Raw genomic sequence first — 69,849 nt, 5'->3', positions numbered from 1 at the left:
AAAGCCCAATGGCTCCCATTAGACTCTTCTATCTAATTGTAATTTATTATTTAATATCTTGTTTTGTTACTACCTTAGCACACTATTTTATGTAGGCCTTTTTCCTTAACGATGCCGGAGGAGTTTGGTAGTTTCTTTCAAACTTTTGTTTTGAGACCCTTGCATTATTCCATGAAAGAGCATTGATTTTTTAGTTTCAAATGCTCATGACCTTCGGCAATATTAATTTATGATTTTAGATTGATCAACGCCAAAAAAGTAATAATAGTTATTAGAGTTTTAGGGATGAGGCTGTTTGGAGTGGCTAGAGGCTAAGCATGATGACCACCTAGTTCGCAACACCCAGAGGCCTCGCCATTTGCCTCATTCCTCAGAGACCCTGCCTTCACGAGTTGGAACCTACTAGCAAGAACCCACATGTGCCAGCCCCATCTCCTCCTCTCTTAGCAGAAGGCTCACCGCTGTAGAAGTAGCATAGAAGCGGCATGCCGATATTGATGGAGAAGAACCAGCTAAAGAAGCAGCTCTTCTTCTCCTTCTTGGTGTCATCATCAAACTGGTCATGGCTGATAAGAGAGAGAGCCACCGGCTTTTAATGGGGGAGAGAGAGCGACTAACGGTGTTTTGAGAATTTATTAACAGGATTTAACGGAACAAAGTATAAGGGTTCAATAAAAAAAAATAAAACTTGAGGGACCTAATTCAAAATCCAATAAAACTATAAGGACCGATAAATATATTTTCCCTTGATATATTAACTCGCTTGAGACATTCCATTATTGATCCCTTTTTAATGGTTTTCTTATTATCTTGATTACCCCATCAAGGTGATTTTTGATTTATTGCTTGAAATTTAATAAGTGAAATTGTTGTTTTTTCTTTGTTAAAAAAAAAAACTGTCCACGTAAACACGACCATCAAAGTAGAGAAAGTAATTTACACTAGCTAATTTAAGGTGAGCTAACTTAGGTTGGTTATTCAACCCGCTTTTATTTATTCAGTTGAATTTTAGGACCTGAATCCTTAACCCACCTGATTAAATAAAAAGTTTGAAAAATTAATACACGCATCTTATTATTATTACAATGTCTTAAAAAAGGGAAGAAAATTATACCATTCTTAAATGTTTAATCTCAACAATAATATTTAACCCTGCCCTTTGCATTTTGTATCAGTATATCACCATTCAACCACGCGCTATTTATATTGTATCAAATGGGGAAGAAATCATATTTGATTAATCCAAAATCACACCTCCTCATCCTTTCTCACGAACTTTTTCCATGAAACAATAATGTGTTGAATACGGTAAAATTATTAATTGAGCTTAACCAGCGATGCGTCCGTGCGATACGCTACGTGGTGCAGCTAAATTCGTCGCACGCGAAATTTTAATTAATTACTATCTCCAGGTATAATACTATCTCTAATTCTTAATATAAAACCCCGTTTGACTTTTATATTGGTCCTAAATATAAGACCTCTATCTATTTTGTCTCTCATATTTACTCAATTTTTTTCAAGATAGTTCTTCGAATAATTATAGCTTTAGCCAACATACTTGATTAGTAAGGATATTTTATGAAAAACAATACTTATTTATTACAAATAACTAACTTAACTTCTTTTCTTGATTTCCTCAAATTAGTCAACTGGCTCTTATAATTAGGACCGGAGGTAGTATTTAGTTTGTAATGTAAAATATGCTCCAAATTAGATGTTATATTTAAGATGAAATGTAATATTACATAGCAATAGTATTCATCAAAATCATATTTTATATAATAAACTAAATCAAGTTTTGCATGCTATTTATTTAACGGTATGTGATGCATTGAAAAACAAATCAACACTAAACAATATTAATGGGGCTACAATTGAAATGACTGTGAAAAAAATGGGCTACAAGAAATTCTTTTTGAAAATTAAATAAACAGACGTCTTGGGATTATAAGAGATTTTTTTTTTTGGTCAGAAGAAGTATTCATTCATTCAAAGCAAGATTACAATTACTAATCTAAACAAAACTAGCCAACAAGGACAACAAACTTCAATCTTAAAACTACAAATAAACTCCCTAAAACACTGGAAGATGAGAAATTAAATACAACAAAACAAATTCACACATCTCCTTATAAATAAGATTGTATAGTTCTGCCCTATAATCCATGAAAGGTGGAAAGGAGTGGTTGTCCAGTGACTTGCTCAAAATTGAGCCCAACCCTCCATAAACCAATATTGCATATTCGTTAACAATTTTAACAGTCTCTCTTAAATGGAGAGGGAAATAATAACACTGAAAGTTATAGAAAACCTTCAGGTTAACATGGACTTTATTAGGGTTATAACAACAAAATCGTATCCATAAGTAGAGGTTTATTCCAAAAGCCAAGGGATAAATCCTGTTTATTAGCAATTGTTGCAGAAGTATCCATATAGCGGAGCAATCCTCTCTTCCTGGTGGAACCCATCTTCAATCCTCTCTCATCCTCTGATCAATCATTGCATAGGTTCCAAACAGTCTTTCATCCCAAATAAAGCAGGCCAATATTAAAACTGCAGCAAGTTTAAGCTCAGGAAATCCACCGTCGAAGTTAGAGTTACAACCCAAGTTATCACCATATTCATTAAAGTGAAAACCAAAGACTTTATTATACCACATGTAATTTGCCACTTCAATCCAATAAAACCAGCACAAATATTCAATCAGTCTCACAGAAATAATCTCCAGAAAATCATACTATGTTGACTCCAAGGACTGGTTCAACGTAGCATAACTCCTTATCTAATTGCTCATTTCCTCCTCCAAAATCCATTGCTGGCATTTGTGAAATCCGAAAATAAAAAATCAAATATAGAACTAAAGTTCAGATTATAAGGGATATTAAATTCGTGATTTTCTATCTATAGAAAAGTTTGCATGCCACTAAATTATTTAATATAGTGGAAAAGTTTGTCCTTATATCTTATTTATTGTTATTGCAAAGATTAGCATCAAAGAAAGATTATGCATGCACATATTAAAGAGGAGCTTGAGGAAGAGGTAGTAATGGGTGCACTGTGTGATGTACCAGTGGCGAAATTCATTAAAGGCCATACTCATTTTACTCCTCCGGTCCTAAATATAAGACCTTTATACAAGTGTATATAAAGATCTTATATTTAGAATCGGAGGAATATATTTTTACTAGCTCTTATCGTTTTCAATAGCGATAAGAAACTCACTTATTTCTTATTAAGGAAAAAAAAATACTTGGTTTTATATATTTAAAGTACTGTTTTCAATTAAATCAAAATATCTGTGTATAGATATTACTTATTTTATGTGAAACTCTTCTTATCAATATTATCAATATTTTAAATTTTGGGGCAAAAATTCTGTTATAAGAGTAGATATCAGGGACCTAATTTTACAAATTACCTCGTAAATGATGTAACCCGATTTGTAAATATGAAAGTTTAACTTATAAATATAAAATTTTAATTTTAATTAGTAAATATGTAAGTTTGACTTATAAATAAGATTTTTTTTTTGTTGTGAATCTGTCTATATCTAATTTTTTTACACGAGACCTAAGCCACAGGTCATTTTTCCTTGAGGCACATAACTAGTTTTTATTTTGGTAAGAACGTGAACATTTTTTTTTTTTTTTTATAAAAACAGCCATGTTCAAGTCGGGCACTGAACATATACACCTCTCCTAATAAAATCAGAAATTCAAACATTGATTTATTATGTTGCAAGGAATTAATCTTTTTCATTAGTCGTAAGTTGGTCAGCACATAATTAGCTAGGTAACAATCACCAATATTAAATAAAATTTTTTTTTGTTAGACATACGAATAACAATATACTAGTCCTAATTATAAAAGCCAGTTGACTAATTTAAGGAGATTAATGAAGTAAGTTGAGTTAGTTATTTGCCTTAAATAGAGTGTTGTCTTTCCTAAAATATCCTTGCTAATTAAGTGTATTGACTAGAACTATAATTATTAGAAGGACTATTTTGAAAAAATTGAGTAAATATGAAAGACAAAATGAATTGGGATCTTATATTTAGGATCAAAATAAAAGTCAAACATAGTCTTATATTAAGGACTGGAGGTAGTAATTCTTAAAAATAACTAAGCTTTCATATTCCAAATAGGTCATGGTAAGGTTTAATTTTATAAACACTCGTTCATCTAAAAATAGGTAAACGGACATGTAATAAGCTCAGGTCAAGAAGAATACAATTTTCTCGCGACTTTGGTCATCATTTATGCTGTCTTAGTCACAATATTCCTAATAAATACAAGTCTCAATGGAATAATAAGATATAGGAGGAGTAAAGATTTTCAAACTCGTCGGAGCTATTTAGCTCAATTGACGCTAGACACTTCGTTCAATATGGCGAGCGTGCGAGTTTCTCGCGCGCATATTTTGCCCAATAAATGGCGGAGTACCCATTAATATAGAAAAAATTCCAGGGAAAAAAATATTAAAATTAGTTTTTTTTTAATTCAAACACCTAACACTTTAAAATGACAGAAAAAATAAATCTAAATTGAAAATTTAAATTTCAAGAAAAATAATAAAGATGCCTTTTTGTGAATAACAGTTCATCTGAAAATAAAAAGTTTTGATTGTGAAATTATAAGTTTTGATTTGGGATTAACAACACGTTTTTTTTAATGGCATTAACAAAGGATTATTTTTATCATTGCCCTTCAACATCAAAATTTTAATTTGAATTTACTTTTTTTTCCTGTTATTTTAAAGTCTGAGATGCTTGAATTAAAAAAAATATTAATTTTATATACCACAAATGCATTCTATTACTAAACAAGCGCTCACAACAGCTCACGCCCCTCGCGTTCCACGTTCTCGGACGTACACCTGCTTCCTGGCGTCCGTTTTCTTTTAATTTTATGAATAAAATATTCTTACTACCAATTATAAACTTCTTTTAGTTTTAAAAATATATACAAACTTTTCTTAAAATTACAATGGTTTCGAGATTTAATTTTCATCCTATTAAGTGACCTTTAAGTTTAATTTTTAAATTTTTATTTTGATCAAAATAGTCATCTTTAACACAAAAGTTATTTAAACATTTATACTTGTCAAAAAAAATTTTATACAACAAGAAATAATTTTAATACTTGTATTTTCAAATCTTTAATATGAAATAAAATTTATCAATTTTGATTATATTATAAAATTTATAATTTTAATTTTTCACAATAAAACTTATTTATTTAGGTTGCTTTTAAATGGCTGAAAAAATAAATTTAATAAATTATTTTTCATCATATAATATAAATTGTCTAAGTTTGAGAGAGTATAAAAATCATTTAAATTTATAATTTAAAATTTTAAATAAAAATTTTGTTAGAGACATCCATAACATATTTAGTCTATTATCTATATCTAAAGAACAAATCAAATTTCTATTCTAAGTTTTTATGTTTACATCAACTAAATTAATTAATTTTTCATCCCAATATAATAAAAATATTAAACAAATAAATATTGGTAAAAATAAAAATAAATTAATTTTTTCATTCTTGAAAAAAATTTAGTCAAAATTTAGGGATTTAATATTACAAAAGGTAAATTAATAAATAAAATTATTTTAATATATACTTTAATTAAAAGTATTTTTTAAAATATTCTTAATGAAACTAACAGTTTGAAATTAAATGTATGTTTTTAAAATAGAGGAGAAGTCAGTGTAAGTAGGACAAAATACAAAGAAGATTGGAGTATTTTATTCTAATTTTATCTGTTAGTATTTTTTTAAAACTAAAATTCCACAAAACCCCTTTCTTATGACTCTGACAAAAAAGAGGTATACTTTAAAACAGTGAAGACTTTCTCTATGAAAGGAGTTTTAAATTAAGTTTCTCCCTAAAAAAAAAAAAAAAAAAGGCTGGCCCTAAAGCCCGAAAAGCTTTTTTTTTCCCCGTAAAAAATCAGTTGCATGTGCAAGGATATCACGTAATTGACCGTTGATCGCTTATTGTTAATTTTCGCACAAGGCGCATGGGTGCCGGTTATGTCTCATAAGATTATAAGACCCCAACTCCTCTTTCATATTTAATTATCTTTTTAAGATAGTTTTTGTAATAATAATAGTTATAATCAATACACTTGATCAGTAAAGATATTTTAAGAAAGACGTGTCACTTATTTATTATAAATAACTAATTTAACTAATACTTTTAATTCATTCAAATCAATCAACTAACTTTCAAATGTCAGTTTCTTTTTAGAAGTGTAAACGGAAGGTATTTTGGGATATCTATAATTATTACCTAACTTAACTAACATCCTTAATTTAATCAAAATAATTAAAAGGGCCCTATATTAAGAACCGGAGGAGTATAATTTTAGCCAACAAGACCAAGTTTCTACTTTCTACTGCTTAAATATATGAATAAGGCCAATTTAAGTTCAGTCTTGTAAATTTCAATCACACATCAAAGGAGGTATATGAATATATCCAGTTTGTCTGAATTTGTCAGCTCAATCCGTGAACGAACCCTTTAGACGGGGGAAAAAAAATCTATGAATGGACCCTAGGATTACAGGTTGTCTAAATATATCAAGTCAATGTCTTTCCTTTTACTTTCTCCACAATTGGCGTCAGAATAATCTTCACGTACGTTCGTGCTGTCTTTAAATGAAAGGCTACCAAAATAATAATTTTGATGGAACTCGTGTGCTTATTTTAACACCCATCGTATCACCCAAAGTATATACTATTTCCAATCATAAATATAAAAACTAGTTAATTAATTTAAATAAATTAAATTAGTTATTTATGATAAATATTAGTTATAACTAATACACTTAATCAGCGAGGATATTTTAAGAAAAACAACACATATTTATTACAAATAACTAACTTAATTTTTTTCTTAATTTTTTCAAATTAGTCAACTAGCTCTTATAATTAAGATAGATGATAGTATTAAAGAACTAAAGTAGTATATATAATATTATTTTCATTTATTTTTTTAAAATTTTCCTTTTTTTCAATTTTCATTTTTCACAAAATCCTCTTCTGCAGACATGAGAGACTACCACTACCAGCATTACCAGTCATTGCATGCGCCATGAGCCATGAGCCATGAGCCCCAGCTAACAACCTTCCCTTACTTAACGTGGTCGTTTCACTGTGTTTTCTCTTACTATATAAAACCTTTCTCCTCCTTCTTCAGAATCCCACCATTTTCATTTGCTCTCATCTCCCAAATCTCACTGCTCCATTCCACTCACTTCCTCGCTTATTCCATAAGGCCAGTGAATCAGGTACACTCTGCTTTACCTGTTAATCTCTTCTCGTTCTACTTCTTCCCCATCTGTTTGCTTCTCCCATTTGCGATCTGGAATCTCCGTCTTGTACTTTTCACGGAGCACATTTAAATTCCCATTCTCCGTCTCTTCATTTGAATTGAAGTTTTGTGACTTGCTTTTTCACGAAGCGCATTCAAGTTCGGTGCCGAATAATTTGTAACTTTGTTTTTTTCTCCTTTAAAATTTGTTGGTTTAAGAGCTGGGCGTCTTCTTCCGAGAGTCTAAGTAAGAGTCTACGTTTTCGTCTCCATTCAATGGCTGTAATCTAGTTTTGAAATGATTTTAACTGATTTAATTACGTGCATTGCTTGGATTTGGATTTTCCTGCTGACTAGTAATGGAGATCCTGCAGGATACGGTTTCGTAGTAGCTCTGTTCATGCGTTGAACTTGAAAGCGTGTTCGCTTTTAACTTGTTATAATGCCAAGTCTGTTTAGTTAGAGCAGTTGTTTGGCAGTTTGGAATTTGCTATGATGGTGAATTTGCTTCGTTTACTTCCTTTCTGTTTTGTTATCACTCTTTTGTTAATAGTATACCCGTCACGCTACTCTTTCTGGTCGCAGTTTCCTAGCGATTGTGGCACTGTGAGTGTTTTCTTTCCCAAACATGACTGCATTTGCTCTCCTTTGTAAATGACTGTGATCCCCCCCCGGGGGGCCCCGGGGTGCGTGTGTCGTTGTTCTTTTGTTAAAATCAGGTAATATTTCCGACTCTTGAGTTCTTGAATTTTCCTGTTGATGAATGCATTTGAACCAAAATTTCTAAACCTCTTTTTCTCACAGGACGAATCTTTTTCTGACCGTACAACTCCGTTTTTAGGCCAAAGAAGAACTTCATTTTATTTCAATAGGAGTCCAGAACTTTGTTTGATTTGTTTCTCCTTTTATTTTTGCATTATTTTCTAATTTGCGGATCAATTCTATGCTTGTATACTGTTTCTTATTTTGTAACTTCCCCTTATCTGGCTATTGAAAATTAAAAGGTTACATTACTTATTGCCATGAATTGCATCTCAAGAGTTGATTAATGCATGATTTAGTGGAAAGACATCAGTCTCTCTTTGACATCTAGATAGTATATGTATATTCACGAAACTTTGTTTCTTTTTGTCTTTTTTTGTTTTGAGATACATTGGTTTATTTTGTTATATGTATAAACTACATCACTCGTCAAATATTTGCTTTTAGGATGATAAGTTTTTTCATGCCTGTGGTGTCCCTAATATTCTTTCATACCACTAGAAAATAATCTATTTGTATGTCATCAGACCTCTGTTTCCTCAAGATGACAACTGGACAACTTTTCTCCCGCACCACACAAGCATTATTTTACAACTACAAGCAACTTCCTATCCAGCGGATGCTTGATTTTGACTTCCTTTGTGGTTTGTACCAATTCTTTTCATCTTCTAGTGTGTTTTCTATGGCACTCCTCTGGAGTGGACTGACTACGTCAAATTGGACAATTGCACATTGCTTGTTCTTATTTCCAATGAAGGTGCCGTTTTTTTATAGGTAGGGAGACGCCATCAGTTGCTGGAATCATTAATCCTGGTTCTGAGGGATTTCAGAAGCTCTTTTTTGGTCAAAATGAAATTGCAATCCCAGTGCATTCGACGTATGTGTTGTTTGTTCATTTCTGCTTGCAGTGTGTCTGTCCTTTACCTTAGATTTGAATTTGGAGGCTTGAATGTAGCCAGTCATTAATTTTTCTTTATTTTAGCATGCTTCATTATTTGCAATATACAGTTTAAAATTAGCAATCAACCTGTAGGAAATGATATATGGGTTTGACTGAGCGTAAAATGCTCTCAGCTCCGTGTTTTCTTAAATTGCAGCATTGAAGCAGCTTGTGCTGCACATCCTATTGCTGATGTCTTCATCAATTTTGCATCATTTAGGAGGTCTGTGCTTATTATATATTCTTTTATGACGTGATTTGTCTCAGTGCACCATAGGCTGATAATGATTGATACACTTGCAGTGCTGCTGCTTCATCCATGGCTGCATTGAAGCAGCCAACAATCAGAGTTGTTGCTATTATTGCTGAAGGTGTACCTGAGTCTGACACCAAGCATTTGATTGCATATGCCCGGTCAAACAATAAGGTGAGAAGAGAAATGGAAATTCATACTTCTACGAACAAATGGCTAAAGGGAATTTAGCCTGGCAAATTAATTTTACTGCTGATGCTATGGCAGGTTGTTATCGGCCCAGCCACTGTTGGAGGTATTCAAGCTGGGGCTTTTAAGATAGGTGACACGGCTGGAACAATTGACAACATAATTCAATGCAAGCTGTACAGGCCTGGATCTGTTGGCTTTGTTTCTAAATCTGTATGTAGCCGTTGCTTTTGCTTTCTTCACGTTGATTAATATACCTCGTTATCTTGTACACATTCTGAACTTTCCCATAATACTTCAAGTTGTTGGGGTATGTTGAATGTGTTTGCAAATATACACTTCCACTTTTAGATATGATACTTGGTTTATTCACGCCTGTTCTCTACTCACAATACCACTCAGAACTTAGAGCTCCCAAATTGTTATGGGTTTGCCGTATTTCCTCTGTGCATCTGCAGCAGTAAATTCAACAAAATGAAAGATATGAGCTTAGAATCTTGTGTTGTGTCTGTTCCACTTGTTCATCATGATTAATTCCCAAATTCTCTGAAATCAATTTGATGGAGAACATGGTAGCATAAGATGCTTAAGTCCCACATTAAGTAGCCTAAGATATTCTATGGAATATTTAAGGGAGTGAGTTCTCCCGCTTCAATAATTAATCCATGTTTTTGAAAGAACCTCAGAAACGACTGCCTATGGAAGGTTCTAATTAGTATTCTTCCCTACCTTACTCAAGTCCCCATTATGGTTTTATGTTGATGGAAGACCCTTCATATCTTGTTCTTTCAACTGGCTTGGGGAACAATTTTCAGTGAAGATAGAAAAGCTGAATATCTGAGCATAACAGGATAAATTAGAAACTTACCTAGCAATCTGTCAAGTGCACAGCCATCAACATCTTTAAATGTATTAATCTATGTTTTTAAAAGAACCTAAGATGCTAAACTCCTTTAAAACTAAATTGCTGAATGTTAAACTTGCCTATTGTTGATTTTATGATAGAACTATGACATAATAATTGGGGTAAACTGCTCTCTTTCCCTAAAAGATACTAAAATTATGTTACTCTTATATTATGAAATATTGAAATAGAGTCAAATAATCATCTAAATTTGAATATTATTTCTTTTTGCGTCACATAATATCTATAATACTGCTTCTGAGGGGAGACAAACTTGATGGACTGTAGGGAGGGATGTCCAATGAATTGTACAACACTATTGCTCGGGTAACAGATGGAATTTATGAAGGTACCACTGTTTCAATTTTATCTTTCTCTATTTCTAAAAGTTATTGTTGAGTTATAGCTTGTTTTGCAACAGGCATTGCAATCGGAGGAGATGTTTTTCCCGGTTCCACACTTTCTGATCATATTTTGCGGTATAACAACATACCACAGGTAAGCTGGCTGCTCCAAAACCACCCCCCCCCCCAAAAAAAAAAAACACCTCTGGAGTGACTGCATATGCGTGCAAATTATAAACATCTAGTGAGAATTCAAAGAATTAAGTTTCTTGTCACTAAACTCTTTCAATTTATTTTCAATCTCAGGTTAAAATGGTGGTAGTACTTGGGGAATTGGGTGGACGGGATGAGTATTCTCTAGTGGAAGCCCTAAAACACGGGAAAGTAACAAAACCAGTTGTTGCATGGGTCAGTGGAACCTGTGCACGACTCTTCAAGTCTGAAGTACAATTTGGTCATGCTGTATGTTGCTTCTCCATTATCTTTGACTAAGTTCTCGATTAAAGCATTCCTAATGCTCTTGGCCTACATGTGTGTGTGTGTGTCAGGGAGCTAAAAGTGGTGGTGAAATGGAGTCTGCTCACGCGAAGAATCTAGCACTTAGAGAAGCTGGAGCTGTTGTTCCCACTTCATATGAAGCTTTTGAAGCTGCAATCAAGGAAACATTTGACAAATTGGTTAGTTTGCAGTGTTTCTTTCATCTTGTGCTTTTGCCACTATAAATGTCACTGTGAGCCTTGTTACCCTCCCCAAGATCCCAACCCCTAGAGAAGGCAGTGCTTAAAGGAATTTCTCTAGTCTCATTCATTGGCTATAATGCTTTTAGCTAATACTTTTACAGGTAGAAGAAGGGAAAATCACGCCAGTGAAGGAGTTTACTCCTCCAGAGATCCCTGAGGACCTTAATTCTGCAATTAAGAATGGAAAAGTCCGTGCTCCAACTCATATTATTTCGACCATCTCTGATGATAGAGGCATGTTGGGATCTGTCATACACTTATTCTGTAACACAGTATTGTTTTTTTTTTGTGGCTTAGACATGATAGTTGATCTAAAGTTTTCTCCCAAATTTTCTGCAGGTGAGGAGCCATGCTATGCTGGTGTTCCCATGTCTAACATTATTGAAAAAGGTTTGGGTGTAGGCGATGTTATATCTCTCCTGTGGTTTAAACGCAGCCTTCCTCGTTATTGCACACAATTTATCGAGGTAGGTTATTGATAACCGTCTTTTCTCTTCTGTACCTATAGTATTTGAAACTGGTCTGGTCAATGCTTGAGCTCTTTATGTACGTCTATGTGCTGTCAATGGATAATTTAGATATCGGTTTGTGAAACAAACTATTGATTTCATCTTTTAGCTTCTTGATTTTTAATATACGCATTTGTCAGATATGCATCATCCTATGTGCCGACCACGGTCCCTGTGTCTCTGGTGCTCACAATGCTATTGTGACAGCGAGGGCAGGGAAGGACCTTGTCTCCTGCCTGGTATCAGGTGAATGTAGCCCTCAAATTTTCCACTTCTGGAGTTTGCTTAAGATTAATTTGAGTATCCTGATTCAGCATGTCATTTTTTCCGCGCAATGGTGAATAATGAGCTTCTGAACCAGGTTTGCTTACAATTGGTCCTCGATTTGGTGGTGCCATTGATGATGCTGCTCGTTACTTCAAGGATGCTTATGACAGGGTATGTTATGAGCCTTTGCCACTTTGGCCTGTTTACCTTTTTCTTCTTTAAACTTTTTAACATATATCAGCAGCCTATGCTACAAACTAACATGGGAACTATGCTATGCCTTGGCAGAATCTTACACCTTACGAATTTGTTGAAGGTATGAAGAAGAAGGGCATCCGTGTGCCAGGAATAGGACACAGGTATGATATGACCGTTTTGCTAATTCTGTTTCTATTGCCGGTGCTGTAATGCATCAAATGTTTGAAGCCTGGTTTCGCTCTATTAAAAAGGATCAAGAGCCGAGACAACAAAGATAAGAGAGTAGAGTTGCTACAGAAGTTTGCAAACACTCATTTTCCTTCCGTAAAATACATGGAATATGCCGTTCAGGTTGAAAACTACACCCTTACAAAGGCAAATAACCTCGTGCTCAACGTAGATGGTGCAATCGGTTCCCTTTTCTTGGATCTTCTTGCTGGCAGTGGGATGTTCACCAAGGAAGAGGTCGACGAAATTGTCGAGATTGGCTATCTGAATGGGCTATTTGTGCTGGCTCGCTCCATTGGCCTGATTGGGTGAGTTGCATTTTCTTCATTGCCTAATTTTCCCCCCCATCTCGACCCCTATTTTGTTCATATGTATGAAGGTAGGTCCACAGATCACGCATTATTGTTTTTTTGTTCTTTTGCGATCTTTTATCCCCTACTCTCCTGTGGACCAAGCTTCAAACAATGCCACTTTCATCCATTAGGTGGTCCTACGTTCACTGATGCTGATTGTGCTTATTGGTGATTAAGTGTACGGTAGTGCTTTTGCATGTATTTATTTGATAGAAGTCTGGTACATGTTAAATCTGTTTTGGTCTGACACTCAATTCTAAATCTGTAGTCTTCCATTCCGGATAAAAAAGGATGCTTGAATATCTTTTTACTATTCACTACCACAAGCATTTTTTTTTTTTAAAAAAATTGCTTCACATGTTACGTTTTTATTAAGAGAATGTACTTGATAGTAATTGTACCTTGATAAAATTTCAAACTGCATGGTTCTGATCATGGTTTTTTTATTTCTTTGTTTCCTTGATATAATTTTCAGGCACACTTTTGACCAGAAGAGATTGAAACAACCACTGTACCGCCACCCATGGGAAGATGTTCTCTACGCGAAGTAAGAAGATTTCTTGCTTCGATTATATCAATGAAAAATTCTTAAACGTGTGATATGCTGGAATGTTTCTTTTTAACAGCCTTTAAACTGGTATGTACGATCTTGACCAAAAAAACTGGTATGTACGATCTTCTAGGTTGTGCCGAAATTGTAGGAAGAATTCTAAGTCGGGATCTGTGTGGCGCACAAGATGAAATAGAATTGAATGGAGGGTTTTTTGTGGATGTAAACTCTAAGGCTCCTTTTTAGTTTTAATAGTACTACCTCTTGTTCTTAGTATAAAATATTATTTAACTTTTATTTTGATATTAAATATAAGATTTTAATTAATTTTGTCTTTCATATTTATATATATTTTTCAAAGTAGTTCTTATAATAATAGTAGTTCTAGTCAATGCACTTGATTAACAAAAATATTTTAGAAAAAAATAATACCTATTTATTACAAATAACTATTTATTTTCTTCATCTTCTCAAAGTAGTCAATTAACTCTTATAATTAGGACTGAAGGCAGTATAATAAATGTTATTTCTCTGGTCTTAAATATAAGACTCATTTTATAATGTAATTTACATTACAAAGTGAGTCTATACTACAAAATAGATCTTATATTTAGGACCGGAAGAGTGTATATATAGTATAATAAATGCCATATGTGTGTGTGTGTCCATTTTATACATCAAAAGGTTGGCAAAAAAAATTTTATACACCAAAAGGAATTCTTTCCTCCTGTGACTCCTTTTTTGTGTCTTTGAATTGAAACAATACATATTACAAAATTTAACTTTTTTTTTATAGAGATTTTACAAAATTTAATGAGACGCTCATAACTTAGTCAGGATTACTAAAAAAATTATAAAAGCCAAATGTGTTGATTCTTAACTAATCTTAACTTATTTTTTTTATAAGATAAAAGTGAAGAGAATAAAAAATAAGTTTCTAATTTGAAAATATTACCTATACTGTTGTATAAAAATAGTTTAAATAATACACACACGTCACATTTCTTTACATGTGCATATGTAAAGAAGAAATTTTCATTCATCATCCTAAACACCTCAATTTGTGCGTGGTATGGGATGCCACCCAGCTGGCCGGCCCAGTCACAATCTGTCCAGAGCTTTTAGGCCTGACAAGGGGGGATGAATGCCCCTCAATTGCTCTATTGTTGGCAGACTTAAAAATTCACGAACAAGGAAAAGAAAAACAATAATTGACAACACCCTAGTAGAGGATATACAGTAGTGCTTTTCTGGCAGAAGATAAACAGTACTCCTTCCATACTATTTATAAGTTTCAAATTCAAAAAAATCTATTTTATAAGTTTCAATTTGAATTTGCTTTACTATTTAATGTATTTTTTTTAATGTTGTCTTTAATTATTTTTCTCTTATCACATTTCTCCAAATATTTTTTTTATTCTTTTTCTCATTTATTATAAGGACATATTTTAAAATAAAAGTATATTTTTAACCTATTTATTATTTTTAACTAATTATTTGTTATTCATAAATTAGTGATTTGAAGTTTATAACAAAGATAGGAAGGAATACTACCTAAGAGTCTGAGGACGACTAGATGAAAAAAAAAGAGTAATTATTAATAATTTAAAAAATTAATGAAGATGGTAATAGCAAAAAACTGATTTTCTCCAAAATATGTGATAACTAAAATTACGACAGATTTTACATTAGGAGGTCAAGTTTAAAAAAAAAACATAATTATTAAAAAGTATCAATAACAATCTAAACAGCTTGTAATAACAAATTTCAAAACAGAAAATGATAATTTCTAATCTGTTATTGAGACTTATTGTAATTATTTTCTTTTATTAAGACTTTCTTATAATTCTTTCCTTTTTATTGGGCCAAAAAAGCATGCATTTTGGTTGAAAAATTAAGATTTGTGGCGGGATCAAAAAAATATCTTTGACTGTTGACAGCAAGAAGACAAGGAGCGACTTACCCATCAGTAGTCATTACTGTTACATTGCAATAACAAAAATCATCGCCAGTGCTCGCCTTCTCTGTTTCACTCCTTACTCTTATATGGCCGCCATCATTGTCGCTTTTCCATGGTTGTCCAGAGAATCTCCCACTTTCTATTTATTTATTCACTATTTAATTTTTCAAATATACCAGATTGCCCCCGCTATATTTGGGCCAATTGTGCCTTTTGATACCAAATTGTACTTTTTTCTTTTAAATAATAATTCAATTAAGAATAATAAGCTGTTGGTATTTATAGTAAATAGTCTAGCTTAAATTTTAGAAAGTGTATTTATTGAGAAGGTTTCAGTTTAAATGTTTTTGACCTGACAAAAATTAATTTCAACCTTTAAGTAATTTGATGACATTTTGAGTTATAAAAAAAATAATCACTTAATTATTTAATTTTAAAAGTTCCACATTTTTTCAATTAAAACTATGAAATACTACTGCATGTTTGTGACTTAATTCATCACTTCGCAGCAAACAATTATATCCAACTATACTAGTAGATTTATTATATCTTAAATGTTGAATCGTTATTATCTATTAAATCATTAGAAAATTAGTTTTGATTTTGCTATTTAAATTTGAGAAACTCATTTTTAGAAGTTATATTTTGAATAAAAAAATATTATCATCTTTAAGATATTTTAATCAGCTTTATAACTTGGTATATCTTGATTTAATTAATAAGAAAAATGGCAAAAAAAGAACACAGAAATAAAAAAATTATATACAGAGACCAGTTTATAAAAATTATTATTAAAACCTATATTCATGTTATGAGTCTTTATTTAAATTTTTTTTATTTCGACGTTTGTTTTTACCATTTTTCCTAATTAATAAAACTGGACAATAAGTTTCACAGTCTGCGAATAACGTGAGTCGGATTTTTCTCATGTCATGATAAAGATTCCCCCTCGAGCCAGCAAAATGAGAAAAAGTTTCAGAAAAGACCCTGACGTTAAGCGGCGTGAGGGCATGACCACGTGGGTCTGCCAGTATTTACTATTGTAAATAAACTAATTTTCTGCAATAAAATTTGTCAAGAATAATAGAAAACATGACTTACGCGAAAGGAATAATAGAATTTTGTCTTTAAAAAGGAGATAAAGACATGATTAAAAATAAAAAGAGGCAATTAATGTATCGTGTTAAGATGAGAAAAAAATAAAATAGAAAATAGAGGCACAAAAGTGAATAAAATTGGCTATTATAAATAATGTAAAACATTTTATAGATAAATTATTAGATACACTGAGATACAGATATCCATGGAGAGTCCAATTTGAAAACATAGCCACTAATCAATTGATGCCTTTCTCAATTATATGGCCAGGCCGTCAACCTCAGCCACAAGAAAATCCAGCTCATAACATATGACAATAGAAAAACACTTCCTTTTTTGTCATTGAATGAGATAGAAGAATTGGGGGAAAAGGTTCTGTTTATGTTCGGCCTGCACACACAGAATCAGTAACACCAAACGAGAAAAACACTAGTCTGCGCGTCACTTCCTCTGAACTCTGTTAAACCTTGAATTTTTTATTTTATTTTTTTTGAGAATAATCTTTCGCCCCTCGCGTAGCAAGCACTCCGGCATCTTCGTGCTCGAGGCAGAAACCGACTTCAATTGAGAGATAAAGGAAGTAAGAAAGCAGAGAAACAGGAGACCCTTCAATGTCTGCGGCGGGCAGAGCGGCAAATTCACTTACCCAAGTTCACTCTTCGGGCACAGGCTATAAAAGAACCCAAAATACAGAGTCCATCAGCAAAGCAATTGCTCAGTACACTGAGGATGCTCGCCTCCACGCTGTCTTCGAGCAATCCGGCGAGTCCGGTAAGTCTTTTGATTACTCACAGTCCGTAAAATCCACCATCCAGTCCGTTCCCGAGCAGCAGATATCGGCTTACCTATTGAGAATTCAAAGAGGCGGGTATATTCAGCCCTTTGGTTGCATGATTGCCGTAGATGAACCCACTTTTCGGATTCTTGGGTACAGTGAAAACGCGCGGGATTTGCTGGGAATTACCCCTCAATCAGTTCCAAACCTTGAAAAATCCGAAACTCTCACGATTGGAGCCGATGTTCGCACGCTTTTTACCCCCTCAAGTGCGGTGCTGCTCGAAAAGGCCTTTGGGGCTCGGGAAATCACACTGTTAAACCCCATTTGGATTCATTCTAAGAATTCAGGGAAACCCTTTTATGCAATTTTGCATAGAATTGATGTGGGAATTGTGATTGATTTGGAACCTGCCAGAACAGAGGACCCTGCCCTGTCCATTGCAGGGGCAGTGCAGTCCCAGAAGTTGGCGGTGCGCGCAATCTCGCAGTTGCAGTCGCTTCCCGGTGGAGATATTAAGCTTTTGTGTGATACTGTCGTTGAGAGTGTTAGGGAACTGACTGGATATGACCGGGTAATGGTTTATAAATTTCACGAGGATGAACATGGAGAGGTTGTCGCTGAGAGTAAGCGGCCAGACTTGGATCCATATATCGGGTTGCACTATCCTTCTACTGATATCCCCCAGGCTTCAAGGTTCCTGTTCAAGCAGAATCGGGTTAGGATGATTGTGGATTGCCATGCCACTCCTGTTAAGGTAATTCAGGATGAAGCGCTAATGCAGCCGCTATGTTTAGTTGGATCAACCCTTCGTGCCCCCCACGGGTGTCATGCACAGTATATGGCTAATATGGGATCGATAGCTTCACTGGTAATGGCAGTCATAATCAATGGGAACGATGAGGAAGCTGTCGGTGGTCGTAGCTCAATGAGGCTTTGGGGCCTGGTTGTTTGTCATCATACTTCTGCTAGATGCATTCCTTTCCCTCTACGCTATGCTTGTGAGTTCCTTATGCAGGCCTTTGGGCTTCAGCTGAATATGGAACTTCAATTGGCATCGCAGTTATTGGAAAAACGTGTTTTAAGGACTCAGACCCTCTTGTGTGACATGCTGCTTCGGGACTCTCTTACTGGCATTGTTACTCAGAGCCCTAATATTATGGACCTTGTGAAGTGTGATGGAGCAGCTCTCTACTATCAAGGTAGCTACTACCCATTAGGTGTCACCCCAACCGAGACCCAGATTAAGGATATTATAGAGTGGTTGTTGGCTAGCCACGGAGACTCAACAGGTCTCAGTACTGATAGTCTGGCCGATGCTGGGTATCCTGGGGCTGCAGCTCTTGGTGACGCGGTATGTGGGATGGCTGTTGCTTATATTACAGAGAAGGTTTATCTATTCTGGTTCAGATCGAATACAGCTAAAGAGATTAAATGGGGTGGTGCAAAGCATCACCCTGAGGACAAGGATGATGGACAGAGAATGCATCCACGTTCTTCATTCAAGGCATTTCTAGAAGTGGTAAAGAGCCGTAGCCTACCATGGGAGAATGCAGAAATGGATGCTATACATTCCTTGCAGCTTATTTTGCGAGACTCATTTAGAGATGCTGAGCAAAACAATTCTAAGGCTGTTGTGCATTCCCAGCTTCATAATCTAGAATTGCAAGGGGTGGATGAACTGAGTTCTGTGGCCAGAGAAATGGTTAGATTGATAGAGACTGCTACTGCTCCTATATTTGCTGTAAACGTTGATGGCTGCATAAATGGCTGGAATGCGAAGGCTGCAGAATTGACAGGACTCTCAGTTGATGAAGCTATGGGGAAGTCTTTGATTCATGATCTTGTGTATAAGGAGTCTGAAGAAACTGTGGCCAAGCTTCTTTCTCGTGCTTTAAGAGGTAGTCTGTCTAAAACTATTTCTCTGCTCAATTCCTTAATTAATTGGGTAAGGAAACCCAGACTAAATACCTGGAAGAACTTTTGGGTCTTTCTATGATTTGATTGCTTAAATTCTAGCTAAACATACATCTAAAAGTTCAGTAGGTGTAAATGGTGCTTTGGCACATAATTAACTGCAATCGACATAACCTTCCCCCACACCTAGCACAATTGACGGATGTCTAATTGCACAAGTGGTGGTTATGTCATTTGTAATGTGATAATGTTTGTCTTGTGAGATAAGATTTTGCCATACAGCAGATTTAGGCCTCAAGAAGAAAAACTGTATGAGAGTCAAGATGACGCTGAATGTGGAATTTTCCCCATAGCTGTTTATTGGGCCACAACTGACTCTTTATTGTCCAGTGACATTCCTAACTGAATCTTTTGTTATAGATTATCTTGTTCTATTGTCGTAGGACAATTTTGATTATCAGTTATACCCTGACAATTTGAATTTACTTAGTACAGGTGAAGAAGATAAGAATGTTGAAATAAAAATGAGAACATTTGGCCTTGAACATGACAAGAAGGCAGTTTATATTGTAGTGAATGCTTGCTCCAGCAAGGATTATACAAATAATATAGTTGGAGTATGCTTTGTTGGTCAAGATGTTACTGATCAAAAAGTAGTAATGGACAAATTCATTAACATACAAGGTGACTACAAGGCTATTGTACACAATCCAAATCCATTGATCCCCCCCATTTTTGCATCGGATGAGAACACATGCTGCTCAGAGTGGAACACTGCAATGGAAAATCTTACTGGATGGAAGCGTGGGGACATCATTGCGAAAACGCTGGTGGGAGAGGTTTTTGGTAGTTGCTGTCGACTAAAGGGTCCAGATTCTCTAACCAAGTTCATGATTGTGCTGCATAATGCGCTTGGTGGACAGGATACAGATAAATTTCCCTTTTCATTTCTTGATCGGGATGGAAAATATGTGCAGGCACTTCTGACTGCTAATAAGAGGATAAACATGGATGGTCAGATCATTGGGGCTTTCTGCTTCTTGCAAATTGCAAGTCCTGAACTTCAACAGGCTCTGAAAGTCCAGAGACAACAAGAGAAGATATGCTTTGCTAGGATGAAAGAATTAGCTTACATTTGTCAAGAAATAAAGAATCCTTTGAATGGAATACGCTTTACAAACACTCTTTTGGAAGCCACAGACTTGACTGATGATCAAAAGCAGTTTCTTGAGACCAGTACTGCTTGTGAGAAGCAGATGTCGAAGATAATACGGGATGTAGATCTGGAGAGCATTGATGATGGGTGGGTTTTCAATTTTCTCGCTAGTCTAGATAAAAATTTATGATAACCATTTCTGGGTTTTCTTAAAAGCTTAGATTTTTTGGTTGGGTGAATCTCTGATATGGCATAAGGAGTAAATTGACCAAGTTTCAATCTATGTTGCCTCCCGGTCTTCTGATATAATTTAAGTGTACTTTTGTGGCTATGGTACAAGATAGTTGGTATATTTGTGTCTACATTTCATCTTTATTTCATCCCTAGTGTTTTTTTCCCCAAGTAATTGATATTTTGAGAGCCATTCTTAGTCCCCTGCTTAAAAATCAAGCTTTTAGGCAAGTTGTTTCATAGGTAGCATTGTGATACTTGGAGACATATTATTCTGTTTTTTGAATTTTGAATTTATGGCATCAGTTAGAATGTGTGATGATTTTCTTTATCTTTACCTGTGATGGTGCAAAGGATATGTTATAGTTTCTGCTTTCCGAGTTCACCTAATGAATGGTAATGATGCTAATATAGTACTGCCTTGTTGATGCATATAGAAATAGCATATGAAGTCCCACCAAAAAAAAAAAAAAAAGCACATGAAGTAAATTTTGTTCCACTATGATAAAAATGGTAAAAAAAAAAAGTTAATATACTTATATTTTGTGATCCACATGTATCAACGTGTGCTGGTAAAATGTTGCCCCTTTTTCAAAATTTGACTGCATGTTTTACTACGTTATAGATTTTTTTTCTTGTTGGCTAAATGGAGACTCCAGTGGGAGCCTATGTGGGAAAAGGGAAGGGGCGAGTGGGGAGATAACCTGCATTACGCTTCCGTAGCACCTATGGTCAAGGGAGGTGCTATTTGAGCCAAGGCTCTTGTATCTTGGCTAGTGATCTAGCTATTTAATTTTTAGTTTCCTTATTGTTATGTTTTGTTTTATTTTTTAATCATTTTAGGTATCTTTTATATTCCAGTGATCTTAACTAACTCAGACATAGCACATGTCATGCATGCTTACATGTACTATCTTCTTACTACGTTATGTTATTATGGAGAGCGTACGTGGTATGGAAATAAGTGAGGACCCTTCTATCATTTTATGCTGTGTTATGATCATGGGAGTTATACATTTGCAAATTGCTGCTGTTGGCAATAAATCTGCTTGCTTTAATGTCCTTGAAACTTCTTGCATTAATCTCAATAAGACAAGATTCAAGTCTTTGTCTACTTCCGGATTTAGGTCCTTGGAGCTTGAAAAAGGAGAATTTTTACTAGGGAGTGTCATCAATGCAGTTGTTAGCCAAGTGATGCTATTGCTGAGAGAAAGAAATTTACAGTTGATCCGTGATATTCCTGAAGAAATCAAGACCTTAGCTGTATATGGTGATCAATCGAGGATTCAACAGGTCTTGGCTGATTTCTTATTGAATATGGTGCGCTATGCACCATCTCCTGATGGTTGGGTAGAAATTCATGTTTTTCCAAGAATAAAACAAATTTCTGACGGACTTACTCTTCTCCATGCTGAATTCAGGTATATTAGCATGTACTTTTAGTTATTTCATAAATAATTATTTCTTTCTTTGAGTATGTGTTATGGATCATGACGACTCCTGTTTTATTGCCCTGAATTGAAAATGGGGTAAGTTATTGCTTTCTTTTTGTTATCTCTTGATCACGGCATTTCAACAAAAAGATTTCATGAAGAAAAGTGAAGCAAAGATTGTAATATCTGATCATTAGCCAAAGGCATGGTATGATTTTAATTCTTCTTCTCTGTGGAAACCTGATCATTTGTGCTGAGATTGTTCTCATATACTCAATTTATTCACTTGGCTACTAATATCTACTTAATTTATTTCAATTCTTCTGGGTCTTTTTTCTTTTTGGTTTTGTGAAGGATGGTATGTCCTGGTGAAGGTCTTCCTCCTGAATTGATTCAAGACATGTTCAATAGCAGCCGATGGGTAACTCAGGAAGGCTTGGGGCTGAGCATGTGCAGGAGGATTCTAAAGCTAATGAGCGGTGAAGTCCAATATATCAGGGAGTCAGAACGATGCTACTTCTTAGTAATTATTGAGCTGCCCATGACGCGAAAAGAATCTAAAAATGTGAACTAGCTATTCTGCAACCGCTCATGTTGACTGTTAGACTCCTCTTGCCATACTCTCAATAGTATGCAGCTCACCTAACGAGGGACTTGGGGGCATGAATTTGAGCGAAAGCTGATTTGGCTCGTTATCCGGGTCTGATGTTGTGATTCTACTGCCAATAGGATTTTTATTCAGGCTTCCACCCTGATCAAACATGTTTGGCACAGCAACCTAGTGAGTGACTAGTCAGTTTGTAGCCCATGTAGCCTTAAGAATCTCACAAAGTTATGGCAGAGTGTATAAAAAGTTCTGCTGCCATTTTGTGTACACCATCATGACCAAGTGGGTGTCCTGTGAAATTGTTGCTGATGCTTCCATAATTAGCAGCTGCTGTGGACTCCATGGTCAGAATGGAACCTCATCCTTCTCCTGCCATTGTTTAGTCATGTAACTACTTATAGTCATACTATGTGCGTTCCTGAATTCGCAAATAATTGTAAAATCTTTGCCTGCTGAAATAGTTATTCTCTGGAGGTTTTGCTTCTCTACCCGTTACGTCATTTTTCCTTCCTCCCATGGTTTCTACATCTCCTTGTTCTATGTAACAGAAGCTGGACATTCGAGCATTTTAGGAAGTTCTGTGGAAAGTAATCTTTTGCCAGTCAGTCAGAGAGAGAGATGAATAGTTGAATATGTATGCCTCTTTCTTTTTGCAGATATTCTCTTCAACACAAACAGATGATCTAATTACAGCTTCCGGATTTCAGAAAGCGCTGGGTAGTGAATGTCTGCTTAGGCAAACATATGTATGCCTCTTTCTTTTTGCAGATATTCTCTTCAACACAAACAGATGAACTAATTACAGCTTCCGGATTTCAGAAAGCGTTGGGTAGTGAATGTCCTCTTAGGTTCTGTCTGGATTGAGGAGATTGGTAAGGGAAGGTTAGATTTGATTTAGACATTTCTTTTGATTTGGATCTAAAGCAAATCTTTTCTTTTTTTCCCCGCCTCCATTATTCAGTCCAAACAAATCCTCCAGACATGGGTAGACTCAGATGATGTCACAGTATTTCTAGCCTCCTACTGCTTTTTGTAATGAAGGCAGTTCTTATCGTTCATGAATAGTGTTCTCAAAGTCGTCTCTAGTGGATCCAAGCTCCACTGGTTTGCAAGAAATCTGAAATCTACAACACAGTTCCTAGATAGACTCAATGCTCATTTATAAAGTCAACAAATCTGCCAGAGATGGATGTTTAGGAGGGCAAAGGTTTCTAGTTGCATCCTGCTTCAATCATGGCCTGAGAGGGTAGTACACTATATAATATATTAGAAAATTTGGATGCACATTTCACCCCAAATGAACGAGTCTAAGAAAATTAATAAAAGTGAGAGAAATCATGAGGAGAAACCAAAAGAAGAAAAAATACCAAGTAATCTGTCTCAACTTCACCAACTCCAGTAGCCCAAGAAGCTTATCTTTGATTAAAATATATCATCCCTACATTGAAAATCCACCAAACGAACAAGAGATATCACAACATACAAATCAGCTAGGTTGTAACCATTAAATTAAAGAGCTGAAACTGGCGTCACGTCAACTTATAAGCTCATCAAGGTGTTAAAAATGTCGACTTAAACGAACAACTTTAAACAACAAGCACATTCCAAACGTTACAGAAAGAGGGGGAAGAAAAAGAAGCTTCCCAAGTAAGCATTTAGTATAATTTATTGACGCCCTTCTAATGACAGACTATATTTTATTTTTCAATGTCAAGTTGCCACTTGCCACTGTGTAAAAGCTATTCTGGTTTTACGTTATCTTCTTCTGGTACAGAGGGCACTTTAATGATACAGAAGATAACAAGAGATAAGGTTGCTTACCATTGTGCAATCGCATTCCCCATTTCGAGAGCAGCGAACTATGCTCCCTTTTTTCACATCATAACTTTAAAAGCAATGAAGCTTTTACTTTCTTTGCCTTTAAAATTAAATATGAATATATTATTGTAATTATTATGAGTTATTTGTTAGGAATTTTATTAGAGAGAGAGAGAGAGAGAAGATTCCATTCTCTCTCCATCTTCACTTTCAAGTCTCCTCAAGCTGTGTGCGTGCACGCCCTTCTTCATGCTTTGCACGAAACAACCTTCTACTTATTGACTCAACACATTACCCTTTTCATACACTTTAATCGCCGAAATTATATTCAATTAATTAAGGCTTATTCTCTCTTATACGTTAAACAGACGTAATTCATCCTTTTTTTCTTCGTTTTTCAATTTCATTGTCTGATTTTACTTTGAACTTATGTTTTAGTTTAAGTTATTCTTATTCTTATATTTCAATATATATATATATATATATATATTCATTTGATCTAGAATGTAGAGTTTTTGAAATGTTAGTTACTTGCAATTATTTATAATGGCAAAACGTTGTCAATTATATACTTGTCTCACAAATTTAAATGATATTTTTATTTTTTTCAATAAAGGAGGAGGAGCCTAAATATCACTTTAAGGATGAAAAAAGATAAGCATAACAATTTGGGGTCGTAAATGAAATTATTGTACCTTAGCAAATTAATAGTAATATGCTCTCGTGAAAAAGAATAATATCCACAATCCGATTGTTTTTGGGCCGACATGCACAAGTGGTTCTTGAAGGTTTGGTGCTGATACTGTTCATATCATTTTTCGTGTGTGTTTTAGTTTTTTTTCCCTTTTTATATTCTAACCTTAAAAAATATTACATCCAATACTGAATATAAGAACTAATTTAAAATGCTACATGTTATAATAATGTAGGGTAGTTGTTGAGAGTTCGTCTTCTTATAAATATATATATATATATATATATCTATATATAAGAGTCAATTTGTAGTAATCATACAGTTAAGGCTGTGCAAAAACCTGGTGGTCTGATATGGTCCAATCTAACCCCAGCAAATCCGGTCCAGTTCAATCCAGAAAAAATTAGCTTGAAACAAGATTGGATCAAACTGGTCTCATCAAGCTGGACTAGACTAGGGACTAGGCCCTCAAACTAGTTGGTCTAATCCAGTCTAACCCGTTTTTTTAAAAAAAATTATTATTTATATAATTTTAATTTGATTTAATTTTTCTATATAAGTTTTTTGCCTATTCAAATAATCTAGATTTATCTATTGACTTCCTAAGTAATGAGCATATGTATATATTTTCTACATATAAATATCTATATTAATAAGGATTAATTAATAAAACATGACATTATTGGGAAATTGAAAGGGAATGATCAAATTTGATAAACTTTGGATTAAAATATATACAAAATTTTATATAGTAAGTTACAATTTTGCCTCCTGTTGAAAAAAAAATTTTGAAAAAATTAAATGTAGGTCCTGGACCTGGACTGGTCCATAGGACCAAGTCCAATCCAACTCGACCTTGGGTTGATACTGGACTGAACCAGACCTCAGGCTGTCTTTTTTAGCCTGTGGTCTTTATTGGACCAGACTTCAGGTTGATAACAAACCTGGTCCAGTCTGGTCCATGCACACCCCTACATTCAGCCCTTGATATAAGACTTATCTAACTAATTTAATTATATTAAAGAAGTTAGTTAAGTTGGTTAATTATAAAAAAAACGACATATTTTTCCTAATATACTATAATCATCTTTCTTAATATCCTCACTTCTCTCCTACTTAATTATGATTGAGGAGGATCAATCGGGGTTATTTAGGAAAATTGATAAATTTAGAATCAAGATCAACTCATCAATTAGGTCCTATATTAAGGAGTAGAGGAATAATAACATATGTTAAATCGATATCTACTTTTCTTTAAAAAAAAAAAGGAGTTAAATGAAGAATAAAAATTCAATCACATTTCTTTTCCTTTTTGGCCAACAATCACATTTACCTTTTGGATTCATTAAGTTTGACTTAAATTTAAAGAGGCTTATGATTTGAAAATTATTGGTAAAATAGTGATTTGTTGCTATTAATAAGACATGTCTAAGATGTATTATTGAAATTGAAAAAAATCTTAAATTTCATTACTTCTATTTTAAAGGTAAAAAAATTTAATTTTGTTTTAAAATTTAACAAATTTTTTAACTTCCCTTTTATTTTGTATACACTATACACGTGTAAGAATGAGGTCTACATATCATAGATAAAAGGTAAAATTATATATTTATATAAAAATTTGATAATATGACTTATAAACATGATTTAAAAAAACTCACTCTGTCCAAGTATTGGTAAAATTAATCTATATATCCTTATAACTTCACATAATTGTTAGTCTCTTAAAATTTTTATTAAGCTATTATAGTTTTACTTGAATTTTAATATGGTTATTTCAAGCGATTGACAAAAAAATTATAAAAATGATTAAAAATAAGATAAAACTGTATGAGTACGATAGAAAACAAAAAATATAGACCTAATCAAAACCAAGTGAAACTTGTTTTATAAATTAATTTTTATCCAAATATTTATAAATATAAGAAAGAAGTTGTCAGATCAGTAACGGAAATACGGAATCCAAACTGACATCACTGTGAATATAAGACCAATTGCAGCTAATAGATCCACCTTTGCTGGTCAATCACAATAACTGTGATTATGCATTTTTGTGCACACAAATACTAAGCAAAATAAATAATATTTAATATTAAAATAATTGAAAGCGAAGTATAAGCAACCAATTATATATTAAAATATTTAAGAATGATAAAGAAAACGAAACGAGACAAGAGAAAATATGATAAAAATAATATTTAATTATTTTTAATTCAAAATAATAAAATATAATTACTGTTTAACTAATGATGATGGAACCATAATAAATAATAAATATAATATATTTTATAGTACATATTATATTAGGAAGAAAATGCTTTTAATTTAGGAGAATATTAGGACGTGATAAAGGGCCAATTGAAAAAATAAGGGTTAAAAAGGAGAGGATCAATCCAATTAAAAACGTTAAGTAAAGAGAAAAGGGGGAAGGGGAAAAAAGAAAAGAAAAGAAAAGAAAAGAAAGGGAAAACACAGATTTGGTTCTGTTTGTGGCATAATTCTGATTCTGCTTTCATTTACTCTTCAAAGCTGATATTTGATGTGACACATCCTACACCTACCCTATCTGTATTATTCCCCTATTTGCCCTTTCCCTTTTTAACATTCACTTCTATTAAATGGCGGCTGTAGTATTTCCTCATATATAACTGTTTTATTTATTTCCAACGTTTTAACTAAAACAAAGAATTAAATGTTTCACATAAATTAAAACTATATAATAATTAATTTTTCAGATTGATCCTGGGATTTAAAAAAACCTACTATTTTCTCATTTTTCTAATCATGAAAATATTATCCATTTATGTATATTATGAATTTTAATTATCATGTAATATTTAAATAATGTTATTTGAAAACGAGCTTCATTCTTGAATCATAGGACTAGCAATAATTTTATTAATATATATTTTTTAATAATTAAACTCAATATTTAAATTTAAATTATTTCAGTTTGGCATAAGATGCTGTCACTATTTAATAATTATTACATCATAACAAAAACATTATATGTATAACCTATACTTAATCCTATCACCACTTTTTTTTCCTTCTTAAATTTCTTTTTCTTAGCCGAAAAATTTTGTTTTTTTATTTTAATTTCACTTGTCATCTATACGTAACAAGTAGTTTTTATCAATGTGACCATTTTTACACGCACCCACATGAGGACAAAGTAGTAAATTTGCACAATTGCCTTGCATACAAGTTTAATCTAAGTCAGCCTGTTGAATTAATGCATGCAATTGTGACTGTAAATTAAGCAAGTAACTGAACCAAAAAGCAACTCAAATAAGGGAAAAGTATTTACTCCTCCGGTCTTAATTATAAGACCCAATTGACTTATTTGAAGAGATTAAGGAAGTAAGTTAAGTTGGTTATTTATAATAAATAAGTGTTGTCATTCCTAAAATATCCTTGCTAATTAAGTATATTGGCTAAAACTATCACTATTAGAAGGATTATCTTGGAAAAAAATGCCTAAATATAAGAGACAAAATGGATTAGGGTCTTATAATTAGGACCAAATAAAAAGTCAAATGGGGTCTTATAATAAGGACCGAAGGAGTATTATTTTTTAACATCAATTGATATAAATATCAATGTAAAATACGAAATTTATAACTAATTTATCAAAGAGTTTATAGATGATAAAAAGGTAATGACCTCAAATTTCGTATTAGTCAGAGGTGTGAATTTTTTTAATGAAAAATTTTAGTTGAGAGAAGAAAAGTTAATTGATTATACTATTTTTTATCCTAATTATAAGAGCTAGTTGACTAATTTGAAGTGATTAAAAAAAAAAGTTAATTAGTTATTTGTAATAAAATATATTATTTTTCCTAAAATTTGTTTGCTAATCAAATTTATTGGCTAGAACTATCATTATTGGAGTTTTATAATTATGACTAAAATAAAAATCAGATAAGATTTTATATTAAGGACCAAGATGATATTTATTTTATATTCTAACTATTTTCGACCTTTTGTTGACAGGAAAAGTGTGTTCGTTATTGTCTGAATTCAATGCATGCTGCGGGAGTCTTCTAGAAGCAGGAAATCGTATAAAAAAAAGACAAATTCCTTTGCCAAAGAAAAATAAAAAAACAATTCAGTAGAGAATCAAGCGATTTTTTTTTTCAAAAAAGGAACGAATAAAATCGGGGCAAATGATTGAAAGTAGCTATTATATAGAATAATTATGAAAATTAAATTGATCCCATCAATAGTTATCAGATACTCATTTAATCATAAAATATAAAATATTTAATCTTTTTATATTACTTCTGTTTCTTAATATAAAAATTAGTTTGGCTTTTAATTTTATCTTAAACATCATATCTTGATCTACTTTGTTTCTTATATTTATTTATTTTTTAAACTAATTATTGTAGTGGTTGCATATAAATAGTACTTGCTAATAGTTTTTTTTTGAGTGACTTGCTAATAGTTATTAAGTTATAAGTAAGCTATCTAATGTTGTTAAATTCATACTATTATTACTTTGAAAATAAAAATGATACATAAAATACAATTAAAAATAAAAATATATATCGGGATAGGAATAGGAGAACTACATATAGGTTAGTAATTAATCTCTCTAGTTTAGAGTAGACAACAAAATTCTCATAAAATTTTGATGTCCTGGAGAAGTTAATGTAAATTTTTATCACAAATTGAAAAGAAAAGAATCTATGAGTTGAGCTCCAACAAATGCGCTCAGAGGAGATTGAGATAGACGCGCCTCGAGAATTGGACCGATAGTAAAGAATCAGGCACGATTATCGGCGGGTGTCGGACACTGGCATGTTGGAGCGTAGGCGGGATTTCTTGGGTCAACAAGTAATTACCATTTCTTGGTCAAATAGCTCAAATAGAATTAAATTATGGGACAGTACTCCACAAAACAGAAATACCAAACCCGCATGTAGGGGTGGGGGAAAGAGTTGAAGAATAATAAGCAAAACCTGAAAGGGAAGGAAGCTGAAGCTGAATTTATTTTTATCGAGAGAGAGAGAGAGAGAGAGAGAGAGACTCACACGGAGAGAGAAGGCGGAAAAAGCTTCTTGACCCCTCAGGGCTCGAATCTCTCTTTCATGAGCAATTGACTGCGGAAGAAAGCGGAGATAGATAAGACCTTCAATTGAAAATTTTATCAATCATTCTTGTCTAATCAAATTTCAACCTATATCTATCTGCTTTTGTCCCTCAAGTTTATCTGCTGTTCTTGAAGTAATCTTGGGGGAAGAGAGAGAGAGAGGCTGAGCCACTGAATCAAGCTCGCACTTCTTGGCTATGTGGCGGGGAGAGGGAGAGCGGAAGAGAGGGTGATGAATCTTCTTTCTAAATTCGTATTCTCAGCTTGTTGCGTTGAACATATCTGAAGATTCTCTTTTGGATATAGCGCAATTTTAGCTTCGAAATGGGAACTCCACAGCCAGAAGAGCTTCTCAAGAAGATCGAGGACCTCGAGGTGGGTCACGCACACCTCAAGCAAGAAATGTCCAAGCTCAAGCTCTCGGGCGCAAGCGATGCTCGGGCCGAGCAGAGCCATCATCGCCAGAGGTCGCACTCGATATCGCCGCAGCGTTCGAGATTGGGTGCGTCCAGGAGGAGAGCTGGAGGCGGCGGATTCGATGGACCGGCTTCGTGGAAGAAAGGTTCGACCTCGTTTAAACATTCATCACCGCTTCAGAGGGAAAGCCGTGGTAGTGATCCTCAAAGTGATGGAGAAGGTGGCGTCGGAAGAGGCCCTTCATCTGTGAATTTTACTGATAAGCAATATCTCAATATTTTGCAGTCAATGGGGCACTCTGTTCACATATTGGATCTTAACGGTCGTATAATATGCTGGTGAATAGCTTATTCGACTTCAAGTTCTTCTTTATTTGATTTCTTAATGATTTAATATGAAGATTAATTTTGTGGATTCTTATTTTGGTTGCAAATGGAGATAAAAATATGAGTTATAAGTTTCTATTATCAGGCTGTTGGAGATGATGTGTCCTCAGATTGAAATGGATGCGTTTTGAATTATATTTAGATCGAGCATAAAATGTTCTGCACTGTTGATTACAGAATTCTGTGACCTACATCAAAAGCTTAATTGTCTATGGTTTATGTAATAATTTTGCAGGAACCGGAGTGCTGAACATCTATATGGTTATTCAGCGGAAGAAGCCCTTGGTAAGGATGGCATTGAGCTGCTTGTAGACCCCCGTGATTTTGCTCTTGCCGATGATATAGTCACCCGGGTCATTATGGGAGAGAAATGGCTTGGGCACTTCCCTGCCAAAAATAAGATGGGAGAGAAGTTTTTGACTGTAGCTACTAATAATCCTTTATATGACGATGACGGACGTTTGATTGGCGTTATTTGCGTCTCAAGTGATTCACGACCCTTCCTTGAAGTGAGAGTTCCGTTCTCAGGAGTAAAGCAATTTGAAACAGGTTCAGGCTCCAACAATCTTAGAAGTAGCATCACAAATAAACTTGGTCTCGATTCTCAACAGCCTCTTCAAGTTGGTATAGCATCAAAAATTACAAATTTGGTTAGTCTACAACTTTTTCTTTAAATGTTTCTTTTATTTAGCCTAGCATGGCATGTTTTGATGTGAAAACCATTATAATAGGCCTCCAAGGTAAGTAACAAAGTGAAGTCAAGAATCCGAACAGGAGATAATAATGTGGATCGTGAAGGTGGGAGTGGTGAAAGTCATCATTCTGAGCCTGGCTTCTCAGAGTCGGTTCCTTCAGACCAGAGAGAAGATGCTAATTCAAGTGGAGCTAGCACACCCAGGGGAGATGTGCCCCCCTCTCCCTTTGGCGTTATTTCTCACACAGAAGACAAAAGTCAAGGAAAAAATTTAAGAGATTCTGGTGATGAGGGTGAAGGAAAACCTATGCATAAAGTCTTAACTTCCAAGGCTGAAGCATGGATTCAAAGGAAAACGATATCATGGCCATGGAAAGCAAATGAGCGGGATGGGTCAGAGGGAAGGAACGTCCGTGTTGGTTGGCCGTGGTTGCAGAATGATCAAGAAAATGAGCCAGCTCAGCGGAAGCCTCCTTCTTCTTGTGTGAGGCCAGAAAGTCAGGCAGGAGAAGGTAATCGACCTGTTACTAATGAAGCATCAGGATCCTGGTCCTCCTTCAATGTTAACAGCACAAGTAGTGCAAGCAGCTGTGGGAGTGGCAGCAGTGCTGTCAATAATAAATTGGACATGGATACTGATTGTTTGGATTATGAAATCTTGTGGGAAGACCTGACAATTGGAGAACAAATTGGGCAAGGTAGTTTTTTTTTTTTTTTTTAAATTTTTTTTAAGCGCCAAACAGGCATGCTTTGGGATTGCATATAAACTTGGAGCATTGTCTATATTTCAAGTTTCTTATTACCAAAATCTGACTGCTTTGCAAACGTAACCAGTTATCAGTGTGGCTATCATTCATAGAATTTGTTATTTTTATTATTTCATCTACCATACTTTACTGATGCCATCATTCTTTCCTCGTAAATTTGATGTAAGGTTTTGCTTATTATGTTGTTTCCATTTCCCATTTACCTTTTTGCTGTTGTTGTGCAGGATCATGTGGAACTGTGTATCATGCTCTGTGGTATGGATCAGTATGTTCTCTGCTCTTCCTGCTAATTATAGTTTTAAGTTCATATGCTACTTACAAAAAGGATATTGAAATAACCAGTGGCCGTCGCTATGTTTGAGAATTCTCTTTTGCTTCTTTCTGTTGTCCACTTTTTGTGGGTTAACCACGTGTTTAAGGTTTTCTTTTATATTACACAAATTATGATTAGGTTGCAACTCAGATTACTAGCATGTGCAATAATATTTTGAATTTCGAATATTTCAATATGAGATAAAGCATGTCGGGAAGGAAGCAATATGTTCATGGCAAATGCAAGCCTGAGGAAACGCTAGAGTTTCATTTGGGATGTGTCTTTTCTGCGGTGACAAACCAAATATTGCTGACTAATAAGTGATGCCAATTAACACCCACATTTCCGCAGGATGTTGCGGTCAAGGTATTCTCCAAGCAAGAATATTCAGATGATGTAATTATGTCCTTCAGACAAGAGGTATGCTTTCAGGCAGTCAAAATTTTTTAAAAAGGAAAAAAATTCAGCTGCTAATGTACCATGGAGAGACATACCAATTAGAATGTGCTAGGCTTTCCATGGAGGATGTTAGTTTGATGATATTTGCTTGATGATTGTCTTCGCCATTTTGTTATTGACGCACTAAACCACATCCATGTTAGGTTTCAGGGTGATGGTTTCTAAATATGTGAAACTTGTTCCTTCCACCAACAACAATAACCGCATGGCTTCATTGAATTTAATTATGTTTGATAAGGACCGTTAATTATCTGTTGACCAAAGAAGGATCAATGTGGTTTAACTTACTAGCTTTAAATATATCGCTGAGGCAGCATTTGCACGTTATAGTTTGGTGCTCTAATATGGATATTATATTATGAGCAGATGTTGTGGAACCAAAAGGCTAGAGTGCACTTATTATGGTGGCCATAATATGAGCAGTTGAATAGGTGAAGCTTGATTAGCCCTAGAGACGTGAGTAAAGATAACCAAAGTGGAAGTAAGCTAACATGTGAAACATTTTTCACAACCCAGCACGCATGATTGATTCTTTGAAAGAGGTTTCACGGCATATAGTAACTCTTTTGGAGGACCTCAAAGCAAAATACATAAAAATTCCACCTAATTTATTCCCTCTTTAATTGAAAGACTTTGCAAAACTAATAAGTTGAATTTTACATGAACCAAATAAGTTACTGAGTGGAGCCATAGTTCTCTGGAATTGTTATTTCTTAGACTGTGACCAGTGTGGAATAGTTTATGCAAGAGACTGTTATTCCAGTTCATTAGTCCTCTCTGTGATTTATTTTCTTGTATTTATATTCTGCTCTTATTCTACTATATTTGTACCTCAGAGTGCTGAGCCTCCGTCCTAAACAATTCATCATTATATAACACTAATTTGATGATGCTGTTGATATGAAGGTATCTGTTATGAAGAGACTTAGGCATCCAAATGTCCTTCTGTTCATGGGGGCAGTAACTTCACCTCAACGTCTCTGCATTGTGACTGAGTTTCTCCCACGGTTAGTTCAGAAGTTTTTTTTTTTTTTTTTAAATCACTTAGTTACAAAGTGCCAAGTCCGGCTAATTATTCTTGTATTAATCTGTAATTCTTTTCAGTGGAAGCTTGTTTCGCTTACTCCAGAGAAACACAGCCAAACTTGACTGGAGACGGCGTGTCCATATGGCTTTAGATATTGTAAGTATTTTTTTGGCAATATTATGGAGAAAATGTCTCATTCAAGTTTTGTTGATATAGCTGCATGTTCATTTTTTCCCCTATTTTTTCTTTTTATATTAGAAATTCATTTTTGACTTTTTCTTGCTTTAATTGAAGATATGATCTAATTTTATCCTTTCTGTAGGCTCGGGGTGTAAACTATCTTCATCATTGTAGCCCACCTATCATTCATCGAGATTTGAAATCTTCAAATCTTCTAGTTGACAAGAACTGGACTGTTAAGGTCAGCTTCTTGTAATTTTTCTATCTATTCTCCATTTGTTAGGTTGTAGACTCTCTTTTGATTGCTTGAAGATTTCTAGGATTATATCTTGTTTAGGTAGATAATATCTTAACCATGTACTAGCTGAACAGGTCGGTGATTTTGGCCTTTCGCGCCTCAAGCATGAAACATATCTCACAACAAAGACTGGAAAGGGCACGGTAGGTTCACATATCTTATTCGTTGACCACAAGATATTTTTGTTTGAATTCCTTTTTTTTTCTCCACATAAACAAAAAAGTTCCTGATTCTTGCATTTTCTGCTTTGCAGCCTCAATGGATGGCACCAGAAGTTCTTCGTAATGAGCCATCTGATGAGAAGTATGTTTGATCTTTACCCTTGGGTATTCTCTTTCTCCCCACTGAACTTATGGATTTTGAATACTTTATATTTTCTTCTTCTTGGGGACATCAGGTCTGATGTATACAGCTTTGGAGTGATATTGTGGGAACTTACAACTGAGAAGATCCCTTGGGAGAGTCTCAACTCAATGCAGGTATAGTTTTCATGAATATGTGATTAATAAGGTGGCATATAAGATTGTCGAACTGAAAACCTCCGAAAGTGTTTGTCTCATATGGTTGGAAAATCCACTTACATCAGGTATTCGAGCCCTTGAAGATATGTGAATCTTCGAATCGTTTTGTTACTTTGTCACTCATTTGCTTGCTGAATAACAAATTTTATTTGACAGGCCAAGGGACATGCATTTTTTATTAGAAAGAATCTTATAAGAAGAAGTTTGAAATTACTAAACCCCAGATAAAGAATTTCTACAAAAATGTGTTATCATTTGCCAGTCCAGTGTTGTCAAAACCTATTAAAGTGTTGTTACCAAATTTGATTTGAAATTTAGTAATTTCAAGTTTCTTTTTATGGGATTTGTCTTTTTTATTATTAATAATTTGTTTCCCGCTTCCTTCTGATATTTCATTCCTTTAATTTTTCATATTCATTTTTGTAGCAGTCATATTATGGTGGGTCCAAATATGAACAATGGTTTGTCTAGGATACTTGCAGGTGATTGGAGCTGTTGGCTTCATGAACCAGCGGCTAGAAATTCCAAAGGATGTTGATCCCAAGTGGGCTGCTATAATTGAGAGCTGCTGGCATAGGTGTGTTTCCTGGTCGTTCTGTCATACTAGTTTATATCTTTTTCTGCAGCTCAATATGTACACGCATAAATCTTATTCCACTTGCAAAGTCAATGATCAGTTAAAATGATTTGTGTCCTACTGTTGGCCAGCGTGCCTATGCGAATTTCATAAGATCAGCTGTTTGGGATATTCATCAAGCATTTATATTTTGATTTTCTTCTTAATATCTTTAGCATCTCTCAACATCTTTACCCATTTGAACCTTATCATTCATACTTTGATTACATTTTATCACAAAATTGAGATCCAAAGAGCTTTTGCTTGAGCTAGTGTTAGACACATATATAGATACACACACACACACACTTTGATTACATTTTATCACAAAATTGAGATCCAAAGAGCTTTTGCTTGAGCTAGTGTTACACACACACACACACACACACACACCGATGGTTGTTCCATAGTTACTGACATATACAGTTTCTACTTTTTCACTCTTTACCTAAAATACTTGCAGTAGCCCAAAATTCATTTTGGTAATCTGGTTTATGACAATTGACAACTTAACAATTTCATCAGTTGACTTCACAATGTTTTGTTGGGTTACATAACAGTACTAAGTGATGGGAAACACATAGTTCATCTATTTTTCTACTTCTTTTTCTCAGTCTGAAGTTTTGTTCTTTCAACCTTAGTATGGGCTTCATTTAAGAACGATCACATATTTGATGGTGTTGATGCTTAGAGGGGGACAAGTTCACCTTTTTAAGATAAGTTATTTATTAAATAATCTAATGGCCAACAAATAGAGAGACAACCTTGCAACTATATTTGCTCTTATAATTTTGAAGGGTGCAAAAATGTTGCTTGTGTGCTGTTGATAGCAAGATTCAAATTCTCCCTTCCTTTTTTGGGCATTATAGGACTTTCCTCATCTTCCATGTCTTGTCCCCCGAAAATCTACTGTCCTTCAGTTTACTATTTAATTTTGGTCAGCTAAAGTTGTCAGCAGCACACATGCATGTATGGTGTGTTTATGTATATGATATACTCACTTCTGAATTACTCTAACTGGTATTATTTTGCTCGACTCTGACTTAGTATGAACTTTTGAAGGAATCATATTTTTCTTTAGTCACTTGTTTGGTCTCTAGTTATAAAAAGCATAAAAGAAAAGGTGGGAATTATGCATCGTGGATGCACAAGGTATCAAAATTTTTCTCATTCTGTGAAAAAATGAATTGACACACCAGAAAGTTAGCACGCCAACTCTAATTTACATTAGTGGTTGTAAGTCATATCCCTATTATAACTGTCATATAAATAGGACATTGAACAAGGCACATACTCTATTATGCACTATAGCACAATTGGATAAATGTAGTATTATATGGGGTCTTTATGATTTGGCTCTACTAGTGCATAGATGATGTGACTCACCTAGTTGTAGGCAAGAATTTCTGCGGGAACACGTTGCCATCGCTGATATCTTTCACTGACTTGTATCTTTGTTCATTCCCACCAGTGATCCAGCCTGCCGGCCAACGTTTCAGGAACTGCTAGAAAGGCTTCGAGAGCTGCAAAGACGTTATGCCCTTCAATTTCAAGCTGCTCGTTCTGCTGGTGTTGAAAACACTCAAAAGGAGTCCTAAACACGGCCTTTGACCTTCTTTTCTTTTATTCGCCTGCAGCCGACATAATGATTTTTTTGCATACCTTTTTACCAGTTTCTGGTAAGCAGTTGAATTGACACGAACGGGGCCCGGCTTGAAGTTGGAACCATACCAAAGTGCTGATCGGAATTGTGGCTCTTCACCATTTGCGGTAGAACTTAAAAGGGGACAACATTGAAAAATGAAAGAAAGTGGAGCTTGACGACGATGATGATTGGTATAATCACGTTTTGTCTCTTCAATGGCATCAATGATCTTCAATTTGTTAGTAGTGCTGAATGCTTGGAGCCATACCAAATGGGATTGATTGTGACCTTTATTGTGATCCTAGACGGAGAATTTAGGTGCTATTAAAGAATTTGTACAGGAGGCAGAGAAGGCAAAAACTTCGAGTTTTGATTGGACGAAAGGGATTAGGATCCGAGAAGTTTCTTCCCTTCATATTCTTTGTTAATCATGGTTGGAGTTTTGTAATTATCCACTGGAATCGACAAGGTGCGGCTTAGCATGTCAGATTCATGATTTGATTAGTCCGTTCTAAACTAGTAAGTGTGATTTTCGTACGTAGCTCCACTCCCTTTATTTTCACTCACAAGTGGCACAATTTTGTGCACGAACAAGGGGAAAAGAACAGGACCAGTTGCTGCCAATATCAGTTGAAGTTTTTTGGGCCCCCCCCCCCCAACAAAAAAAAAAAAAAGTATGGCTGGGTATCACTTAAAATCTCCTATTTCTCCCTTTCCGTGGTCAAAGTTATATGTCATATTTGGGTGGTTCCTTTCCGTGATATGCCATGAGCGCCTTATTTAATGTATTTTAAATCAACATTTAATCAGCGTTTGAGGTAAATTTGAAGGAAGGTGTGAATATTGTTTTAATTTTCTTATGCTACATAATAATTTGGTATGATATCTTTCAAAAATGACAATAATCCACACTACATAATTTTCACTCAAAATTTTCAATGTTCGTATAAAACTTTTATTTCCAAATTAAAAATTGTAAATATGATTAATAGTTGTTTAAAGTATTGACTATTGTACAATAAATAACTAAAATATTCATCAAACATAAAATATTACATAAATTCAAACTCATGGTTAAAATAATATAAACCAAAAATCATTACGCCAATATTTAAAATAGAATTTATATAAAATCACACTATTAAAAAATTATAAATAGTGCAACTTATTATTCAAATTTTCGACAGTGTGCTTAAAAATGCTTCAATTTTTTTTTTTAAAAAAAAGATTTCGGTAAGTTGAGTTCAAAAACTTATCAGGACCAAAGCATTGAGCATAAAAAACTCACAAAATTGTGATAGACAAGAGACAAACTAAAAATGAATTTGACAAAAGAAACTACTAGAAAATCTATCTTCGTGGGTCTCATTTCCATCCTGAATTGGAAGGTAACTAGCAAGTCAAAATAACTTGGGCATACTCTGGAATCTGGACTAACAGTTCCTATGAACTGTGGACGAGCAGTTCGCTCGTCTCATCACCTTGCCTTCCTTCCCCCCCCCCCCCAATTGGTTCACTCCGGACTTGACCCAAAACTCCCATTTTCCCCTTTGTCTTTGTTGGACTGCTTTATTGCCTATTTGCCTTTTTAACGTGCATATGATCATGGAAGATAGATACAGACAAGAGGAGCCAGCCACTAAGCCCCAACTTGTGCAGGCAACTTGTAGAATCAACAACTTCAGTGGCGTAAAAATTTCCAACCTGTGACTGGAATGATGGAGAGTTATAGAGCTTTAGCGCTTGCAAACTTAACTTTCCAACAGGGACAAAAAACAACTGCACAAAGACTCCACCCGCTGGCAGTGCTTCTCCTTTTTTCTTCCTCTTCTTTTTAACTACCTTCCAATGGCGTGTTTTGTATTGCATGTAAACTTCAATAAAATGTATAATTTCTAGTTTGCACATTATGGCATCCAGTAAGCGTCCGTTTTCCCACAGGAAAGCCGTTTGTTTTGAGTCTGAAAATTGGTAAATAAACCATGCACGAAACTCGGACCAAAAAAGAAGTAACTTGGACAAAAGTTTCAATACACAGCGGATCTTTCAGACTTTCACCCGAAAACACAGTTCCTACAGCTCATGCAAAAATCTAATTTGCCCGAAAAAAATATAAGTATAAAAATTCTGAATAGATCTGACTTTTGATGGTATACATTTGAGGATCCAAATTTCGACACAAATATCTAGCGAAGCAAATGCCTAATAGCAGCAACAGCATCGCCTTTATGCTCACGCAAGGTTCTTTCAGCCACCTTTTTGTCCAGCTGTCAAAGGCATTAAAAGCGTCACCAGTCTATCCTAAACATGAATAAGCTTCCAAAAGTTGTGACGCTTAAGTTCAAGATAAGTTACCTCTAGTTCATTTGCGATTATGTCAACATCAGCTGCATTTATCTTAACAGCAGCCAGTTCCTTCTCCCTGGTAATGAAACAAGATGGAAGATTGGAAGTTGAGATTTAAGATATAGAAAAATTGACTGACAAAGAGACTTATATTGCAAACGACTAAATTGGTGGTGAGAGGATACAGTAACGAAATTTGAACATAAGCTAATAGTTCAGATTTGCACAGTCAATGATGTGGTAAGTTGTTCAGCATGATATTAGCGGTTAAAGGGAAAGATATACTTGCATAAAGAATGCGAGTTATTTAACTGAAGATTTCAGTCTAAACATGGAAACAAAAGAAGAGACATGTGTGCAGGTTACATAGAGCAGAGATCGGCTACTACGATTTAATGAACCGCAATAAGTATCAGTCTTTATTGCACAATGAACTTTGGGATTTAGAATTGATACACTTCCGACACTTTTAAAGTTCTTTTGCCAAGTACATAAGGTGAGGAATTGCTAAGATGATAAGATCTGTGTTACACAAACTTATTTCACATTATCAAATCTAAATTGGTTTAAGCATGCTTGTATTACGGCCCCCATACTAGGGGGCTGAGGAGAATGCATATGCTTATGATGAGCTTTTACTTCCCCCAATGAGAACTTGTAAATTATAACCTCAAATTAATGTCAGCATCAGATAAAAAGCCAATCGCCTGGGAATTTAAGAAAATAATCTGCATGTTCTGATTGAGATTCTGACGATTGAAATTTCTATCACCTGAACATGGGTTTTGGCTTCGCTGTGTCTGTATCTATAAACATGTACATACATATATATAATCATGTGCATTTTTGCTATAATAAATTAATGATATCTTGAGGATTGTAATATTTTCCCAGATTTTTGCAAAGTGTTTGCATAAAGCTGGGAAAGAAAATAGCCAAGAGAATCCAAGATTGGGCTGAAGAATAATCAATATGGTTTGACAGCTGTTGGCTAAGTCCAATAGATGCCAAAGACAAAACCCTTTTCAACATTAAAAGGCGAGGATTTACAGCTGCTCGCTAAGTCTAATAGATGATCTTATATCCTAGAAGGAAAACAGACACACATACAGGAGCCTCTTTAAAAATTCACTGAGAATAAAAATAAATGTTCAAGAAATAAAATGTGCAAGAATATAATTATATTGGGATTTCTAGAAGTCCAAAATTTGAAAGAGTCCAAGTCTCTAGATTTCCATTCTATAACTGGCGATAACTTCCATTAGATAAATGAAAAATTTTCTGTTACGATAAAATTAGCTAGTAAAAATTCAAGATACTAGTATAACAGCAGCAAATCATGTTGTATTACTGAAAACAACATACGACACTAGGGTACATAAAAGCAAGTAATGCGAATATAGAACATAGGTAATAATAATACAAGCCTAATGAGAACTGAATATTCTAATAAAGATGGATTTTCGTGAAATTTCTCATCCCCCCCGGGGGGGGGGGGGAATCTCCCATCCTTTTCTTTTTATTCCCCAAGTACAATATTATGGTCGCAAATGTGACAAAAGAAGGTTTTCCCATTATATGAGCAATTAAAAGGAGAAGTTGGGGGCACTTCATTTATTAGAGAGCAAAGCATATGCTTCCCCTAATTTCAGACTCCACCACAGTTTGACGCTTTTAAGGGCAGGAATAATGCATAATTTTCAGAAGGTTAAATGAACTTTGAAGCCGCAAAAATATGTTCAGGAAGTCTTCATAGCTTTATATGACAAACAAGCCGTGCAAGGCCATGCCCAAACAGCAGAACACGAATGACAGCCCAAACATTACAATGTTAGTCATTGCAAAAACGTACTCACTAATTTAAACCGTTTTCTGGAAAAATAACAAGCTCAAAAGATTCCTATCTACCTCAAACGCATCGCATTCCAGTCCGCTTCTGCAGATGCAGCAATTGAAGCCATAGCCTGACAAATCACAAAACTGTTAGAGAGCATCGCATGAAACTGCTTAATTGGAACGCACTGCCTTAATCATTATATGCCAAGCCTCCATCAATCAATTTAATAACAAATTCTTACAATTTTTTCTTTCTCAGGAAAAAAAAAAATACAACAGAATAAAAGAGTAAATATTAAAGAGACCGGGAGGGACCTCCTGGACGCGAGTGGAGTCGAGCTGGCGATCCTCGACGCGGTCAGTGAGCTTATCAAACGCTTTGCTCTGTTGCTGTAAGTCCTTGGAATCCTCTATCCTCTCTACTCCCTCATCTGCAGCCTCCATCTTTACTCTTTCAAGCTTTTTTGGGACAAAAGTTCCTTAGAGAAATTCGAGACAGAAAACACAGAAGTATCGATTGCGAGTAGATTTCTATGCCCTAAGAGTAGAAAAAGCTCGACACTTAATTGATGGTCTGAAGGACTGCGATAGGGGAACACCACCAGCGGGGAAGAACCCAAAGGATGAGCCGCCTGAGCCTCGAAACTGTAGGAGGCACCTTCCCTGCGTTGCGTTGGATGATGTGTTGATGTTGCCTTATTGGACCAACCGTGGAAGATTTGGAAGTTGGGCTTTATTGGACTCGGATCTCAGAAAAGCTACCTTCAAAATTGGGCCTTTGAAACTCTTCATTTTGCTTTTGAAAAGAGACTGAGGCCCAGTCTTAACAAGGCATAGATAATACTATAATAATAGAGTGCATTATTTTTCTGGATGTAAATTTGTTCTAAAAATTTAAAATCCTAGTAATATTGTCTTTTCTATTAAAAAAATTAATATTGACTGCTAAAATAGTGATATTGGCTGTTAACATTTTTAACAGGAAAAAAAATATTATTATGATTTTAAATTTTTAGAACAAATTTGCATCGTGGTCTAATAATGAGGAAATCATAAATTATATTTTAGATTATGGGAAAAAGAACCGCAAGAGTCATATTGTCATGATCTTCAACTCATAATATAGTTGCATTTTTCAAGGAATATATGAGTGGACATATAGGTGATAGATCCAAATAAAATACTTTGTATTCATAATACTTTTTTCCCATGAGTTTTGTTACTCAATTATTATTGGAATGACATTGAATTTCAGCAAAATTTGCTACGTGCACGGATCTCGTAATTGAAAATTGGCTGCATCCTCAACTAAGAATTTAAATGTTTCACCAACTTGGTAAGCAATTTGAATTAATTCCTTGGACAGAGAGGGTATGACGTTCAAATAATTATCATAGATATAGAAGCAAGTCTGTATTAGAAGTTGAAACTTGCATAAGTTGTGCACTGCCAGTTATTAGCACTTGAAGTATTTGAGAGAAGAGACAAAGTTTTGTTAGGAGTTCATCGGGCTACTATAAAATCTGTCTTTTAATCCAGTTCGGGATGAGGACAATTAGAAGTTTAGCAGTCTCGATCACAGAAAAAGAGATCTCAACGGAATGCATTAATGGTTAAACGATCTACGGCTTCGTATCATTATAAATACGAGTGATGATTGCCAGGCTATAATTCGCCCACATAAAGCGTTCGATATCGAGCTTTATATACTTTGTTTTTTCTAATTAAAGATAAAGATGAGGAATGTTCTGAGTGCGACTCTTCTGGTGCTGATATTAATGGTGATTGTAGGAATATCCGAGGGTCGAAGAATCAAACTTGGCGAGCTTCATGGCAATGAAGGCGAGACTCCTGGTTATGGAAGCTACGGTAACGCTAGTTCGGGCGGGTATGGTAGTGGCTATGGAAGTGGAGAAGGAGGGGGAAGTGGAGAAGGTTACGCGGGTGGGGGTAAGGGAGAAGGAGAAGGTTGTGGAAAAGGAGAAGGAAGCGGAGGAGGATATGCCGGAGGCGGCGGAGGGGAAGGAGAAGGTTGTGGAAAAGGAGAAGGAAGTGGAGGTGGTTATGCCGGAGGAGGAGAGGGTTGTGGAAAAGGAGAAGGAAGGCGGAGGAGGATATGGCGGAGGGGGTGAAGGAGAAGGAAGCGGAAGAGGATATGGTGGAGGAGAAGAAGGAAGCGGATCAGGAGGATATGGCGGAGGGGGTGAAGGAGAAGGAGAAGGCTGTGGAAGTGGAGGGTACGCCGGAGGGGGCAAGGGAGAAGGAGAAGGCTGTGGCAGTGGAGAAGGAAGTGGAGGGGGTTACGCCGGAGGCGGCGGAGAAGGAGAAGGTTGTGGAGGAGACAAGGCGGGAGGCGGTAAGGGAAAAGGCTGTGGAAGTGGAGAAGGAGGTGGAGAAGGGTACGCGGGAGGGGGTGATGAAGGAGGAAAAGGCTGTGGCTGTGAAGGAGGATCAAGCGAAGGAACAGGTTGTGATTGTGGAGGAGGTTATGCCGGTGGAGGTGGTGATAAAGGTGGAAGTGGAGGAAGTTACGAGGGAGGAGGAGATGGTAACTACGGAGGTGGATCTAGTGGCGGGGACAGCGGCGGAGACGACAGTTGTGGTGATCAAAATGGGGACACCGGAGGCAGTGGGGGATTAGGTATAACTATCTCCATCGGTGGAAACTGTGGTAGCAATTGCACCGATGACAGCGGTGGAGGAGTCTACAACGTTACCGCCGGACCAGTTGGCGGAGATTAAGTTTTGAATAAAATCGTCAAATTATTCCCATAATCATTGAGTTTGTGTGTGAAATTATAAATATAAATGAATAATGGATGAATATAATGTACGTTCTGATAAAGTATTTAAGAGGGGATAGCTCGATTTGAAAAAGATAAAGAGAGCATGAGAACTCGATAAAAGAGAAGTGGAGTCCGCATATATCCACTTCTGCTTTGATCTGCCATTGTTCTCTTGGTTCTTGTATTACAAGTTCACAGCGTGCTTGACTACTGTGTATTGTATTGATGAGTCTAGAAGTCCCATAGTTTTAGATTGGAATAAACTTTTAAGTTTGGCTAATTATTTAATTCTTATCGAGGTGCACGATGCCCACAGGCATATAGTAATTTCGATTTGCAATTTTACTTGCCCATAATGCTGATCTGCAATTTCAAGCTTTATTTGATGCGAATAGCAGTAATAAAGGAATATATATAATCCAACAGGGGTCTGTTACTCTCTAGTATATATATTAGTGCAGATCAAAGTTTTTTTTAGGACATTAAATGAACAAAAAATTTTGTCATGATATGTAGGAAATGCGATGTGCAGTCCATCACAAATTAAATTCTAAACAAATTTTCTTAATTTTCATCACAAATTCTTTTTTTTTTATTGTACTAAAGATCTTATTTATAGTCTAACACGAAGTCTTATAAATAAGAACAGAAGTAATAATTTAGAAGCCCAGTGGAATATAACTACACAACCGCAGGCTCCTGCACTCGTGTTTCATACATGCATGGCTAACTTTAATTAGAACTACAAAGTACAAACCGGAAGTTGAGCTTCCCACTTACCAGCTTTGTGCATAAGCGATTCAAAACTGCCACAGCTATGGACACTTTATTATAAAGAAGCTTTGAGAAAGAAAAATAATTATTAAAAAAAATTCTTATAACAACCTAAATAATTTGTAATCACAAGTTTTACAATAGAAAATGACAATTTTTGAAATTTTTTTGTAATTATTTTTTTAAGACCTGTAATTCTCCATTTTTTAAATTAGTTTTTTAAAGAAATATACACGCATTATCTAAACTTATAAAACACTTTTGTTAATTAATTTACATACACTTTCTTTTCATATTTACCCTTATTTACTCTTAGTTTTTGATACTCACTAAAGGCCTTTTCGGAGAAATATTATAAATTATACTTTGAAAAATAGAAAAAAAGATCTTATATATAGGAATGGAGAAGTATTACTTACCAAAAAAAATTCGTTATAATTTTAATGGATGAAGTATAGAGTACTACTTCTTGTCTTTAATATAAAAATTCATTTAATGTGGTCCTAAATATAACATCCCAATTTGCTTTATCTGTCATATTTATCTATTTTTTCTCAAAATAGTCATTGTACTAGTTGCACATGTTAAAAGTTTCATCAAATAATAGTTATAGTTAACACACATGATTAACAAGGATATTTTAGAGAAGACAATATCTATTTATTGCAAATAACAAACTTAACTAATATTTTTAATCTACTCAAATTAGTCAACTAGCTTTCATATTAAGCACGCAATTAGTACATCATATATAGCTGCGAGCACATTATTACGGAAAATCTTACAGAAAATGTTGCCACATTCGTGCAGGGTTTTCACTCTAGCTGAAAATGGGATGAACATTTAAATATTTCACCAAACTTGGTAGGTAATTCGATTCAATTCGTTGCACTGATGAGGATCCAAAGTTTTCAACTCTGTGTGCACATATGATTTTCTTTCAAGGCTATGCAGACCTGTACAAGTTAAAGGATTAAGGTATACTTTTGTTTCGAAAGCTTTCTCAAAAGGACAATGTCATCTTAAAAGTTTTTTTGAATTTAATGATACCTCAACCAATTAACAAAGTTAATCCTAACTGTTTGTAGACTGATTTATGTTGAGGTGGCTAAGTGTCTTTAACGGCAAAAATTAACTTTGTTAGCGAATCGAATCAGCAATGTTATGTTTTTAATTTAAACTTCTAGGGCAAGCAAAAATTTCCACACTAAATTAGACCTTAAATCTACATTAAATTCTTGTGATCGAAGTTTGGAATGTAAGAACGATTAGAAGTTTAGCATTACCGATCAGAGAAGAAGAGATCTTAACGAAATGCATTAATGGATATATTAATCGATCTGCACTTAATAAGTGATAGTATAAATACTAGTGATTTTCACCTGGCGAAATTGCCCATCAAGCGTTTGCTTTCGATTTGTAACGATAGTGATATCAACCGTGGCCTTGGGAATATCAGAAGGTGTTGAAGCCCAAAACAATACACACAGCCTGCAAGTTTAATGGGCTTTCTTTACATTTTGCCCACCTTGAAATCTTCCTCTCATCATTCCTGCGTAGCCTCGCAGCAATTGACTTGAAGCCACTCCTCATGTAGCTTACTATTCCAGTGAGGAACTCCAATGGTGAGCAAGGAGATCGGCCCCCGTTCACGTAGTGCACAGATAGATAAGAATCGTAATGTTGTCCATCGACGAAATAAAATCCTTGCGGATATTCTCACCAAACCCCTTCCTTTATCTATATTTGCACTCCTTAGATCAAGTCTTCCTGTCCTTCCAGCACAGTTCAACTCGCGAGAGATTATTGAAGCCCAAATCAATACAATCAGCCCGCAAGTTTAATGGGCTTTCTTTAGGGCTCTTGTTTCTCTAGTTACTCAACCATCCTTTATGCGGTCGTATACCACATTTTATCTGACATACTCCAGACCTACGCTGCATATGCTGAGTGCGTAAAGCTGTGTGTGTATATCTGGTGTAATGCAAATACCAGTTTCTGGGTGGAAATGTTAATGGTGGTGTTGTTTTTGGAAATGAACAGGGTTTGAGAATGCTTCATCGTCTTGTTGTTGGTTGGCGGGGAGGTTCGGAGGGCTGATACCCTGTGGACCGACGTCGAAAGTATGTGCGGATAGATCCAAGTACGTGTTCCGGGATCCTTACCATCCATCTCAAGCTACTAATGAGATCATAGCTAGGCGACTATTGGATGGAGATCTTCCTGATATCTCGCCCATCAATCTTAGCCGCTTCGCTTCTTCTTCTTGACCTCTTCACATTTCTGGAAGAGTTACAGATTCGAAACATCACATCTTTGTTATCCTCTTCCTCATGATTTGTTTCCTTATTATTGAATTACTGCTACTAAAAATGAATGAAACAGAATGATTGTAGTATATTATCCACTTAAAGCAATGTTTCTGTATATATCCGACCAAAATAGTACCAGTCAAACGAGTCCAATGCCACTCTCATTCATACATCAAAAGTGGGTGGTCCCACACCAATTGCTAAAAGCCTAAAACGAAGGTCCCACGTTCCGACCACCTTTGTTTTCAGCTTCAGGGAAGGGAACATTTTTCTTTGCCCGATCCGTATCAACCCCAAGCGCCACCTGGCCGGAAAACATTATCTCGTCGACCGCCACCCATCAGCGAGCTAATAGCAAGAGTGTTCGCTGTTTTAGAGTCGATTTGATATGGCTTCATGGCAATTCGATTACGAATTTACGGCCAAGGGATTCAGGGTCATCGTCTCCTTTGCAAGGTTTGTTTTGATTTGTCGTGACTTAGGTCAAGGAATTGGAAGTATTCCTCCGGTCCTAATTATAAGACCCAATTGACTTATTTGAGGAGATTAAGGAAGTTAAGTTGGTTATTTATAATAAATAAGTGTTGTTATTCCTAAAATATCCTTGCTAATTAAGTATATTGGCTAAAACTATCATTATTAGAAGGATTATCTTGAAAAAAAATACATAAATATAAGAGAGAAAATGAATTGGGTCTTATAATTAGGACCAAATAAAAAGTCAAATTGGGTCTTATAATAAGGACCAGAGGAGTATTTAAAGATTGATGGATTAAATTAGCATATGATAATTAAACGTGTGAAGGCGCTTAAGCTGCGGCATTAATTCTTTAATATGTTTGTTAATACTATCTCCGTTCCTGATTATAAGAGCTAGTTCACTAATTTAAAAAAATTAAAAAAATAAGTTAAATTAGTTATTTATAATAAATAGGTATTGTTTTTCTTAAAATCCTTGCTAATCAAGTGTGTTGGTTAAAACTACTATTATTAGAAGGACTACTTGAAAAAAATATATATATATAACTATGAGAGACAAAGTGAATTAGGGTCTTATAATTAAAATCAAACTAAAAGTGAAACAAAATCTTATATTAAAAACTGGACGTAGTAATTATTGACTCTTTACTTCATGTTTTTATCTCTATTTTTTTATTTTGGGGTTAAAGTCACTTCTACTTTTTCATTGCATCTCACAGGTACTTTAGTTAATAGCACCTGTTTGCCTTATGCCTATAATGAAGCGAAACGATGCTTCTGAGTTCTGACGCAGAATAAACTGGGAAGAAACAGCAGGTGCTCGTTCTAGGGTTACTCCCATATTTTTTTTTAATGGCTAATAATTTAGCGATTAGCGAACTGAATTTACATGTTCCTTCTGGCCTGGTTTTGTTCCTTCAGTGCTGAAATATCAGTTAAAAAACCACCATTCGAAAATGTACTGGAAATTTTGCTCAAAAAAAAAGAGAAGAAAATGTACTGGAAATGATACAATACTCATTTATTCCTGGTCCACTAAATATGATAGAAAACAGATTCAAGAATGTGAAATTTTCTAATTTAAGGTCCTGATGATGATGACTAGTATAGGCAGAAGGCTGATGATACTTGTATATATCTTGAATAATTCTTCATATGACTTTGGGAAATCTCTTGAAATCTAAAACTTGGAAACAACGCAGACAGAGTTATCCCATCTAGTTACAGGGGAAAAAAAAAAAAATGGAGACTCACGCATACAGTAGAAGAAGTATATGGTAGCTGTTGAAAAGAAAACTTGAGTTTACTGTCAACCTTATTTTTTAACGGTTCGGTGCAGGACAGAGAGCATTCAATGTCAAGCAGGAATTTGCCCAACTTGACATACAGTGGGAGCCAGAATTAAATGGGCTCTTTCAATTTGATTCTTTTTAAAGGAAAAAAAAATATTTGAAGAAGCGCTGGCATATTAACTATTCACGTTTCATGTTTAATAATGTTACCCCTTTTCATTTAATGACTTCTACCCGTACAAAAAAAACAAGGAGTAAATTTTGATGTGGCTGACTAAGGTGGTAACTAGTAAAGGCATCATCTAAAAATATTTATTCGATTATCCACAACATTATTTTATTATTAATGGAATGGTTTTTTGTTTTTAATGATTAGCTTATAGAAGAAGGAAAATTGCTGAGGCAATAAGTAATTGTGGTGAATGAAATGGTATTATATATGCATATCTTCTTTTCAAAACCGTACAATAAAATATTCTCACAACACTCTTACAACTATACTGAAAGGAAATTTATCAATTTCCGTTTAACACTTAAATCCTCTGCAAGTGTGTTCACTTGAATTGAAAGGCAGTTACATTTTCAGGTGATGAGCTAGAGACAATTACTTCTTTAATGAGAGCATGTTTTTGAACAAGTTCTTAAGTTAGTACACTTTGATAAAATAAGTTTACATTATGTTTTGCTTATAGGGTCGACTAGCTGTGATGTTAGATGCATGGCTTCAAAAAAAGGTATGGCCTGTCTTGTTTTGGTTGGCGCAATAACGTCATTGTACTAATTTATGAGTGTGTTCCATGTATGTCCTCTTTTTAGTGCTTTAAGGTTTTCCCCATGTTTATTGCTAGCTAATTGAAGGACGTCAATATGTAACAATCTGCCCGGTTCGTTTCTATCCAAGTAAGTAAATCAGATAAGATGAAAATGATGAAACTATTAATAAACTCTTTTTTTTTCACTTAGTAGCCCGGCAGAGAAGCTGCTGAAGGTTCAAGTTGCAACTTGAAACCAACCAAAGCCTTTAAATGTTAGAATCCATAAATGTGGAGGTCTTGTTTACCAGGGCTACTTATGGCTCTTGCACTGCCAACTCAGGAGGACCTAAATAATAACTTGAATCTGCATGAACAATAGGCGGTGTCATTTATGTGGTTCAGCCTTTGAATAGGTGAGATGTAAACGAAAGGCCAACGTTTTCAGATTCTTTTTATTTTCTTATCATTGACTCATCTTACCTTTCTAACGCTTATTTCCCACACATTCTCCCATTGCTCGAGTTAAACACATTGTCCCATCTATTTATATCAAATCAAAGGCTTGGTGTTCCAGGATAGGATTTTTTTTTTTTTATTTATTGTAACCTGCCGTCTCATCTTACTACAAGCAAACATTCTTCTTTAGCTCATACTGCTTCCCATTCAATATTTAGTTGTTCCTGAGACGTTTTGAAGCACCAGTCCCTTCATTAAAATTTGATTCGTTTGATTCTCTATGAAGTGGTTTCTGATGGTTATTGATTTGAAAAAACCAGTCGTTCTTGGGGTCACATTGCAATTTTTGACAAGTTTCCTGCTTTTTAGGATTTGCTTTTCGAATAATGTTCCTGCATCTTTTGTGTTTGGGGACTCTTTGCTCGATCCGGGTAACAACAACTACATTGCTTCACTCTCCAGGGCAAACTACGTCCCCAATGGAATTGATTTTGGATGGCCCTCAGGACGTTTCACAAATGGAAGAACCATAGTGGACATCTTAGGCAAGATTTGCTTACTTTTACATTTCTGCATTTTCCTTTTTCTTTAAATAAATATTTAGCCCATTTCAAGTCTTTGGCTGAAATAAGCCAACTAATTACTGTTTCTCTTTTCTCTTCCAATCATGTGTGCCATCAGGCCATCAATTGGGTCTTGATTTCACCCCTCCTTACTTGGCTCCAAGTACAAGAGGATCAGTGATTCTTAAGGGAGTCAATTATGCTTCCGGTGGAGGTGGGATTTTGAATCACACTGGAAAAATTTTTGTAAGTGTAATTTCTTCCTCAAAAATGGAAGGAATAACTTCAAGTTCGGAATTTTAGTGAAATATTTCCCCTGGTATAGCTGTTCTGATTTAGAACCATACTATAAGAATCTTCTTTTGTCATTGATAGGGCGGTCGAATCAACATGGATGCTCAGTTAGATAACTTTGCAAACACTAGGCAAGACATTATATCCATGATTGGCGTTTCTGCAGCTCAAAATCTTTTCAGAAATTCTATCTTTTCAGTAGCCATGGGCTCAAATGATTTCATCAACAACTATTTAACACCTGTGTTATCAATTCCCGAAAGGAAGCTGGTGTCTCCAGAAATGTTTGTCTCCTCCATGACATCAAACTTCAGACGACAGCTCACTGTAATGTTGCTCAAAACCTTGGAAACTCTGCCATTTCCCATTAATATTGTCCACTGATAGAAATATGATTGGAATATTCAGTTTCCACCTCAAGGCTTCCCTTGTGACTGATACTAGTGTCCCACAGGACATGGCTCACGAGTTTCGTTTCATCTATGTTGTTTTCTTCCTTGGATATAATTTTTCTGATACAAATGGATGTTAATTTGCAGCGGCTATTCAATCTGGGAGCCAGAAAAGTTGTTGTGGCAAATGTTGGGCCTATTGGGTGCATTCCATTTGAAAGGGATGCAAACCCAGATGCTGGAGATAATTGTGTCGCTTTCCCCAATCAGATGGCTCAGTTATTTAACACCCAATTGAAGAGCCTCGTTGCAGAACTCAACATGAACTTGAAAGGGTCATTGTTTGTTTATGCAGATGTTTACCACATTTTAGAAGACATTCTGCAGAACTACAGAGCATATGGTGCGTTTGTTTAGTACTCTTCTCATTTCTCAAGCTTTTTATTACTTGAACCTTTTGAATTAGGCCCTTTCTTTAACTTGTCTTCATCATTGAACAGGTTTTGAGAATCCAGATTCGTCATGCTGTCACATTGCCGGAAGATTTGGAGGCTTGATCCCTTGCTTTCCTAAATCAAAAGTGTGCGATGATCGTTCCAAGTATGTGTTCTGGGACGCTTTCCATCCTTCTGATGCTGCCAACACCGTCATAGCAAAACGTCTGTTAGATGGTGATGCTAATGACATGTCGCCCATGAATGTCCGGAAACTCATTGAAGTTTGATTTATTTTGGCCTTTATTGAATTGATTGATTGAATATTTTGAGCAAGATGGCATATTATATTTGGTATCAAAGCTAATAGGAAAAACAGATATCTGGGGCATATTGTTGTCTTCAATTCAATTTCTTCGCATATTGGATATGATGCTAAAGAACATTTTTCGGTATTAAAATACCTTGATATTTGGCACTGTCGTATTTCAAATGACAATTGAAAGTTGTTGAAAATGACGTAATTAACTCACTATAAGAGTTAATAGAATCTTAAAACTTAATGGAATTAGTTTTTGGGTGGAGAAGGATCATCTGAAATGAAAGCACTCTACTGGTCATAGTATTTTTTTTACAACTCATGACCTTATAGGCTATGAATCAACTCTTTATCAATTGAATTAACTGATGTTGGCTACAAGTTATAGTGTTTTGTATAGTATACACTTAGTATGATGAATATATTGATCCAAGGTCAAAAAAAAAAAAAGGAGAGAGAATTTATTGACCCCAGGCATAGTAAAACTATTTTTTCAACAGCCAGGATATTTAAAATTATACCTACCGAAAACCTTATAATAAATTCATCAATACTGTACTCTGGCCCCCCCCAAAAAAAAAAAGTAGTATATATCAGCAACATATACCTACCCCAAACCTCCGAATAAATTTAATGTGGCTAAGCACCATACTATTACTATCCTTTGTGCCGCCGTTGGCTTCCTGCATGTGTCTGTGTTGATCTTTAATTTTCCAGCAATAAAGAATGGGGGCCGGGTAGGTGAATGGTGATAATGGTTAATACTACCACCATCCTTAAAATACCCTTATTAGTAATGTTTATTAACTAAAATTACTATTTGATTAAATTTTTAGTGTGTGCAACTATTACAATAACTATCTTAAAAAATAAATAAATATTATAGACAAAGTGAATTGAAATCTTACATTTAAAATAAAATTAAATATCAAACTAATTTTTATATATAAGAACGGGGCATATTATATATAGTTTCTAACATCTCTCCAGGCTCCTACGGTTGGATCATTTTGAGAAAGAAAAATGTTGAGTGGTTGCTTCATTGCAAAGGATGGTGCGCGTACAACATGTTAAATATAACTCAGCCAACCTTTGCTTAATATTACTCATCATTTAAATGCTTTTAAAGTTTCAATATTCAACTTCAGTATTTTCGGTACACATTTTTAATGTTTTTGGTATTAAAATGAAAATATTAATACTGAAAACATAAAATATAAGATTAAAAATATATAAATGAATAATTTTTAATTAAAAGTTATTTTTTTTGGGAAAAAATAACATTGGAAATGTCACAGATGCATTTAGGTTCTCAAGTGTGACTTGTCCTAAATAATATGGCCCTACAAATTAATTGGTGGATCAGCGGTCTCATCAGATTGGGTTCCAGTGGGCCAGCGGTCTCATCATGTTCGAATTTAATTTAATGGTCTAGTTGCCAAGTACATTTATTTTTACAGCTTAGAATATCTCAAATTACTTTCAGCTGGAAACTAATCTTTATTAAATTAAAAATATTAAGATTAAATTTTTTTTAATAAATACGCTTTTGAGAATTCAAACCTATGTTCTTTTCTTTACAGGATGAGACTACTTACCATCTCAATTAAAAACTTATTGATTATTTGCCAAGGAGACTTAAGTAGGCGATTGGGGGCGGTATTTTTTTTCTTTTCCAAGTTAACAATTTATGAAAAAATATATTTAAACCTTTTGGAGTTGGAATTGGCAGCCTAATGTGAAGCAAAAAATGTAAGGAGGTGACACCCAAGGACTTTCTAAGAGCATATCGACCAAAACTCTCCAGCAACCAATTCAATCATGCCACCGTTAGGGTCAAAAAGGTTTATATACATTACTTCTAAAGTTAAATGAATTGAACTAATGAAAATATAAATTCAAAGTTTATCAACTTAATTATAATGAATGGTCTTAATTAAATTAATACATTCAAATTTTGCATATAAAAAATATTACTAAAGATATTTTTTTACGTTTCTTAATAAAGTTTTATATGTTTTTAAATAAAGTTTTATCAATTTTGATCGATTTTATATGTTGTTAAACAATTGTCAATTGGGCAATTTTGGACGGGAATAAAATCCAGATCACCAATTGAATCGAAAATAATAATAAAATTAAACAACCTCGCCTAATCAATTTATTTTGAATAAATGAGTTAAAACAATATAATTTAATTAACCGAGATACTAGAAATAATTAATGAAAATTAACTAATTTAGCTTAATGTGAATTATATGAGTTTTTCTCACCTTAACAAGTGATTGAAAATAGGCTTCTAAAATCTGAAAAAGGTGCAAAATGACCAAATTGTGTTAATGGCTTAATGCCTCCTTTCAGACTCCAATTCTATAGTTTGGTTTGGTCGGGTCCATTTTGATGTTACAATTTTCCCCTTGCAAACTATTGCATTTGGTTAATTTAATTCTAAATATAATATTTCTATTTATTTTGTTTTTTATATTTATTTACTTATTTTTCAAATAGTTCTTATAGTAATTACATATAGTAAAGGGTTTTTATTCTAATACATATGATTAAGAAGAATATTTTAGAAAAAACAATACTAATTTATTACAAATAACTAACTTAACTAATTTTTTTAATATTTAAAAATTAGTTATCTAATTTTTATATTAAGGACGATATAGTATTTGTTAAAGAAGTTTAATTAACTACATAATGTAGTAAGCAAAATTATGATCATATATGTATAACTAACATAACATAAACATTTCAACATATATATTCACATAATCACAACAAATATTTACCTTCATTTTTCAAAATTGTGCTAATCGATCTATGCTTTATGGCATAAAAATAATCAATTAGCATGCCCCTGATAAACTGTTCAACCATCCCTTTCTCAATGTAAACAACCATTAAATTAATGAGAAATTCATCTTTCCTTTTATTACAAATCATCGTCTTTATTATTTTCGTAGCTGAAAAAGCGTGATTAATGGTTCTTGTTGCTGCTAGCTAAAAGAGTCAATACAAGCAATTATCGGAAAAGAGTCAAATCAAGCAATAGTAATTTGTCAATCAAAATTTATTACCCGATAATACCTTAAATATAATTGTTTTCAAGAGAAAGATGTTTAAGCGTAGCAAAAAATAAAATTGTTAATCAAAAGATGAAAATTTTACCTTCTTTTGTACTTCTACAAATTTTTAACAAAAATCACCCATAATAGTCGCGTTTTGAAAATTTAGATCTTTGGACACATAAAGCTGATGATGATATTATATTTCAATCAATTTTTTCAGTCAGAAAAATCAATTGAGTAAAATTTTTCAACAAAATTGGAAATTTGTATATAAAATGAGACCAAGTGTAACACATTCATATAATTTAAACTGTACCCAACACATCAGGTTAAAAAAAAAAAAAACTGTACCCAACACAAAGCTTGGTTGTTTTTTAATTAATAGATAACATATTTTTACGGCCAAAAATAGTTTTTTTCTTTTCCGAATATTATTTTATGTTGCTAATAACAAAAATTTTAAAAGCAGGGTCCTTGGTCCCCCGTCTCCCCCAATGGTTGAAAGTAGGGTTATCCTACGTCTTTTCAATCTTCCATATATAGACTCACACACCGTTCCCTTGATTAGCTTCTTGAAAGCTAAGTCGTCAGAGAAAAACCAAAAACACAGGCCTCCTTCTTGAAACGTTGAGTGTATATATATATTGAGCCTCTATGATATATATATGACGCTGTCGTTTCTGATGATGCTCAATAATGATCTTAAAAAGCCACTCAATTTTTGGGTTACATTGCAATTTTTGACAGCTTCTCTCTTGTTTATCAGGGTTTGCTTCTCAAATAATGTTACTGCATTTTTTGTGTTTGGAGACTGGTAATAACAACTACATTGTTTCACTCGCCAAGGCTAACTTCGTACCCAGTGGAATTGACTTTGGAGAGCCATCAGGACGATTCACTAATGGAAGAACCGTAGCAGATATCACAGGCAAGATTTATATATATTTAGTTCCTTCTAAACCAATATTTTGCTCTTAACCACGAGACAGTTGCACTCAGCTGTTCCTTAATCATCTAGTTAGGGGTTTGATTCTTGGCTGTCTGTATAGAAGGGGTCTCATGACCAGCACCAAAATCCCTTCGGGAAGTCTACGGTGCGAAGAGATTAGTTACTGTTATTAGGCTTAACCAGAAAAATATATACTACCTCCGGTCTTTAATACAAGACCTCGTTTGATTTTTATTTTGGTCCTAAATATAGATCTTAATCCATTTTTTCTCTAATATTTACTCCTCTAGTCCTATTTATAAGGCTGAGAGAGAAGACATATTTGGGTCCTATTTATAGGGCACTAAGAGAAATTTTTTGTATGGATGTACAATTTTACCCCTAATTTATTATTGTGTTGACTTTGTTTACATGAGGTATAATGTATATTAAATAGGGATAAAGTTGAAAAGATATTAAATTTTAAATGAGAGTTAATGAAGTTTAAGGTTTTTCTTGATCTATGTGAAACGTGTTGAAAGTGTCTTATAAATAGGATCAGAGGAATATGCATTTTTTCCAAGATAGTCCTTCTAATAATGATAGTTCTAGTCAATACATCTGATTAGCAAAGATATTTTGGGAAAGACAACACCTATTTATTACAAATAACTAACTCAATTTCTTTTATTAATCTTCTTAAATTAGTCAACTAGCTCTTATAATTAGAACCAAAGGTAGTATATATGTTGCCCTCTTTAATTAATTGGAACTAGCAAATTCATAAACCATTTCTCTTTTCTCTTAACGTTCAGCCAATTAATGTTTTTTTTCCTTTTAATTTCTTCTCATTATTACCGAAGCATTAATGTTCTTGTACGTACCTTGAATATATAAAATCTTAATTAACGTGTGTGTGTTCGTAATTTGGAACATATAGGCTTTGAGAATTCGGATTCCACATGTTGTCGCCTGGTGGGACGATTCGGAGGCTTGGCTCCTTGCCTTCCTAAATCTGAAGTTTATGAGGATCGTCCCAAGTTTGTGCTCTGGGATGCATACCATCCTTCAGAGGCAGCCAATATGATTATAGCAAAACGTCTCTTTGATGGTGATGCCAACGATAATTCGCCTATCAATATTCGGAAGCTTTCTGAAGTTTGATTTGATTGATACTAGTTCTGGTCCTATTTATAAGACCTCACTTGTAGACTATAAACGAGATTTTACAAATAGAACCGGAGCTAATATATATTTGGACTTCTGTTGAGTTGAAATATTTTGAGTAATAATTAAGATGTCATATTTTATATTTAGAATAATCGATCAAAGCTTATAGATGCACAAAGATAGTACTCCTCCGGTCCTTAATATAGGACCCAATTATTGAGTTGGCTTTGGTCCTAAATATAAGACCCATTTCTCATATTTATCAGTTTTCTCTAAATTAACCCTATAAATACTCCCTCAACCATAATCAAATAAAAGAGGGATGGGGGTATTAAGAAAAATGATTATAGTGTTTTAGGAAAAACATATCACTTTTTTAATAATTAACTAACTTACCTAACTTCCTTAATCTAATCAAATTAGTAAATGGGTCTTATATTAAGGACCGAAAGAGTATTGTTCTTTTCTTTTTGGTGAAAAGATAATATTGTTCTTTAATTTGCAGTTACGTGGTACTGTGTTACGTTTTTGTCTTGTGTTTGTTGATGTTTTGGATATTATGCTAGTAATATATACTCCCTCCCCACCCTAAGTTGAATATAGGCATATTAAATGTCTTTTGCATCCCCACACACATCATTATCAAGGCAATAAATTAATCTCCCTAAACACCGCTCCATCATCATCATTGTCCTCATAATAATGTAACTTGGATTGTGTTTTTCTGACATGTATTTTCATTAACATTATATTGTTACCGTGCATATATATGACAACTGAATGGTGCTAGCACGCTATAAGAGTTGATAGAGTTAAAACTTCGAAAAACAAGATGAGTTTTGTTATTGGAGATCGATAATCCTATTAGCACACTATAAGAGTTGAAAGCTGCTAGCATTGATTTCATAATTGAAAATAGGTTTATAAATAGATGTACTACCTACGCTATTTAATATAAAAGCTAGTTGATTAATTTGAATAGATTAAAAAAAAATAGTTAAGTTAATTATTCGTAATAAATATGTGTTATATTTCTTAAAATATTTTTACTAATAAAATACATTAGTCAGAACTACCTACCATTATTATAAGAATTACCTTAAAAAAAGAGATAAATATTAGAGACAAAGTGAATTAGAGTCCTATATTTAAGATCAAAATAAAAATCAAATGAGCTCTTATATTAAAAATAAAAATAATATTATTTTATTAGAGACAATTATGTTGAAAATACTATTGTTTGTTACAGGGAACAAGTCTATTTTACTTTTTTTTTACCAGAACAAGTCTATTTTACTACATCTAAAAGTGGTTGATAATAAAATGAAGTTTTCAATACTTGAAAACAGTGCGGAATGGCTTTTTTTGACTAAGAATGTCCAAAGCATCACAAACGAGCTGGGTAAAGTGGGTCACACATAATTCATCGCTATGAGCTGTCACTTTGCACGCATTTATTAGCGGGAAGGACTGGGAATGTAGGGGCTGGGAGGATTGAGGAGGTGGGGGTCCACTATACCTCTGTCTCAGAAAACATGATGCAATCGATTTAAGAAAAAGTATTTTCCAAAAAAAAAAGGGCATATATTCAGCCTAACAAATGAAAAGTAATAAAGAAAATTTGAATGAATTTTCAGTATTTTAGTGAATTTTTCTCACAACATAGCGCTTTTTCAAATTATTGAGATCCCAAAATGAATGTAAGCAACTTTCCCGGTAAGAATTTTGAATCTTTTTTTACATATTTATTTCATTGGTGCAAAATGACTTAAAATAAGTCAAACCAAACATCATGTTTAGCAGCACAGGCCTCTTGTGGTGGAGGTGGCATTATAAATCAAATTGGACAAATTTCGCGAGTGTTTATATTAGGACCAAATTAAATAACTTGAAGCTCTGAACTTAAGTACTACCTCCGATCCTTAATATAAGACCCTATTTGACTTTTAGTTTGGTCCTAATTATAAGACCCCAATTCATTTTGTCTCTCATATTTATACATTTTTTCCAAGATAATCCTTCTAATGATGATAGTTCTAGCCAATACATTTAATTAGCAAGGATATTTTAGGAATGACAATACTTATTTATTACAAATAACTAACTTAACTTACTTTCTTAATCTCCTCAAATTAGTCAACTAGGTCTTATAATTAGGACCGGAGGTAGTATAATACTACTCCGGTCATAAATATAAAACCCCTTTTATAGTATAATTTACACTATAAAAGAGGTCTTATATTTAAGACAAGAGGAATATATATTTAGTTATCCTATCAAACTGGACCATACACATAGTGTAAGAATGTGACGTTGTTGTGAGATGGGTTAGTGGCCCCTCACACAATTCATGACCATGAACAATTACGTTTCTGCAGCTAATGTTCCAACAAACTAAGACGCTATCCTGTTAATTTTATCTTATATAGATTTTACATCATATATAAAAGAAATTAGAAATGAAATATGGTAATTACAGGCCTACATTGAACCTTGATCAATTAATAAATGTGGTTTCGGATTTTTTTTAATTACTTTTTTCACACACACACACACACACACCTGTGGAAGGGATGGCAACATGATTCCAAATAAGGGTTTCGTAATATATATACTCAGGCATCCTTGTGGACTTAAAGGGTTAGCCAAAGGTTTCACTTTCTTTATTAATGTTGTTTTCTTTCTAATTTTACATTATTCACATTGATAACTATATATATTTAAAAAAAAAAAGAAGAAAGAAAGAAAATCGGAATCGATTATTTCGCACATGTCAACTTCCATGCATGCATGTGTGGTATTTTAGTGAAATTTTTCTACAGCATAGCATTTTAATTAGTTCGTTTTAACACAGTACAATATATATGGATCAAAAAGTGTAAGTAATGATAAATCATTATATATACTACATTTAATCTTTAATATAAAAGTTCGTTTGACTTTTATTTTGATTCTAAATATAAGACCCTAATACACTTTTTCTCTCATATTTATCCTCTTTTTTTTTAAGGTAATCTTTGCAATAATGATAATTCTAACCAATACACTTAATTAGTAAAAATATTTTATAAAGATATTTTACGAAAAGCAATATTTATTTATTACAAATAAATAACTTAACTAGTTTTTTTAATCTACTCAAACTCTCATATTAAGGACCGGAGGTAGTATATGATATTTGAAGCGTGCATGCGATGACATATACTGCCTCCGGTCTTATTTATAATTAGGATCAGAGGTGGTGTATATATGTATATATGGATCAAAAAGTGTAACTAATGATAAATCGTTATATGATATTTGAAGTGTGCATGCGATGATATATAGGTTGTGTCATTTTATGCGGTTAAGGCAAGTGTAGGTGAGATATTAACGAAAGGCCACCGTTAACATTCACCTATTACTCCCCCAATTACTTCTCTAACGTAACACATCTTCGCATCGCCTTATATATATATATATATATATATATATATATATAGCCAGCCCCCTCCCCCTTCACAGCAGAACAAGAAACACAGGCCACTTCTGATTTCCATTGAGGTTCTATGACGACGTCGTTTCTGATGCTCAGTGCAGATTTGAGGAAGCCCCTCATTTTTGGGGTTACAGCTGTTTATGTCTTGTTTGGGGTTTGCTTATCAAATAAGGTTCCTGCATTTTTTGTGTTTGGAGACTCGCTGGTCGATCCAGGTAACAACAACTACATTGTTTCAATCGCCAAGGCAAACTACGTCCCCAATGGAATTGACTTTGGAGGCCCATCAGGACGTTTCACCAATGGAAGAACCATTGCAGATGTCATAGGCAAGATATATATATATATATATATATATATGCATATATATAGTTTCTTGCATTCTGTTTCTTTTAAACTACCAATAACTGTTTGTCTTTTTCTCTCGCAAGGGCAAGAACTGGGACTTAATTTCACTCCTCCTTACATGGCTCCCACTACAGCAGCATCTTCGATTCTTCAGGGAGTCAATTATGCTTCCGCTGGAAGTGGCATTTTAAATCTAACTGGACTAATGTGGGTAAGTTCATGTGTTAATTACTATCTATATTCTGGTATACACAGCTGTTTTAAGTGAATTTAACACCACATATATAGTGTAAGAATGTCTATTTGTGATTCATATATAGGTTGGTCGAATCAACATGGATGCTCAGATAGCCAACTTCGAAAAGACTCGGCAAGACATTATTTCCATGATCGGTGTTTCTGCAACACAAGATCTATTGAAAAAAGCCATCTTTATGACATGTTTGGGATCAAATGATTTCCTCAGCAACTATATAGCACCCATAATAACCAGTACTGCTGAGAGGGAGCTGATATCTCCAGAAGCGTTTGTGGCCTCCATGACATCAACCTTCAGACAACAGCTCACTGTATTAATCATTTTTGCTCAGAAACCTTAAAAAGTGTCATATGTCATCATCATGTCGTAATGTTTCTTAACAATTGTTGGTTTGATATGAATTCGCAGCGACTGTACAATCTGGGAGCCAGAAAATTTATGGTGGCAAACGTGGGGCCTATTGGGTGCATACCAAGTCAGAGAGATTTAAACCCAAGTGCTGGAGAAGAGTGCGTGAGTTTCCCAGATAAGCTGGCTCAGTCATTTAACGTTGAACTGAAGAAGCTCGTTGTGGAACTGAATAAGAAGTTGAAAGGATCAATATATGTTCATGCAGATGCTTACCACATCGCACAAGACATTCTGCAGAACTACAAGGCATATGGTACGTACGTACGTATGTCTGTGTCTGATTCGAGTATTTGAGCTGTGATCTTAATCCATCTGGGAATTAATGAACAGGCTTTGAGAATTTCAAGTCGTCATGCTGTCACATGGCTGGAAGATTTGGGGGGCTGGTACCTTGCTTTCCAGAATCAACAGTTTGCGAGGATCGTTCCAAGTATGTGTTTTGGGACCCTTTCCATCCTTCTGAGGCAGCTAATTTGGTTATAGCAAAACGTCTCTTTGATGGTGACGCTAACGACGTGTGGCCCATGAATGTTCGCAAACTCTCTCAAGTTTAGAGTAATAAGATGGCTTCTAGTATCAAATCTTTATCGCTTCATCACAATGATAATTGTGCTTGATTTGTGGTTATTTGGTGACATTTTGGATATAATATATCATATGTCAAAAAGTTATATGAAAGTGCTCTTCCGTTTTAAAATATAAACTTAAACTATGTTTATTAAGAAACTAATTAAAATCAATTTAAAACAGTAAATATGTAAGGTATATATTTGTTTTTTTGTAATATATTCTTATTAGTGAAGAAATAAGTAAAAGATGTAATAAATGAATTAAAGAGGAAAGAGAATATATAGGGGTCAAATTAGAAACACCTCATTAAATGTTTGAATAAAAGTGAATGTTATTTTATATAAAAAAAACAATTCCTTTAAAAAAAATTTAGCTTATATTTTAAACCGGAGGAGTATATTTTAAATATCGTGAAAAGCACACTAGCGAAGTAGGAAAACAAAATAGCCAAATTAGTACTCAGCTACGCTCTGCTCTTGCTCGCCAGAACAGAGGACCTGAAACAACGCGCGCACATCATCAGCAGAATATAATTACTTTCATTCGGATTTACAAAATACATATTTAATCAAATGAAATTTAGAAACCAAGTTATACTATTTGTAATTTATGAATAACATGATTTGTTACTGCAAAAATAAAGATAAAAACGTTTAGTTTCACAATAATAATCCATCTGTTTTAATTAATGAGATATTTTTTGGGTTGGTTTAATTTTTTTAAATGAAAATAAAGGTTGGTTTTAATCCTTAATATAAGAGCTACCTAATTAATTTATATATATTAAAAAAATTAAAAAAATAATTTAATTATAAAAAATATATTTTGATGTTCCTAAAATACAATTATATGACATTAAATCATATAAAAATTTATAAAATATGTAAATTAGTTAAAAAAATAACAACTATGAGAAATAATTTAGATTGAGATAGAGATTAAAGGGTAAAATGTTTTGAAGAAAACAACATTTCATTAACGCCCTTATTCCAAAAATATCTCTATTATTATTTTTAATAAAAACAATACTTAAATTAAATAAAAAGATATAATATAATAAAACCCCGTTTTAGGAAACAGAAGCCTTAAAATTAAGAGAGAGAAAAATTATCTCAAGCACATAAATATAAGTTGGAAAAAGTACTATTAATCAAAACGAGAAGATCTGCTGCTATAGAATTTGATTATGAGTTAGGCGTGAATGAAGGGCAAATTAATTAGGAGCTAGCTATGGCCTATGAATGAAGGTCATTTTTTTAAATTTTATATTTTTTAAAAAAATAAAATTTTTAACTTCATTTAATGAGATTTATTGGTATGGGCAAGCTACTGAAAAAAATGTCTTATAAATTAGTAAAATGAAAGAATTAATTATTCTTTGACTTAAAATTAAATTATTTAAATTTATTAAACAATTAATTTAAACTACGTGATTGGCCAAAAAAAACAATTTAAACTAGATGTATTTTTACGCTACGAAAATTGAAGGGATAAAGATCAGCCTTATGCCAACTTTGTCTCCTCTTTTTTTTTTTTTTTTAATGAAAAGACAAAATGATTAATATTAAACAATAATAAGAGTCTACAAAGTATAGTTAATAACCGGGAATAAGTAGTGAGAAAATGAGAAAAAAGCCTATAATCATTACAAATAAAAGCATCCACTTTAGGAAGCAAAAGCAGGAGCTGTTTGATTTCATTGAGCATATAAAAACGTGTAAGATCAACACTTTGCTTCTTGAAACAAATCAATTGGAGTTCAGAGGCATCTGTAAACATAGCTTTGCCCGTATTCAACACCCAGAACAAGATGTTCCTTAAACACAAACTGTTGAAGCTTTATGGGTCTACAAAGCTTTATGGATTGGAATACCTTGGTGTAGCATGATGCCTTGCAATGAAGTTTTCTTAACTTCATTTTGAGTTTCCTTTTGAGTAATAATACAGCCCACCCTTTACTCCCATGAGAGACATCATTGGTAATTGTTAAGGTCATTTGGTTCCTCTTTCTAGTTAGCTGATGAGATGTAAAAGCCATATCAAAGTATAAAAGCCAGCTGTGAATTTCTTTTATCACTTTCGTTGGATGACCAATTTTTCCTTAATGCAGTGCTAGATTACGTTTCCACCATATCACATTCATCAAAACCATCCTTTCAAAGGAAAGTCGAGTTTATCCTGTAAGAGCTACAACATGAATGATTTCAACCAAAGCAAAAATGAGTCAAAACTTTCCACCTCTAGTCTAATTGAGAGACATCCATACCAAATAGCTCAAACATATGGGTAGAGAATGAACAAATGTTCCAAAGTTTTTTGGCGGTTACAACCAAAAACACAAAGCATATTAGAAGGAATATGATTTAGGTTCAACACGTCCCCAGAGGGAATTGATTTATTAACAAGATTCCAAATGAAAAGCAGTGATTTCATTGGAAGAGAAAGGAACTAGAGAAATTTCCCGAACCCATCACCTCACTCAACTGGAGCACATTGTGATGCATTTCTTGAATCCATCATCTGTTTTATAAGAGCCAGAGCTATTAATAGTCGATCAAAAAGAGTCATACATAGACTGAAATAAAATAGGAGTTGAGGAAATCTTGCACAAGGTATTTTCAAAGTATAGAGTCTTAAGTAGAGGAAGGTTCCATTGGTGAGGATTCCTGTTAAAAGGAGTATGCAGTATGAGATCCTTGACCTTAAGCAAGTTGAATACTAAAGTAGATCCTGATTACGTTGGCCACTGAAGATGGTGATTAAGGGGAATTTACGAGTCAAAAGAGATGTTCCACTGAAGGTTATCCACTACAAGACTCGAACCTTTCCATATCCATGAAGCATTGTAAGGTTTCTAGCTCCTTTTGATAGAGATCCACATATTTAGCCTTCAACGTTAAAGCAAGCAAGTTAGGTGGTTCCACAGAGAGGATGCTATACCTGTTTAGCCAGTGGTGACTAGTTGACACATTTTGCAGGCCTTATTCCCAAGCCACCATAATCCACAAGCTGGAAGAGGAAATTCTTGTTTTTAAATTGGAAGTGATTTTTGTCCACAGTTGTTCCCCGAAAAAAAAAATTAGGGTAGAGACTATCTAGTTTATCACAAACATGCTGTGGCAATTTGATGCAAGCGAGAACATGCAGATTAGCTGCTGAAAGTACTGTTTTGACAAGGGTGAGTCTAGAAGCTTGAGAAAGTAATCTAATTTGTCATGATGCCGTCCTTCTTTGGATTGCCTCAATAACCTAATCATAAATGAGTTTTTTGCTTCGTCTTGGATCAATTCAGGTGCCCAAGTATTTGCCCAACCTAGAAGTAAAATGAATGCCCAGAGTCTATAAAAAGGCACGCTTACTTTGATGATTAACGTTGGGTCTAAACACCAAATAGATTTAGAATAATTGATTACTTGGTATGACCAACAGCAATATGTATCAAGAGCAAATTTAATAGCTACAATGCTCTAATAAGATCCCTCAGAAAAGAATAAGGAGTCATCTGCATAAAAAAGATGAGAAATTACTAAAGCTTTTTGGCAGATTTTGATACCTCTCCACTGATCAGCCTTTTGTAATTGTGTGACCAAGCAAGATAAGATATTGGTAGAGAGAATGTATAAATAAGGAGAGAGAATATCCCTTTGACGAACTCCCCTTTGAGGGTAAGTGGCCTTAGTGAGTTGACCATTGATTAAGATCTGATAATGGATAGTTGAAATACATTGATAGACTAAATTAGGCTACTTCTTAGGAAACCCCATTTGTTGTATTGTGGCTATGACGAAATTCTAAGATAGTCTATCAAAAGCCTTGGAAAAGTCAACTTTGAGAGCACCCAATTTTTTCCTCCCCCTGCTGGAATTGTGCATTTGATTCATCATGTCTGCAACCAACATAATATTGTCAGATATGAGCCTCCATTTTAAGGAAGCACTTTGAAAGGGAGTAATACAGCTTTGTAGAATTTCTGTCAGCTGGTTGCAAAGAACCTTTGCACAAATCTAGTAGGACACATTACAAAGACTGATAGGTTTGAAATCCTTGAGAGTTTGAGGGCTATTAGATTTAGGGATTAGAACAATATTAGTCTTATTCATTGACTTCAACAGATGTTCTGTATTCTAGAAGGAGATCACCATATCATAAATATCACATTTGATCAACTCCCAATGTTTTTGAAAAAATCAGCATGAAAACCTTTTAGGCTTAGTGCACTATCACTTGGCAAATCAAAGACTGCATTTTGAACTTCCTTGAAAGTAATTTGTTTCATTAATAAATTAGTTTTTTGCACACTGAGAGAAGGGGCATCAATTTGTAACAAATTAGAGTGAATTTGCTTAACTGAAAGGACATCTATCTTACAATAAATCTCACGAAAGTGGTGAGAAGTCATGTTGGCAATTTTCTGTAGATCCTCAGTCTGAGAACCATCACTTTTCTTTAAAGTGTGAGTGAGATTTTTAGCTCTACACTGACTAGCAGTAGCACAAAAATATTTAAAATGTTCCTTTCACCCTCTATGTGCCATTTTAGTTTAGCCCTTTGTGCCCAAAAACTAGATTCACATTCATATAAAAATTCTAACTTGTGTTTGGCAAAAGAGAAATCTTCTAGAAGGCATTTATCACTAACACTAGCATCGAGTTTAAAAGACGAAGATTGCAATTCCTTGTCTGCTTGACTAATGCGGGTTGATAAGTTCCCAATATGGAGTTTGTTCCAAGAAAAAAGTGTTGAGAGGGTTCTCTACAACTTACAAGTTAAGGAGAAGCTAGGCGGTCCTCGAACCTCATGAGTCCAGCTCTCCTAAATGATCCGTTCACATTCTAAAAAGTGATACCAAAAGGATTCAAATCGCTTAAATTTAGCTCACCTTATTGATTGATCTATCCTAAGCAATATCGGGTTATGATCAAAGGCGGCAATAGTCAAATTCTGCATCAACGATCCTGGCAAATGAGATAGCCATTCAAAGTTGCAAAAAGGCATATCAAGTCGTTCCATTATATTTTGATCCCCTTGTTTATTATTAGTCCAAGTGAGTAGTGGTCCCTGTTGAACAATATTAATAAGCCTTGAGCAATCAATGCACGACATAAAATATTTAGTAATCACTGGCAGAAGGGGCCCCATTCGACTTGTCTTCTGAAGAAAATATCTGATTGATGTCACCTATGAGTAACCAGGGAGAATCTATTGAAGCAGAGGTTGCCTGAATCTAGTCCCAAAGTATAAAGTGAACATTAGATTGAGACGGGCCATACACAAAAGAGATACAAGAAAGGTGAATTATCATTGCTTTTCAATATACAATTTCAACTTGTAACCCCACTTTCTTGGCCAAAAGGGTTCCTCCTCCCCGATTTATACCATTAAACCTAGAGAAATTAACAAAGCCCAAATCAAATAAAGGTTTACAAGCAGTTGAAACATCAATCTTGGTCTCCGAAAGGTAGACAAAATCAGGGCAGCCAAACAAAATCAAGCGCTTGCATTGTTGAACTGCCGTGGTTTTCTTGAAGCCACGGCAGTTCCAACTTAAGATCCTCATGGCTCCTTAGGAAGCTTTGAGGCAGCTTCCCGAGCCTTCAACAAAACAGGAGATAGCTGAAAAGCTTTAATACACTTATTGAAAGAATCTGATGTAAGCATAGCCTCTAATTATCTCTTTTTACCAATCTCATTTTGTAAATATGATCAAGTAAGACCTTTGTTAGTTGGGGAATTGGGTAAAAAACTTGCTTCTTTATTAGATCAGACAGACACTTGCCTGCAAGCACGAGCGGATTGTGGGTAAAACATTCAACTTTCATTGCGATGGACCTGAATGACCTTTGAACATTTCTATGAGATTGATCATCTAAATCATCTTCAATTTCATCCTCCTTCCATGATGACCTTCGCACATTTTGCTGAGATTGATCATCTAAATCATTGTCACCTTCATCCTCTTTTTGTTTTCTCTTACAAGAACTTCTACACTGCTTTGGCACTGGAACCCAGGCCCACCAGAATCTTGGGACATTTATTTTGTGACAGCGCACTATTTGAACATTTCCCCAAGTCTCATTTTCATTATTTATCCCAGATTTTCTATCTTTAGAAGATGAACGCTGTGTTTGGCTCAACGGAGGGAAGGGGAGGGGAGGGATTTTAACCAAGGGAAGAGGAGGGAAGGAAAGGGGAGGGTAGTTATAAAGGGGAGGGGAGGGGAGGGGAGGGGGGAGGGATTTTAATGATCTCCTGTTTCGATTCATTGGAGGGGAGGGAGGGGGAGGGGGAGGGGAGGGAAGGGATTTTAATGATCTCCTGTTTCGATTGATTGGAGGGGAGGGGAGGGAACAATTTTAATAATACCTTATTTTGTTCTAATAAAAAACTGACTATTTTAACCTCATAAAATTTAAATGAATTTTCTCACTTTTTTATTTTGTTAAGATATAACTATAAATATATAATACAATTCACCAATTTTGATTTACAAGACACAGTCACACACTTATAGAATATCAAGATAAAAAGTCACAAGTAATAGATTTCAATCAAAGAAAAGACCCTGAAGGTGAAAGAAAATACCAACAGCCTCTTGGAATTAGAAGAAGAGAAAAAAAAAGTTTACAAATGCTCACTAATTTTGGAGACAATTATCTTAATAACCTCTTGTTAGATGCTTAAAAGAACTCTCTTATATAGAAATGTTTACTACTGATTAGAGGTTAACAAATTGAAAGGGTATATAATGAATTAAAATATTATCTCTCACCTCCCTTCCAAAAAACCCCACTTTTAAATGGGGGGCTAGAAGGGAAAAAAAGGGGAAGAAAAACCCCTCTCCTCTTTAAAAAACATCTTAACCAAACGAGAGGAGGGGAGGGGAGCCCCTCCCCTACTAAAAA

The 69,849-nt window shown here is 34.4% G+C and overlaps 9 protein-coding genes across 13 annotated transcripts in view; 7 read left to right on the top strand and 2 right to left on the bottom strand.

The window, feature by feature from the left end:
• The window catches only part of LOC114718861 (receptor-like protein kinase ANXUR1), a 5,075-nt gene extending 4,511 nt beyond the window's left edge, over positions 1 to 564 (bottom strand). Inside the window, exon 1 of the mRNA XM_028904304.1 lies at positions 418 to 564. Within this exon, the coding sequence (XP_028760137.1) occupies positions 418 to 564 (147 nt within the window). The remainder of the gene's footprint in view (positions 1 to 417) is intronic.
• A 6,575-nt stretch (positions 565 to 7,139) lies between these two features.
• On the top strand, positions 7,140 to 13,651 carry LOC114718872 (ATP-citrate synthase beta chain protein 1-like). Of its 4 annotated transcripts, none has more exons than XM_028904323.1 (18): positions 7,140 to 7,300; positions 7,909 to 7,929; positions 8,613 to 8,729; positions 8,860 to 8,962; positions 9,183 to 9,248; positions 9,329 to 9,452; positions 9,546 to 9,680; positions 10,660 to 10,720; positions 10,793 to 10,869; positions 11,022 to 11,177; positions 11,264 to 11,392; positions 11,557 to 11,689; positions 11,795 to 11,922; positions 12,105 to 12,210; positions 12,326 to 12,402; positions 12,520 to 12,590; positions 12,681 to 12,965; positions 13,486 to 13,651. In XM_028904323.1, exons 3-18 carry the CDS (start codon positions 8,630 to 8,632, stop codon positions 13,559 to 13,561), a joined length of 1,827 nt encoding a protein of 608 aa, XP_028760156.1. In that variant the 5' UTR covers positions 7,140 to 7,300; positions 7,909 to 7,929; positions 8,613 to 8,629; the 3' UTR covers positions 13,562 to 13,651. The 4 variants fall into 4 exon arrangements, with proteins under 4 accessions (XP_028760156.1, XP_028760154.1, XP_028760155.1 ...); XM_028904321.1 differs by having other exon boundaries at positions 7,909 to 8,042; XM_028904322.1 differs by lacking the exon at positions 7,909 to 7,929.
• Positions 13,652 to 17,092: 3,441 nt separating this feature from the next.
• Positions 17,093 to 23,225, top strand: LOC114718867 (phytochrome B). The gene is made up of 4 exons (XM_028904311.1): positions 17,093 to 19,294; positions 19,806 to 20,613; positions 21,825 to 22,118; positions 22,485 to 23,225. Exons 1-4 carry the CDS (start codon positions 17,230 to 17,232, stop codon positions 22,702 to 22,704), a joined length of 3,387 nt encoding a protein of 1,128 aa, XP_028760144.1. The 5' UTR covers positions 17,093 to 17,229; the 3' UTR covers positions 22,705 to 23,225.
• A 7,069-nt stretch (positions 23,226 to 30,294) lies between these two features.
• On the top strand, positions 30,295 to 38,211 carry LOC114718868 (probable serine/threonine-protein kinase DDB_G0282963). 2 transcript variants are annotated; one of them, XM_028904312.1, is made up of 13 exons: positions 30,296 to 31,102; positions 31,386 to 31,800; positions 31,882 to 32,542; positions 32,836 to 32,876; positions 33,276 to 33,344; positions 34,290 to 34,390; positions 34,488 to 34,566; positions 34,733 to 34,831; positions 34,963 to 35,031; positions 35,142 to 35,191; positions 35,286 to 35,367; positions 35,892 to 35,986; positions 37,497 to 38,211. In XM_028904312.1, the coding sequence occupies exons 1-13, from the start codon at positions 30,672 to 30,674 to the stop codon at positions 37,621 to 37,623; spliced, it is 2,319 nt and encodes a 772-aa protein (XP_028760145.1). In that variant the 5' UTR covers positions 30,296 to 30,671; the 3' UTR covers positions 37,624 to 38,211. The 2 variants fall into 2 exon arrangements, with proteins under 2 accessions (XP_028760147.1, XP_028760145.1); XM_028904314.1 differs by lacking the exon at positions 37,497 to 38,211 and having other exon boundaries at positions 30,295 to 31,102; positions 35,881 to 35,961.
• A 1,427-nt stretch (positions 38,212 to 39,638) lies between these two features.
• LOC114718853 (huntingtin-interacting protein K-like) lies at positions 39,639 to 42,516 on the bottom strand. Its single transcript, XM_028904296.1, has 4 exons — positions 42,168 to 42,516; positions 41,925 to 41,980; positions 40,026 to 40,092; positions 39,639 to 39,937 (listed from the first exon to the last, which is right to left on the bottom strand). The coding sequence occupies exons 1-4, from the start codon at positions 42,294 to 42,296 to the stop codon at positions 39,857 to 39,859; spliced, it is 333 nt and encodes a 110-aa protein (XP_028760129.1). The 5' UTR covers positions 42,297 to 42,516; the 3' UTR covers positions 39,639 to 39,856.
• Positions 42,517 to 43,742: 1,226 nt separating this feature from the next.
• Positions 43,743 to 44,594, top strand: LOC114718860 (glycine-rich cell wall structural protein 2-like). The gene has a single exon (XM_028904303.1). It carries the CDS (start codon positions 43,743 to 43,745, stop codon positions 44,592 to 44,594), a length of 852 nt encoding a protein of 283 aa, XP_028760136.1.
• Positions 44,595 to 50,974: 6,380 nt separating this feature from the next.
• On the top strand, positions 50,975 to 52,856 carry LOC114718878 (GDSL esterase/lipase At4g16230-like). The gene is made up of 5 exons (XM_028904329.1): positions 50,975 to 51,252; positions 51,389 to 51,516; positions 51,646 to 51,891; positions 52,104 to 52,359; positions 52,457 to 52,856. The coding sequence occupies exons 1-5, from the start codon at positions 50,988 to 50,990 to the stop codon at positions 52,678 to 52,680; spliced, it is 1,119 nt and encodes a 372-aa protein (XP_028760162.1). The 5' UTR covers positions 50,975 to 50,987; the 3' UTR covers positions 52,681 to 52,856.
• A 3,710-nt stretch (positions 52,857 to 56,566) lies between these two features.
• Positions 56,567 to 57,875, top strand: LOC114718859 (GDSL esterase/lipase At4g16230-like). The gene is made up of 2 exons (XM_028904302.1): positions 56,567 to 56,711; positions 57,652 to 57,875. Exons 1-2 carry the CDS (start codon positions 56,567 to 56,569, stop codon positions 57,873 to 57,875), a joined length of 369 nt encoding a protein of 122 aa, XP_028760135.1.
• A 3,554-nt stretch (positions 57,876 to 61,429) lies between these two features.
• LOC114718857 (GDSL esterase/lipase At4g16230-like) lies at positions 61,430 to 62,931 on the top strand. The gene is made up of 5 exons (XM_028904300.1): positions 61,430 to 61,688; positions 61,791 to 61,918; positions 62,028 to 62,276; positions 62,375 to 62,630; positions 62,708 to 62,931. The coding sequence occupies exons 1-5, from the start codon at positions 61,430 to 61,432 to the stop codon at positions 62,929 to 62,931; spliced, it is 1,116 nt and encodes a 371-aa protein (XP_028760133.1).
• Positions 62,932 to 69,849: the final 6,918 nt, after the last annotated feature.

Source organism: Neltuma alba, unplaced genomic scaffold, assembly GCF_004799145.2.
Source record: "Neltuma alba isolate B1F8T4 unplaced genomic scaffold, ASM479914v2 tig00011874_pilon, whole genome shotgun sequence".
Lineage (NCBI taxonomy): Eukaryota > Viridiplantae > Streptophyta > Magnoliopsida > Fabales > Fabaceae > Neltuma > Neltuma alba.
This window is presented reverse-complemented; position numbering and strand designations above follow the sequence as displayed.

Bases quoted from the DNA above. Each gene is read 5' to 3' on its own strand.
- LOC114718872 (XM_028904322.1), top strand. From the start codon at position 8,630: ATGACAACTGGACAACTTTTCTCCCGCACCACACAAGCATTATTTTAC. The intron at 9,453-9,545 runs GTGAGAAGAGAA...ATGCTATGGCAG, and splicing joins ATGCCCGGTCAAACAATAAG to GTTGTTATCGGCCCAGCCAC. The intron at 10,721-10,792 runs GTACCACTGTTT...GTTTTGCAACAG, and splicing joins AACAGATGGAATTTATGAAG to GCATTGCAATCGGAGGAGAT.
- LOC114718867 (XM_028904311.1), top strand. From the start codon at position 17,230: ATGTCTGCGGCGGGCAGAGCGGCAAATTCACTTACCCAAGTTCACTCT. The intron at 19,295-19,805 runs GTAGTCTGTCTA...TACTTAGTACAG, and splicing joins TCTTTCTCGTGCTTTAAGAG to GTGAAGAAGATAAGAATGTT. The intron at 20,614-21,824 runs GTGGGTTTTCAA...TTCCGGATTTAG, and splicing joins CTGGAGAGCATTGATGATGG to GTCCTTGGAGCTTGAAAAAG.
- LOC114718868 (XM_028904312.1), top strand. From the start codon at position 30,672: ATGGGAACTCCACAGCCAGAAGAGCTTCTCAAGAAGATCGAGGACCTC. The intron at 33,345-34,289 runs GTATGCTTTCAG...GTTGATATGAAG, and splicing joins TTATGTCCTTCAGACAAGAG to GTATCTGTTATGAAGAGACT. The intron at 35,987-37,496 runs GTGTGTTTCCTG...CATTCCCACCAG, and splicing joins ATTGAGAGCTGCTGGCATAG to TGATCCAGCCTGCCGGCCAA.
- LOC114718853 (XM_028904296.1), bottom strand. From the start codon at position 42,296: ATGGAGGCTGCAGATGAGGGAGTAGAGAGGATAGAGGATTCCAAGGAC. The intron at 40,093-41,924 runs GTAGATAGGAAT...TTTCATTACCAG, and splicing joins TGGAATGCGATGCGTTTGAG to GGAGAAGGAACTGGCTGCTG. The intron at 39,938-40,025 runs GTAACTTATCTT...TGCCTTTGACAG, and splicing joins TAATCGCAAATGAACTAGAG to CTGGACAAAAAGGTGGCTGA.
- LOC114718860 (XM_028904303.1), top strand. From the start codon at position 43,743: ATGGTAGTGGCTATGGAAGTGGAGAAGGAGGGGGAAGTGGAGAAGGTT.
- LOC114718878 (XM_028904329.1), top strand. From the start codon at position 50,988: ATGAAGTGGTTTCTGATGGTTATTGATTTGAAAAAACCAGTCGTTCTT. The intron at 51,253-51,388 runs GCAAGATTTGCT...GTGTGCCATCAG, and splicing joins AACCATAGTGGACATCTTAG to GCCATCAATTGGGTCTTGAT. The intron at 52,360-52,456 runs GTGCGTTTGTTT...ATCATTGAACAG, and splicing joins GCAGAACTACAGAGCATATG to GTTTTGAGAATCCAGATTCG.
- LOC114718859 (XM_028904302.1), top strand. From the start codon at position 56,567: ATGTTACTGCATTTTTTGTGTTTGGAGACTGGTAATAACAACTACATT. The intron at 56,712-57,651 runs GCAAGATTTATA...TGGAACATATAG, and splicing joins AACCGTAGCAGATATCACAG to GCTTTGAGAATTCGGATTCC.
- LOC114718857 (XM_028904300.1), top strand. From the start codon at position 61,430: ATGACGACGTCGTTTCTGATGCTCAGTGCAGATTTGAGGAAGCCCCTC. The intron at 61,689-61,790 runs GCAAGATATATA...TTCTCTCGCAAG, and splicing joins AACCATTGCAGATGTCATAG to GGCAAGAACTGGGACTTAAT. The intron at 61,919-62,027 runs GTAAGTTCATGT...ATTCATATATAG, and splicing joins ATCTAACTGGACTAATGTGG to GTTGGTCGAATCAACATGGA.